The following is a 60,948-nucleotide window of genomic DNA, read 5'->3' on the forward strand; positions in this document are numbered from 1 at the left end:
ATGAAAAAACAACACATATAATGCTAGCTAGAGCAAAAAAGATTATTACAGGTTATATAGTGTGTAACCTCACCATCTCACCTCAAAATTATGCTGAGGATGCTTTTGAGCACATTGTCTAATGACACGTAACGAAAGCAGTAAAAATCTCAAATATGTGCTTAGCTCAATTTGTCCTATTACATAAACTACCGGCAGCTTAAATAAGTAAGAAGATTCCTTGTTGACATGTTTATTGCTTAAATTGTCGGGTACAAACCTAGAGACTTCTACAGCAACTAACAAAAACCACCTACATAGAAATAATAAAGAATAAACAAGAACAGAAAAAAATACCTTATAAAATAAGACTACACTGGAATGAGTAATTGCGCTCAAAGAGTTTTACCACCGGCACTGTGAGCACATATTTTTTAAAGCTGCAATAGCAAAAAGCACGTAAATTCATAATAAAACGTTGCTCGAGCAATCTTTAGTTTTTATCATTCAAAGTACTTTGTTTTGTTTAAACGTGTATTAGTTGCTGAATTGTTTTTACATTATTTAATAGAGAGGAGAAGCTTGGAATCCTATGCAGACTGTATCTCACCATGTGCCCTGCGTTTCCTGAGATAGTTTCCAGACCTGCTGCAACCTTTCAGTAGATAAGAGGTTCTGGAAAACAGAAAGAGAAAATAACTTTGAGATGCTCCAGTCCAAGACAAACTTGAAAATGGAAAACGTCTTTAAAAGCACATAAATGTCTAACAAGATCTGTGGGATGTAATACTTAACTGATCAATAAATTTCTAAATAAATACAGACTGCAAACCATGTGGCATTAATGTACTAAAATCAGAACAAAGGGGAGTTTTTAATTAAGCTTTTTTTCTCAGATTTTTCTCAGGGAAAATCATATTACGTCTGCTACACTAGCGTACTGAGATAAAACACCAGCATAAAATATTTTAATGTTAATACATGTTAATATATGTTATTGACACATTGATCGACCACTCAATGAACAAAAATGGCTAATTCATATATCTGGATTGCTGCAGTCTGTCTTACGCATTGTTCATGTCCCTGGTAATGTAAACATCCACCACCAGCTACATTGCTCACACTAAATTCTATATTGCTTTGACGTAAGTATAACCAGCATTTAATGTAAATAATAAACAACTGCGTAGGATTGTAAGACTCAGATGTCTTTAACTCTAAAAAGCCAGGAGGTGTGTGTGTGTGTATGGGGGGGTGTGTGATAAGTGATAAGTCAGCATCTTGCCCTGGTGAGACCACTTCCGAAGCGCAGACAAAGAGAGGTGCAGCTGTGATTGAGGCTGGAACAGAGAGGGGTAGAGAGGGTAGGTAGCAGAGTGGGGCAGGTCTAATCAGGTCTAATCTGACTCCACAGCATTTCATGGTTGTTTGAAACAAGTGGGCCATGCTACTCTGCACGATCATTAGGATTTTTATCTGGAAAAAGTTTCCATGATTCATTGGGGGTTAGAGGTGCTCAGGATGTAGGGAGGTTACTTTAAATACACCTTATAACTGCCACACATTTAACCTGCTCAGGCTTTGCTTGTTACTCCGCTGATTTAAGGACACTTAAACGCTGACTTAAAAGCAGTATCTGTGAGGTATTCAACTGTAATTATTTTTACAAGATCTTTCAAGTAAAAGCAATGTCCGTGGCAACAGGATAATCCAACTGGTACTGTCAACTTCCCAAACGTAGTCATAATTGACTGAAAATCATTGAAACAAAAGTTGCAGAATAAAACTAAATTAGCTGTGGTGCAGTGTGGCACTAATTATGCATTATGATTAATATTCTTGCATTCTAGGCATGGAGCTTCAACAAGCCATCTTAAAGAGGTTTAAGCTCGACTAAAGTGCACAAGGTCTCACCATGCAGACTTAAAAATGAATAAACATCCAAATATTTCCCATAACTGCTTATCTAGCATTTGGTACAAGGCAGGGAACACCTTGGACTGGATGCTCAGTCTGTCGCAAGGCACACAGTGGGAGCATTTTAGTGACGCCCAGTCATCTAACCGCATCTTCAGAGTGCAGGAACAACGGAGGAAACAGAGGCGAATGGAGCCAGGTGTGGGGTTGAAACCCACAGGCCTGTAGGGGTGAATCTGCAGGGCTAATCAGAGAGAGCCTCCCTGTTAAACAAACATATGAAAGGGTGTCTTCCTGAAAATTATACATTAATGCCTTCTACCCGGGGCTTAGTTGTGAGTTCATGAAAAAACATGCCTCACAGGTACATCATAAATTAATATGACTGCTGTTTGTCTTTTTATATGTGACATAAAAGAGATAAGAAGATACTTCTCTCTGAAAAGAAAGAAAGGATTTGCCCAGTTCCCAAGTAAATCATGAATGAGTTCTCACACTATATATTACATGAGAATCTTGTAATGTAAACAACAAAAACACCCCCAAAAAGACCCCCTTTCTAAAGAGATATACAGCAATGGCACAATCGAGCCTCACAGTTTCAGTGGGACTTTTGTTAATGTTTTAACCTTTCAGGGGACATACTGTAACTCTTTCCAAAACAAGTCAAATTCACTATGTGCCTGAGTGATGTGTTTGTAAGCTTCCAAACTTTGTTTAATTGTCGTCTGGGCCCCTTCGGGAAAATGCACATAGCCGTATTGCAACAAGTGTAAATATTTTAACACTGTCAGTGAGAGATTGGACTGTGATTGTATGTCTTCGGGATTAAGTGAGTTAATGTGAACAAACAAATCCACTTCACTTTCTAAGGTATTCTTTAAAAAGTAACATTAAGATTCACATACCCCAAAACAGCCAGGCTACAGGCCACTGTGGTAACTGGAACCAAATATTGAAAGGATTCCTAGATGCATACATAAATCAAGTTCGTTTTTTAACTGCTGACTGATCAGAAAGATGTTTGTGGCCCATGTGATCGCACATAGGAGGCTGTGGACCAATAAGAAAGCAGGCTGCTGACTGGGATCCGCCCCCATACTGAGACAGGCTTTAATGATATGCACACTGGCCAAGGTCTTACGGGACTTTCTGGGGTCTTTCAAGCTGCACACTGTTGTTCCAGAAGTACAGTAGTTATGGATAAATACAACAGCTAACTAATCGCACTAAATAAAGTAATGCTGCAGACTTAAAAAATTTGGTACACCAGGTGCAAAAATAAATTAATAGAAATACAGATCAATAATACAGAAAAGAAAACATGTGATTTCGTCCCTGTAAAGGCGTTTCACTTTACGAGATCAGTTCTGCAGCTGTATTCAGGGTTTCCCTTGTTTTTCGTGTATATATTTAGACGTAAAGCATGATGGTGGACGATCTGCATGTCCTTCAGCGACACTCTGACGACCTCCATTCACAACATGCCTGGAACGCGTGGCAGTCGAGCGAGCCTGGCTTTATGTTGTTTAAACTGCTGTTTTGTGGGGCCCATGGGGGCCCCAGCTGTTAGTTCTGGTTGTCCTGGTAGCAACTCCCCCCCCCCCCCACCCGGACCCTCCCAGCCGCTTCCCACAGGTCTGCTGACACTCTGGTCCCTAAAGCAAGCGGTTCCTGGAAGAGGACTCTGCCTGTAACCAGAACCCTGCAAATACCCGCCACAATATTTTTATCTCAGACCTGGCATCACGGACTGGCAGACTTTGCCACGGAAAGGGGCAGAATGCAGCAGGGGCACATGGACGCGGGGTGGCAGCTCACTTCCTGCCACTGGAGAAAGTTGGCCCTCTTGTAATCTGCACGTAATCCGACCCTTTTCTGACACCTCCTGTGGGACGAACATTGATGGAGCCCCTTTCGGTTTCCGGCCTCAGCTTATCACACTGGCTCAGCAAACCGCTAGAATGTCCTCAGAGATGTGCTCTCCAGATGAACGTCTTTTCTCACCCTTGTTTTGGGACTATCAGTGGCAAATATAAAATAATAGGGACGCATTATCGAACTGGTAACCAAACCACAGACGGAGATTTAGAGATGATCAGGGGGGCAGCAGGAACGGCACACGTTCGACACGCCAGCATTTTTTGGACATCTGAAGATATACAGGTGTTTATATTACAAAAATTAATGGCCCCATCCCCCCCACACGGAGGCACACAATATATATATATATATTCTTACTACGGTAAATCTGGAATTTAGTGATTTTTGTCAGATGGAAAGATATTTACAGCAGGAAACTAGAACACCAAATGTTTCCGATTATCATTGAAGGAGCGTGCTAGATCATTTAAAAACCTGGGAGCTCAGAGAAAGATTTCACTTCTAGTAATGGTGCACAGATCTGGCCATACATCAGCAAATTTGATGGGTTTTGTCTCTGGTTTGTCTCCACATAAATTCTGCTGTCAAACATTCGTCACTCTAAATAAACTTTTCTTTGACCCTCAGAGACACCAACCCTAACTCACGGTGGATGGGGATAATTTCCAATGGTAAAAACAGCTTCTATATATCTGATGTGGGGTGGTGCTTGCATATTTCAGAACAAAAAAAAAAACTGACTGTGATGCAACTGCAAAGGTGATGCAGTTTCTAGGGTTATTTCACATAAGCAATTCTAAGTATATATCACATCAAGGAGGGTCCATAGACTGACGACTAACTCAGAGACTAACCCTAATCCTAACCCAGAGACTAACCCTGATCTATCCCTATAGTCTACAATAAGTCTCTATTATTGTATTATTTCCAATCTGACTATTTCATTGAAATCATCACACAGAGAAAACCCTGACAGAAATGAGGCCACTGATGCCAAATGCTTCAGCCTGGCTTATGTTCTAATTTGAACAGCTTAGGGAAGCCATTGCGACACCATTTAAAATAGAAGGGAGCAAATCATTTCCAGCAGATGACATTGTTAGGGTGTTTTCATTCTCCAAGGACATTTGATCCAGTGGAACTTTTTCTTACCTTTTGTAATCAACTTTAATTTCATATATCTCATGTTATTCCACCTTATTTTAATTTCTCTTTCTCACAAATGAGTGTCACTTTTTCCATTTCATAAGTCTCTGTCATGCCGACGCTGTCATCTGAGCACATAGAAAACAACAGTACACATTTATATATGCGACATAACTATTTGACTTTAAAACTCTTCTGTAAAATCTGCAATGAAATTCTAGAGTCCATTTCAATACGCTGCAAACACGAAAGCCCAACTCCTCAGATTCAGGGATTTGCCTGAATGATTCAAAGATAGCAAAAAAGAAAACAATCAGGGATCTGAAAAACATGCCGTCAATCATTCTAACCTATGGAAGAATCCTGCATATGTTAAAGTTGACAGCTGGATCTTTCTCACGCAGAAGCAGTGAAAAGATATATTTATAGGGGGAGAAAAAAACGTATTTGACCTTACATTCAAGTCTTATTAAAAAAATATAGACTGCTGTGGGCTTTTGACAGGCGGAACAATGCAGTGACATTTTTGGTAATGGACTAGACACGGGAAAAGGAAAAAAAACATAAAGCATAGCCTGGGCACCGAAAAGAAAGACTGATGTCTTGTGCTACATTGTATCTGCCTCCTAAACGTCGCCTCTTCCGGCTTCTTATTATCAGCCCATGTTTCGTGTAACGCTGGGTGTTATGTGGCGGCCCGGAATGCTTGATTTCCATCGCTTATCTTACGATCGCCTGTCACCTCTGTGAATCCCCCCCCCTCCCCCCCCCACAAAAGGGGAATGGGGTTTTCCTTGTCACGCTGTGCCAAGCGGCAATGAGCCGCAGCCTCGCTTGCCAGCAGAGAGGCCCTTTCACCGTGCGACACAGGAGGCCTGGTTTCGACGCGGCACAGCTTTCTGAGCAAAGCTGGGTGGCCCAGATGAGGAGCGACACATTATAGGAGTCTATGTCTAAATGGAGGACTGAGTCAGACCACATGCTTAGGGACACTCTCCACTGTATCTGCTCTAAGTGCAGTTAAAGGAGCCTCACACGCATTCTTCCCCGAAACGTCTGAAATATCAGCTATTGTCATGGTAATTTCGGGATGTCAGGTCAGACACATCAACAGCACCCACTACACATGAAGCGGGATGAGGGTGGCAAATACTTGCAAAAGGGACTTTTCTGCTCCCCCCCCCCCCCAAATTCCACCCCATCAACTGAAAGCAATTAATAGGACCCACCTTACAGGACCGGTTCCACATGGTCACACCATTTCTTTGGCACAATAGCCCAGCACATTCCTAGTTCACGGAACAGCGTGTTGACAAGCCAGAGTGTGGGCTGACTGACCGAATACCCATTGTTTTTAAACGGATTTACACATTCTCAGGGGACTGACGTGTCACACTCCAGTGAACAACCTTTTCATTTAGCTACGCTGGAAAATACCGTCACGAAAATCCAGTTTGTTGGATTCTCATTATGTCACCATGCTTCCTCTACACAGCTCCAAATGCAGCATCCAAACCAGAGCAAATGCACAACACATGCGGGACATACATGCCATTATATCCCAAAATATTATGCTAACCCAAAACACTGAATAATACCAAAATAACCATTTTTACATACTATCTTCAATACACATCTGGTAAATTTGACAAAAAAAAACCCTACTTAAAAGACAGACAGCAAGATAGATACTGTGATGAATCAGGCTATAAGAGTAAATATTGTGGTAAATATTGTAGTACATCTCGAAACTTTAACCAACTACCTTTTCACCAGCCCAAATAAAAACTCTAAAACCCTCTGACCTGTTCTGACCAAATTTTCAGGTCTCACCTAATCCTCTCTAAGCTTATCTTCATCTTCTTTAAGCTACTGGCTGGAATCTAATCTTAAAATGCCCATTATGCATTAGAAAACCAATAAAAGTTTACATTATATAGGTATAAGTGAGCCCTCCTGATAGATAATGGTATCCAGGCATGAATGTTTCTATCAGCTTACTTGCATTGTCATGGTATGACGTTAACTGCACTGTGTTTCTGTTACTACAAAGAATTGTTGTTTGTGACTGGGACGTCATTGAACGTACCTGCGTGGAACGTAGCCAGGTCTCATATTTCAAGCTAATAACAAAAGTGATGTAGCTATTTGTTATTCCAATGAGTTTACATTTAGATGTTTGAACTGAAATCTTCCAGTACTGATGTCAGTCAAATCATGCGACAGTGACGATATATCTGGGTTTTCTCGTGTGATTAAGAAGGGATTCCGAACACCTCTCTGCTCTATCGAGCTATAGAGCTCGTTCGTAACGTTAAACTGCAATGGGCCCAGGCAAATTCATTAGGACTGTTTGCCGACAGCTGGATGAGATGGCTTTTTGATTGCTGTTTAGGTTATTGATCCCAGAAGCTCATGAAGTAAGCTCAGTGTGGGGGGTCCGAGTGACTCAGTGGTTATATCACAAGCTAGTAATTTGTTCCATAGTCAGCGTTAGCGTTTGCCGAAAGACGGCCCTACTTAACACGCAGTGAGTTTTCTCAAGCTGCTAGATTTCGTCTTGGCGGCCTGACTGCTGAATTATGAACGGCTATATTTTTATTACAAAGTAACCTACACATCTGGAAAATATTGCGCTGCACAAAAGCCAAGTGAATAAGAAGACAATGGAAAACCTGTGACAATGGCACACAAGTCCACATGCAAATATTTTGGTCTCCAAGCAATTAAACAAGAGAATCTAGAATACATGTGCACAGAACATGACACGGCAGATATTTCCGTAGCTGACAATTACGCGCAGGAGAGACGCGGAGCTACAGCGGATGAATATTTTTGCAGAGATGTAGCTCAGATGGACGTATTCACAGCGAAATCCAAGACACTGTCTAAAAATACAGAACAAAAATAAAGAGAAGTCATGGTCTTACTGTCGCTCTTAAGGAGCTACAGCTCTGGTGGTTGACTAGTATCCTGGTATGTAGTTCTTGGTCTTGCTGCAAATAACATGGAGCGGTGATTCGGCACAGATTGGATTTTCTTTGGAGAATTCTCTAATCACGCTTCCAGATCAGTGTTAGTCAGCTACGGGCTCCTGCAGTGTGACTAACGTAATTTATACTTGTGTCTCGGTACTGATTGCATCTACCGCAGTCTGTCAGTGTATTGTCTAACCCATCTTTTGGTTTTAAACTCATATCTGATATGGTTTGGGCGAAAGAAGAGGGTTTGTCTGAAAAACAAGACGTCATAGGAGGATGGACGCAGGGATCTTATTGTTGTTTTGGGTGGAGTGTGTGGGGGGGGGGAGGGTGGATTTTCAATTAAGGAACATGGCAGTTGGAGGAATGTTCATACTGGGCACATGTAGTCTGAAATGCACTCTGCCCCCCCCAAAGTTCTGAAGTGGCTGCCCATTACACTGGGCATAAATCATGAACGAGGAGCGTGACCAAAGAAACATGTTTATGTCCCAGTTTTGTCTGTCTCTGCTTGCTCACATACTGATCAGTTGAGCATGAAAAAGAGGAAAGCCTGAGAGTGGACTGGATGGTAAGGATGGGAAATGGCCAGATGATTTTAGGATTAATTGGAGGACCCACACATCTTTACCTTGTTCTGCGATTTAGCCCCATTGCTCCTGTCACAATATATGCACGGTTAACCTAAAGCTGCAAAAACGTAAGTTGATTTAAAAAAAAAAAAGGCACAGATAATTTGTAACACATTAACATGGAAATCAAGCTTTGATATTCTGCCCACATTTCCAACAGCTATGACCTGGCATTCTGCAACAGCACAGCGAGATGGATGTCCATGCCTTCTGTTCTTCCCGCTGAGATTTTCCTGGCATCTAATAGTATATTTTTTCAGTTATGCTCAAGCACCTCCTTACTATTTTCATGTGCTTAGACACGCTTTACTTTCAGAGTTTCTCAGGCCTTGTAAGGCCTTCCAGGATTCCGCAATTGATTGCTTAACTCATGCGAGTGGACTGGATCTCATGTCCTAATTTCCAGGGCGTATTGATTTCTTGCATAACACATTTCTTTTCTTCTTCTTAGAGTTTCACGAAAAGCTGGGGAAGAGAGGCTGAGATTCCCCTCTATTATTTGTGCACCGTGTCAAAGAAGGCAGACCGTGGAGTGAACGTGTAACTATGACCAAACGCAACACCATTAAGGACTTGCGTCACCATGGTAAACCCACTCCCTCTGTTAAAACAATAATACAGACGTGTCAGCTTCACTTACCCTGAAAACAAAACATCCAGCCGCTGCGGATAAGCCCTGCGATGACATATAATGCAGATATTTTCAGTTTTATTTCCAGTGTCAAATATGATTCACAGAAAAGGGAGAAATCTGTGTCATCAACAGGTTTCGTGTCCGTCATTCTTGACGGCTTGTTTATCCTTCCCAGATGTTCCCACCTGAGATCTTCACTCCTATAGGGAATGGCGGGGTCTCTCCAAGCACCACCAAGCAGCCTTGCAAACCCAAATCAACAGACTACATTTTGTTTGCAGTTTTCCCTCATCAGCCACGGTAACAAAAGTAACACACAAATTTTTTTTTTTTTGCAAGCCAGGCAAGACTGTGAAATCAGATGCTTGTGTTTCATTTAGAAGATTTAGAACTTTCTCCTACAGTGGCATTTCAAAGCTATTGAGGAATTATTGTTGTATTTGTGCTAGCAGTACGCCTGCAATGGAATTTATTTAGCTCCTGTAGCTCAACAAACAGAGCACTATGCTGACAAGGTGGAGGTCAGGGGTCCAAATGCCAGAAAGCCCCCATCAGTTGTAACCCTTCCCTGTCTTATAATAGAGGTTTTCCTGTTGTCTCTCCTGGACGATGGATAAAGACCTAAAGTTGACATTTTGTTCGATATGTGTCAATGCAAAAGATGCGCTTAGCTGGTAACACAGGTCTGCTGTATGTAATTAATGAAAGATATGGACTACATGAAGTTTCACTCTTTCACAAACACAACAGCTTGTTGATAATCTTGAACTTCAAAAGACAATTGGGAATAACGTCCCGAAAAGGACTTAAGCAAAAGGAATCACAAAGGCTCACTTTTACCATTGACCCATGCATCGCAATTTAGTTTAAAAATAAGGCAACTTGTCAGGAACTCAGTTGTAAAGCACATCTGGCAGCGGAGATCTAATGAATAATCCGTCATTAATTAGTCGCAGCTGCCTGAAGGTAGTCAACCCCTAAAATCTAAAGTATTTTCTTTAAATCAGCAGAGTACACTGATTGCTGGACTTGACAACCAAATGGCGGGACAACTTAGCGGTCTGGTTACAGCCGAGAGCAAGCGAAGGGTCACGGCCGCATGAAATAGCATCATACAAAGCGATGCATTTCATGCGACGGCGCAGCCCAGCAATTAGCGTTCGAGAAAGCAGAACGAGCGGGTTTGCTGTGCAAACAGTGCACTTTGGTCTTTTTTTTTTTCTTTTTTTTGCTGCGATTGCATTTGTTGACAACAAGTCTAAACTGCGATGGGCTTATCTGCAGGAGATTAACATCCAGATGGTATCAATTTTTGGGCTGCCTCTCCCTGATGCAACCAACAGCCCGTTTATGTGCAGGGAGACTCGGCAGGGAAAACGCGCACACACACCACTGCTTTAACAATGCGGCCGCTTATCTTTACGGCTTGATTTTGGGTCCTGGAGATGCCATGGAGATCGTTATCCTGGCGTGTTGCGACCTGCTCCTGCACACCAGACATATAATCCACCATATTCACGTCTGTCATGTCAGGATGGAGGCAGGGACTGCAGTCTGCGGCAAAAGGACAGCATCCCCTCACCTTAACATCTTACATACTCCACTGGAACCAGCTAAGTCACTTGCATTAAATGAAAATATATAGTTAACTCCAAAAGCATTCATAACCCTGATTAAAGAGAAATAAAAACACTGTATATCAGATATTTCACGAGGAAAAAAAGTCTCATTTATAAGCTGTAGTTTTAGAAGTAGCGTCCTGAACGGGGTAATATGTGCCAGAATCAACTTCACTCCAAAAAGCCAACAGGTCGTATTTATTTACAATCTTAAGGTCCCTTTGATAAGGCTTATACTTATATGACACCCCCGTTGCTTTTGGGGGCTCTGGGCCTTCTAAGTGTTCTCTGAATTATTTTATGGTGACAATGTGTGTCTCTTTGAACATCATGGGCTACAAACAAGCTGAAAACAAGGACGCTTTACATCTCACTGTATAGCACGTTTGTCAGCAGGAGCGGCAAGTCAGGCTCAGACAGCAGAGTCAGCCAGCATCCCTTCAGCAGTTGGGTTTAAGGGCTTTGCTCAAGGGCCTAATAGCAAGATGATTATTCTGCCAACCGTGGGATTTGAACACGTAACCTTCCAGCTAATCCCAACATGAAGACCTTAACACCAACCCAGCCCTAACCTTAACCATAAGTTATCAAACAAAATACGAGACTTTTGCCATTTATATTTTTTTGATTGCATTCACAGATCATTGTGGGGACCAGAAAAATGGTCCCCACAATGTCAAAAAACAGGTTTTTATTACATTATGGGGAATATTTGGTCCCCACAACGTAATATAAACCTAATCCACACACACACACGTTTAATTATTTACTTAATTCAGTGTTTCTCTAACCAGTCCTTCGGGGACCTCCAGACGGTGCACGTTTATTCTCCTTCCCAACTGGGAATAGCGAGAAAGCAAAAACGAGGACTGTCTGGGCAGCGTACAGATACATTGCTGGCCTTACATGGATGTTAAAGAACCGAAGAGGGACTTGGGAGGAAAATAAAGGACTTAATATTTAATGTAGGGCTCCGTCAGGGTCGGAAGCCGTAGCTGGCTGGGGTTGGTGACTTAGTTGTATTATTTGGAGAATAATTTGGTGAGACACTCGTGAGAAAGCTAAAGGTCTTCTTTTCTAATTTATTGGCCATAAAGAATTGCTCTGCGTAGGAATACTATGTAAGCTGACCCCATTTACAAGTAAACCCCCCAATGCCAACTGCATTGTTAGATTGTTGACCCCCACCATTTCAGGAAGTTAAAGACATTTGGCTTCCAGGAAAGCTCACTTACTCATGACACACGCTACAGCTGCCTTTATTCCGTTTGAGAACCTCAAAGGAACCTTATGGCCACTGTTGTATTCTCAGACTTTCTGTTAAACTTTATATTGACATTTTACACGTTTTGGTTCCAGCGTCTGGCCTAAAAGCATTACTTTCATTATTTTGTTCTCCCTACCAGACCCAGTCACACAAACACGCAGTGTGTCATTATCAACTCTCTGAAACACAAACACTTTGTTGGCTTTTTTATACAGCTGAGCATTTATTCAAACTTTCACAGTAAGTACTACAGCAGGATCAGACACAGAGTACTTATCTCAAGTGTTCCGGAATACACCTTTCATGAAAAGAGGAAAATGCACCCTGTACATAAACTTTTTGACCTTGTACTACATATGCGACTGTAAGATGGATGGATAAAGTTTGTAATAGTCAAAATATTGTGCAAAATGCTCCTAAAATGTACATTTTACATGTACAAGCCTGCGTCCCAGCATGTGACAATGGTGCACAGCAGAGGTGTCTTGCTCTTGGGTGCTGCTTCTTATGTGAGTGATAAATCCCTGCAGAAGAGCCCACGAAAGTCATCTGTCGGGGGGTTGCAATTGACAAGCATATGGGTGCTACTGGCTTCTGAATCGGCGGAGAGAATCGATCTCCGTTCCCTGTCCTACAAAGCTCTTTAAAGTCACCGCAGCCCCGCAATTTTGGAAACCTCAGTTGCTTTGGTCTCAAGCCGCTTTTATCGACTTTTATTGAGGCTTTTCTTTCCCCTTTTAGCGCCAACCGAGAAACTGCACGCGTTCTCATTCGGCGGGAGCGGACGACAAAAGTGCCACGTGTGAATGCCTGCGTGGGGACGGGGGGGGGGGGGGGGGGGGAGTTGGAGACAAAGGTAATCGAGAAAATCCATCCAAGGGAAGTGCGTCCGTGTGCTGTGAGCGCTGAATTCATAAGGGGGAAGACAGGAAAGGGGAGAGAGGGGCTACCAAACGCAGCTCAGCCATAAACACGCAGAGGTCATAATGAATGAATCACAGCTGGTAATAAGACTCATTCATCACGCAAGAGATAACACTGCTGACGGAACTGCGTAAGTACAATGCTTTGTAACTATAAGTTACAAGTTAGCTTAAGAAATAAACAAAGGGAGAAAAGAACAAGAACGGCAGAGTGTCCAGGAACACCTAAAAACGGATTCAGTGTAAAAGAGCCCAACTGTAATGCTGCACATCCCCTGAAAAAAAGCTGCTTTCACCATCCTGCTTGCATGTTAATACATTTTATAGGTCTGTGGTTATAAAAAGCAATTTAAACCAAACAGTAATTGGCATATTTGACATTTTTTAAAAAAAGAAAAACTAGCTCTTAATATCTTTATGATACCTAGAAATGTATTTAAATATAAAGCACGGCATGTTGTAGGTGTAGCATGATCTTTAATCCGTTACTTATTTTGATCTAAATAAAGAAAAAATAATAATTTATCAAGATACAATACCAACAATAAACAAACACATTTTTTTAAGTGGTGTATCATAAGTGGTGTATTTTTTTTTTCAACATACTTTTACCTAAAATGCAATCAGCTTTGCAATCAATAGTTTTTTTTTGTCATGCTATTGAAATTGACTCACTAATGAGGACAAGTTGAAAATGCGTTGGAATCCTTAGCTTAAAACGCCTCTTGATGCCCACTTCAGGGCGGGGGAAGCTGGGCTCCGGTGGAGGTTTGCTTAACGTGTTTAATTAGCAGAAATCATTTTAAGGGAAGTCCTTTATAGCCAAACTGTCAAACTGATTAACACAAAGGAGTAAACTGTCAACGGGGGAAAAAGAGACTGCACTCAATACTGGATAAATTTATGCGGAAATTCTGACGCAACCACAGAGCCTAGAAGATTAAACCGAGAGGGGAATTTATTTGCCATTTTCCCAACAGTTGCCGGGTGCCACTTATTATCGAATCGGGCCCCTCTCCAGCAACAGATGTCATCAACACCTGAATGAGGTCCTTTGTTCCTTCTGAGACTGAACAAGTGTCTAGCGGGGTCAAAGTTCAGCCGTGGCAAAAAGGCATTAGCTGACCAGCCGCATGACCTTTGGGGAAAAAAACACTATGCGGGGATTTGACACAGGGGTCAGGGGTCACATGTTGAAACCAGGCACGAGTGTTGACGGCCCCCCTCCCCCCACTGGTCTCCATGGCAGTTACGCCCCCAGCCTGGTGACACCTGCAAGCACACGGGGGCCCCCAGGCACTCAGCTGGTGATGGTAGGACAATCCGCAAACGAAGCCTGAACCTTTCCAGCAACTTGGATCCTTAATGGGAATAACCGATGCCACTCATTAGAGCCAAGACCCCCGGTAATGTTGTTGATTGTCCTACATTGTTATAAGCAGTGCCATAATTGTTTCTCTGGCATTTGGATGCTCTATCAGTGTGGAATACCTGCAGGAACTCTTTTGGTTGGGTGTCAAAGCTCGGCTGTTTCCATGAGGACCAAACTGCGTAAGGGTGTCCATAAATAAACAACGTAACACATCACAAATAGTATGTCTGTCTGTGGAATGATGTACCTGAACTCATCTGCCGAATTATAATAAAATGAAATTATATTAACATCAAGCTATACAAAAATAGCATTAGTCCAGGCAATGTGCATATATAGATTCCATTTAGATTCTGTTTTATATTAAAATTTAACTGTTTAATTACTTAAGTGGTCATTTATATTGTTTTGATGACCATTCAGTTAAATTATCCACACTTCACTTCACTGAGTCACTTGCAGTACTTTCACTAAAATGGAATAAGATGCTAAAAATTCAATTCACTAAAACGCCCAATAAAATTGCTTAATGCACCTTCAGGCAGAAAGGTAATAAAATCCTGAGAATTACTCAATGCACGTTATGTCTGTGTCGTCTCACTTTCCATTTAAGAAATTAATTTAACTTTTATTAAAAAAAAAAAAAAGTTGTAATACTTGGGTGGAAAATGAATCTCACTCATACAGGGTACATGACCCATTACCGCAGTATGACCATGGTAAGATTAAGGATATCCATTAATGGGAAACTCCACGGTGATTCATCGCAAATGTCGGTAATTTCATATCTGCGACACGAATCACCACCAAGCAGAACAGACATGCTGTAAACTGCCCAGGCCAGTCAAACCCATATCAAGCTGGTCCTCACGCAAAGATGTCAGTACTGAGAAACTGGAACCAGTAGGAGAGTTTTCATTCATTAAGCAGTTCTGTTTGTAGTAAGTCAGTCCGTAACACTCTTAACATCAGGGCACTCCCAATAGAGTATATAGGCTTACTTCAGTTATTAAGTATTATTATATAATACCGGAGTAACAGATTATATGTGTGTTTTTTTAATTAGACTAGAGAGAATCTACCATGTGACCTGCCAGCAAATTACAAATTAAATGAAGAAAACAAAGTACGGCCTTCTATGTTAAAGCCGGGCTGCGACTTGACCGGTACTTAGTTCGAATACTGAGTTAAAAGCTTGTGCAAATAAAATGAGTAATATTTAGTACTCTAAAGACTCCTTAAAAAGCATCAGCCGAAACTAACAGGCCAGCTATTCTATGTCAGAAACAGTGATGCTGTGATTCCCCTATTCGGCATCACACGTGTTTCACGGCAATAATATCGATCTTAATGTACTTTTCAAGGCAAAGATTTCCAGCACAACAAAAATGAAGGCAGAGACATTAATGAAATCTAGACACGGAATGGATGGTGAGCCTTCATACGGCATTACCGTGACCAGGGGTGCAGCTAAGAATTGGGCTCCCTGATAAAATTCTGGGCCCCCCCTCAGTACATTCTCCTAAGGTAGATGGCGGTGCTGAGGCGGGGGAGGGGGTAGATTTGGCTAGCAGTGAATTTCATAGAAACACAGGAACAGACAATATAACAATATTGACAACATTGACATGATTTTAATTCTGAGCCTCCCCCTGGACCCAGGGACCCCCCCCCCCCCTCCCAAGCTGTGGCACAGCTGACAGAGGTAATCTGAATGCAGAGATGCCTGGGTTTCACAAACATGTTTCCAGTGCACAAGAGCCAGGGAATGATCTCAAAAGTAGTGGAGTTGAACTCCATCCATGGAAGGAGGAGAGGGTCTCACGGCGGGCCGGCCGAAGAGGCAGCACCAGTAACCTGACACGCAGGAGATCAGTCGGCAAGAGGGGCAACAATGGCACCAGCCGTGACGTGCAGGAAGTGGGCACCCACCAAAAGATAAACTTCACCCCCGGCAGCCGTGAATAGCAACGCGACCAGCCATTATACTGAAATCGGCTCTCCTGTGGCCGGTGGCGGGAAGGTGGGGGCACTAATCAGCCAACGCTGGCGATGGTGGCGGGCATCCGAGCGGGGCGACCTGGCACTCCGCATTAAGGGGCAGAACCGGTGGGGAAGGAACAATGCTGCCCTCGCACAAAACATTTATGCTACTCCGGGGGACCCGAAAACCCGATATGTCAGAAACGTTTAAAATCCGCCTCCCCGTTGCTATGGCAACGGAAGCTCACCACCAAAGACGTGAACACGTGCCAAAATTTGCCGCTACAAAAGAAAGTGGTCCAACACCAGTGGCCATAGCTACATTGGATGAGGGTAAAAATCCCCCCTGCCCCCCCCGCCCCCCAACTCTACTCGGGGACACCAGGGAGCAGGTCACGCCCCTTAAAATGTAGGCTGAAAGCAGCTTGTTTCCCAAAGCTTACAAGTACCCCCACTGGGCAGAAAGCAAAATCAAACAAAAAAAGACATTTTCAGGGCAGCCAGACGAAGTTGATGGCTTCTGCATCTCTCCATCTGCCCGTTTGGGGCCAGGTGGAGTGGCCCACCGCTGAATGGAGTCACGGAGCGAGTCTTTAACTGTTCAAGGTCTGGAGCAGAAGTCTGGGGCACATTTTTGGAAGTTGCAGTGAAGCATTTACAATTCAGCTCAGAGCAGGAGATTTTCCACCGAAGTTTATAGGTCCACAGCCTTATTTTTCATAATTCTCTCCACAAGAATGCAAAATATACAGCATAGGCCACTGGTTGGGGGCACCCCAAAATCTTAATGCTAACTGAAATCACAGTAGTGTTTTTATTTATTTTTTCTTTTTCTTTAAACTGCCAGATCATGAAAAGTTATCCAGGACTTTTTGGAAAAGTAGCCCTATTAGCGTCTTTGTATTTTTTGGGCAGTCAGAAAAAGAAGTGGAAAAAAATCCACTTCATGTCTCGTCTATGTTCGTAATTTAAAACCAAGAAATGCTATTCTATTTTAATAAGGCAACAGGTAGACTATTTCCATAACTGTAATCTAATTCCCAAAATTTCCTTGTGGTTTGGCACAGGTGATTAAAGTATACCTTTTTCAGGGCAGTGAACCTGTAAATTTGGTCATACCATTGTTGCACTAACATAACAAAGACAGCAAATTCTATCCAGCGCTGCTGCATATCGGTCCCTCCCACTATTTTAGGCTCCCTGGAAGATGCTTTTACAGCAGATTTCACAGAATGGTAGCTGTGAAGTGGCTTATGCTCACGAAATGACTCCACTAAGCACACAAAACGGAATGTTAGAGTTAACGCCGTGGTCACTGTGAGTTAGTCCAGGAGTTCAGGCCTTAACATACGAAGCAGAATCAGTTTCGGACCTGTTGCCAGCTCTGTGTTTCGTGTTCTGACAAAAGAGAACTGCAGGCTCTTGCCACAGCCAGACTTTCATTGGCTGCCTTTGCGTTTGTGTGTGTGTGAGTGTGTTTTTAAATAAAACTCCTCTCATTTGATTAAAAAAAGATACAGAGAGCAATAAATTACTTGTCATTTTGGGAGGTGACTAGCACGTTAAAATATTGCCCATGTTACGCAACCTCCAACAACAACAAACAGCTTTTTACGCCCAGACGGTTTTGTAAAGACATCCTGACAGCACACACTACTCAGTACTCAGAATGGCTAGGGGAAAAGCTACTTCGTTTGGGGGACAAATCTACGCACGGCTCTACGATCAAAGCCCCATTTGCAAAACGAAAGCCACCACTTTTCAGTTTAAAACCAGGATTTTACTGGAGCTGGACCAAAACTGTCCCACAAGATGGATAAAGTGAATGAAGGGTGTTGCTTTTCAGTTTGAGGCCATCATTTAATGCTTAATTACATAGTAATCCATGACCTATGCTGAGCAAATTACAATATCGACCCACCTGCTAATCAAAAACTAGCAGCCCGTCACCAATAGCAGAATCCCGTTACTAATTGCCTGAAAAAAATTAAAAACAGAATGCACAATGAAGTGATTTGGTCCAGGACACAGTACAAAGGGAATCTATTGTTTCTGCAGGAGTATTATACATACCACATACATAACAATAATGTTACAGCTGGATTTGCTATGAGAAAAATAAACATTTTCTTTTCATTGTGGAAAATCCTCTTTGCGGTCGAAACACATTTCCAAAAGGGGAAATGTAATGGCAAATTTACCAATTTCATTTAAAAACCTCTGTAACACAAAAGCACACAGTTCACAAAGAAAGTTTAGTCAATTGAGTCGAGCAAATTCATTAGTGCTTTTTGTTATTCTACAATCTTGGATTCCAGGCATGAATGTGCCTACTTGGTTACTTCGTTATAAGTGACCATAACTTTTCCAAATCACAAAGATTTTGATTGGCCAAGGACCTTAACATACAAGGAATCAGTCTTGGTGGGTGTGCTCTAGCATAAGACATAACAATTTGCAGACAATTCAGTATGCACAAAGGAAAATTTTACATTTGATTGTTACGGAGTGCACCGACAATCAGAAGCACTGTAGGATGTAATGGTGGGTGAAATGAACAAATGAATGAATGAATGAATGAATGAATGAATGAATGAATGAATGAACGAATGAATGAATGAATGAATGAATGAATGGATGAATGAATGAACAAACAAACAAGCAACAACGTAAGTGAACTGGGGTGATGCTAGGAGGAGTTTTCTATATTTGCATTTTGCGGTCCGTAGAAGAGCTAACGCTGCTGGATATTGGGTACGGGAGGCAGCCGAGGAGCCTCCTACGCTGCAATATTAAGTCTCCAAAGTAAGGCACAGGGACTCGTTTTAGCATTAAAGCAGGCCGTGCAGATTGCATCGCTGCATCTGAATGAGCGAGAACGAGGCAGAGAGCGAGAGAAAAGAGCTGGTAAAATATCTATGAATCCCGCAGGCCGTGCTGCCTTATTGTGTCTCTAACGCCTGATTTCTTTCAGCAAGCCAGCTGTCTAATCCCAAGAGGCGAGCCTTGGATGAGTTGCGAAAAAAGCGGAATTCCTGGAGCTGCCTATAGTCACTTCATCATGGAGTGAGAGTGTGTGTGTGTGTGTGTGTGGGGGGGGGGGGGTTGCTTCGACCATGTTTAGAATCTGTTTTAGATTTTTAAGAGCCTGTTGATTAAAGACGTGCTAATTAATGACTGCTGCCAGGCTCACAAATCATATCTGTGCAGTAATTCTTAATCCAGAACCAAACAGGTTTTTAGTACTGTGATTTAGAACGTGTAACCTAATTAAATCCAAATGGAGTCTTTTTCCCCCAGATGATAGTACTGTTCAAGATGACACTGGGAACTAAAACTTGTGTTATGCACATCTCTGTGTTCGTTTATCTCTGCAGAGATTCTTAATCTGGGACCAAACACGTTTTTAATTACTGCTAATTGAAATGTGTAACCAAATTAAATTCAAATTACATTCCGCCCCTTCCTCCCCAGATGACAGTAGCACTTAGGGAAAAGATTAACAGTGGGGACTGAAACTCATGTTATCTGTATCTTTCTATTAATTTCCATGTAGCAGATTTATACCAAACTAGTCAAATGACTTGACTAATAGCAGTTAAAGCTTTGTAACGAAACTGATGCACGCAGATACGAAGAAATCAACTACGCAGCACAAATAGTTTCTTAAGGAGCATAATTCACAACATTAAATGAGAAATTAAACTTTGTACTTGTATTTCCAAGAAGATTTATATATATAAATATTGTTATATATTGTGGTGCAGCACAGAGCAGTGGGCAGAAGCATGAATAAATAAAATTGTATCTCTCCCTGCATGTCTTTCAGCAGATTAAACCACAGCCAAACTCTAGGCCATTTTAAAGTTGAGGTTTGGGAGGACCTGGCCGCAGACCAAAATCACAATGCTCGCTGCGGAAAAGGCTCACTTTCAGAAAAGCCCATTTCTCTTTTTTTTTCGCCTTGCTCCGATGAATTAGCGCAGGAACATCAGATGGTTTCACTCAGATTACAAGAATCCATGCCGCCGTAACAGGCTTGGGTATAAATCCTAAGAAAATTAATTTACATCTCACACTCGGCATGCTCTCGAGAAGCCCACTTTATCAGTTCAGATGTGCTTTCATTTCATGCCTGACCTTGCCTGAAACATGAGTTTCTCTAAATGAGAAGGAGAAACTTTAAGAGCTTAATCCTACAGCTCACTTCGTTCTGCTTCAGCAAGGGGGGGTGTTTTAATAAAGAATTAATCTTAAATTCTTTCTTGATGACACACCCCTCTCACAAATTATTTCCATCTACCTTTATAAAGATACAGACACTTTATTCACATCATAATATCATGAATAAACGGCAAAACTACATTTTAATGTCACTACAATTAGATGCAGATGTTAAATTACGGTGAACGAAAACCTACATTTCGCTAACAAGTGCCACATGCGTGAAATCGAACTATGAGAAACAGAAATCTGTATTTCTCATGGTCGCAAATGCGAACGAATGCATTGCCGCGATCTGACATTGCTAACAAGTTTAAGCAGAGAACCTATGAGAGATGAAGGGTGTGTTTTTTTATGGAGGGAAGAACAGGAGTCATCCATTAATATATCAATTATTGATACGAAGAGCATTAAAAGTGGAATAAGGGGCAGATCCAGGCAGGAGTAATATAGCACAAGGCCACACCGCTCTGTGTTCAGAGCGCTCCACATATTGTTGATATCTGGGTCGATGCCTGAGACTGAAGAATACATAAGTATCCCCTCTTTATTTGTATTGTTAAAGGAGACTGCAATATCTACATTCACAATTACAACAGAGGGCTGGTTCTTTCATTATTGCTATGAAGTGTTAAGCTAACACTGGAACTAGAGGTGCAACTGAGAACAGATCAATCTTGTTGGAGAGTGTTAGATACAGGAATGGGACACAACTTAATAACGTAAAGGCAAATGACTATTTATAGGTGGATTGAAGGAAGCCAAACACTCCCACTGCTGGAGGAGATCTACAATTATCTACGTAATTCTCAATACTGAGGCGAGGGCCATCAAATTACAGATATCAAGATTAGACACTATCATGATTGAATTTCTCAGTAATATTTATAATCACTGGCTCGTTCACATTAAACCGAGCTGCTGGAATACTGTTTGACATGAAGTGGCTCCTGTTTTCAGTGACAAGATCACCTGTAATCTACCCCTGTCCGGCACTCCTGTTCACCTGTCAGTCAGGGGGCAGCTGGCATGAAGTTGCTGATTCAGCTCATAAGGTTGTGGGTTTGAATCCCTAACTGGCAGGGTGACTTTGCGGTGTGGATGTTCTATCCTTGTTGCCTTAGCTACCTGTGGGTACTCTGGATTCCACCTGAGGTTCAAAGACATTCACGTAGGGTAAATGACATGTCTGAAGCACCTGTAACGTGTGACTATGTTGGTGTAAGTGCCCATCAAGGACTGGCATAATATCCGAGGCGCAAACTTGTGCCCTAGGCTTCCTGGGATAGGCTCCAAGACTCCCCGCAAGGATATACGATAGGAAGACAGATTTAGAATAATGATCACCATCCTCATCATCGCAGAAGATCGTTCCAGGGCTGAGACAGTAACCTCCCCCCTTAAGAAAAGAAGGGAGCCACTCTCAGCATGCGGACACGCGAAACGCAAGCTGCGGCAGAGCCGTCAGCTGCCTGGACGAGATCCCGATACAAGCTTCACTGACATAAAATTTAAACAAAAAAGCGCAGTCCATGTCCAAGAAATCTGGGTTATTATGAGAAAAGCAAGTTTTTCTTTGACAGAGCGAGAAATGAGCTCCTCTGCCTTACCTGCGCTTGCCTGACATGCAAGCACAACAAAGCACACGGCAGCAGTATTTTAACTGTGCGACGTCCTGCCTGCTGCTGACTGTTTATCTCCTCATTAGCAGACAGATTACATTTCTCGAAACTTCGATGTGGGTTTTTTAGCAAGCCTGTGTCGTCCAAGGTAAACAGCACTAAAAACCAACGAACTCTTATACAATTGTAAATAAGTTCCTCGTTCAAACACAGCGTGGGTAACGGCTATCAGAGATGCATTATTCCCAAAAGGAAACAGTGATCGATGCACATGTTAATTACAGATAAGTGTTCTTTGCTGAAAATGTAATTTCAACTGAGTGGAGTTCTTCAAAATCAGATAGGCCTACATTAATATACCGTAATGCTAACCTGAGCCTAAGGGAAAAACGTGGTATTTGGCTTTTAAACAGTGTTCCTAATTTGAAATCCTAATTTAAAATAGAATCTGATATTAAAGCATTACTCCTGATTCTGTATAAGAGCAGCGAGACAGTGAAAGACCACAGATTTTGCGTATTTATCTCTCCATGCTCTTGCCGTTGGTTACAGCGCCGTCTAGTGGCTAACGTTACGACACTGCAAATGTTACTTAATTGCGGACATCAGAACACTCAAAAATATCAAACATCCCTGAAAAATACGTATGTGAGAAAAAATGTCTGTGATAAAGACAACAACCTGTATAATCAGTGGACATTAAAATATAATTATTTTAAGAATCTGGAAATGTACTCCAGTAACGATAAATACACTCCTGCTGGTGTTATTAACTTGAGTATGTGATTCCAGGACAGTGTCCACCTTGAAAGTTTAGTTTGAAAGTTACTGAGCTAGATGTGTTTATAGTAAATAACTGCTCTTCATACAGTGGCAAAAGCTTGCAAAATGTAAACATTGCAAACACGAAACAAGAACCAAATATAAGACCAGAATCGTTGCTTCACGCATTATTCAGTTTACCCATTTCTACACTTATAACTCATTACATGTCATTGAACTCATTTCTTTTCCTTAAAACTGGCTTTGAAAAGTCAGCTGGCTTCCTTTGTATCAGAAAATGCCTTCAATAAATGGAACAGGTGCAAGCTTTAAAAGTGAACTATTTTTAGAGCGGAACAGGCAGAAGCAGCCCGTTATCTAGAAACAGGGATCTTAGTATGAAAAGCATGTAAACTGAGGTCTAAAAAGTCCCGGTAGAGCGCGGCCATAGCCATGGTCCAGCAGCTATTGAAAGAGGAAGTGCCCACCCATACCTTCGCATGCCAGGTTACGTTCCAGCTCCTCTGATACTGTAACATACAGAGAAGGAGAAGTCTGCCCTAGAGGACATGTATAGAAAAGACTCCGCGTGTCAGTACTTGCAGATGTTTTCATTTAGATATCTTTGATATACCTCAAAAGTGAAAGGAACAATGATTAAAACATGTCCCCTAGCCTACGTATTCCTGTAACATGGAAACATGCAAAACATATTACTAATAAGAATGAAATATTACTTAGTTACACAATTTGTTCATTTAGCTACTGTGCAAACTAAGGCACCGACAACCAATCAAAATGCGGATGACTGAATTCAGAAATTCGTGTGTATTTATTATTTTTAAAAGTATTTTTGAAATTACAAATGCATGATTTACTTTGCATAACACATGTTATCGGGATAACATCACTGCGGATTTCAGTGTAATATAATGTAATCGCTATAACTGCTGTTATCGTTTTAATTATCTGAATTGCTTATGGTTGCTTTATAGCACCCAGCGCTAAACATTTTTTTTACTGATGTTCAGTGAGATTCTGTCGCAATGCAGTTTGCGGGTATATTGGTCTCTCTGTAGGCAATATTAATAAACGTTTTTCCCTCATTCCCTGAGCAAACCAATACATACTTATGCAAATTCTTCCTTAAAACATGCAACAGCATTGTCATGGCGCCAACGTAGTTGTTCCATTAAAATGTGACGGTAATATTACTTATAACCTCCGTGACAAGATGTACACACAACCAGCAGTTTTTTTTTCAATCCTACTGTAAAAGACCAAGTATTACTGCTTGCCCAGCTATCAGTCCAAATGTTAATCCTGGAGCATGTATGCATTTTAATCAGTGGCTTCGATGACGCCTCCTAAAACGTACATTTAATGTTTTATAACCGACTGTTTTTATTAAGGTTGCGTTAATTTCTTCTTTAGCTCTTCCCTCTTGGCATGGCTGTAATCGAGCGTGAAAGACTGATCCCCTTGTAGGAAAAAAAGATGGAAACGTGCCAGGACCCGCCCTGGAACCAGCACCTTACCGAGAAGACAAGTGCGCCTCCTTCATCGCTGTTTGGCTTATTCATAGTCAGGGGTTTGGGTTTGGCTGTTTTTAAAAAGGCAAGCCTACTCTGAAGTTGATCAGTCTGCTTTTGAAAAGTTCTCCAGAGGGGAAAGTATTGGAATCTGTTTCAGAGGGGAGAGAAAACAAAAATCCAAATTTAGGATTTTTTTAGTAAAGATTTTCCTTTGCTTGCATACAGGACATCATTTCAATATAAAGGATCTGTTTAGGGTATTCCCCAATATTAACAAAAAAATTGGATTTTTTTTTCTGTTGTAAAAAGGGAGAACTCTTCTCCACGTTCAGATCATTTTGAACCATTATAGACATCTAAGCTGCATTATAAGCAAACTGCATCAGAAGAGAAAATACACAGGTGCGCGTGGATGCTCCCTCGTTTCCTAAGGGTCTGCCTAGATCTGTTTTTTTTTAATCTGATGACCGGAGGTGCCAAGCACATCCATTGATTCGTCTTACCACACTCTTTTGGTTTGTTCTTTTTCTGAGAAGAATATGCTATTCGTTTTTTTCCTGCTGGTGACATTTTTCTTGGGACTGTCCCGGTGCCTGGGCTCCTATGTCCCCTGCGAGCCCTGTGATCAGAAAGCACTGTCCATGTGCCCTCCGGTGCCGGTCGGCTGCCAGCTGGTGAAGGAGCCGGGCTGCGGCTGCTGCCTGACCTGCGCTTTATCGGAGGGTCAGGCGTGCGGCGTTTACACCGGAACTTGCACACACGGGCTGCGCTGCCTGCCGCGGAGCGGGGAAGAGAAGCCGCTTCACGCCCTTCTCCACGGGAGAGGAGTGTGCACGAATGAGAAAGGACACAAACCGGCGCATCCAGCCGTAGGTAAGCAGACCTGATATAGCGCACATAATCTGCGCGATCCTCAGCCAATCGCACACTATTGTAACCTTTTTCATTGATAACATTTGTAATGCAAATGCGCTTTGTTTTCATAATATGCACTCCATCGCATTTGTTTTGGCGGAAACCACGTTGGAAACTGTTCTGATTTCTTGCCTTTTAAAATCCCACCTTTCTTTAAATGTGCGAAACAGGTTCACCAGCTCAGTCCTACCTAAAGCGGTGCAAAAACGCTTGATGTTTCATGTGTATCTGCAAACGGCGTTTGTTTTCACTCACAATACAGCAGCGAGTATTATAGTTATTTCCCCCTACTACAGCCCCTTTGAAGTTTCCTTTCCTTCTGTATGCCTCGTTTTATTCCGTCACACTAAAGTTTACGTAGGCTACATGGGTATACAGTAACAACAGCACAGCTGAATGTCCTCTACAAAATGTATATATAGAGAGATGTTCACGTATATTTAGCACATTGTAGGCATATAGGTAGAAATGTTGCCGTTACTTTGCAACCGAAACTTGCTATAGATAGAAGCACGTGCGAGAAGTGGGGCATTTGCATGTCATAAAAATGATATTAAGGTTATAAATTAGTTTTGTGAGCAGAACGTCTCTGTATATTCTTATGCAATGTATATATAGTCTTATGTAAGAGCGCAGCATACCGTTCGTAGTTTCGGTTCAGCCATTCAGTGTGCGTACGGGTAGCCTATATGGGTATCTAAATCCAGGGAATTAGTAAATATGGCGAGATTAACTTGAAACCCGTTTTTAATTTCACCCCATGCCATTAGATTAGTCTGTATCACGAATGTCTGCCTAGATATCTGACAAGGCTGCATTCCCTGTCGTCAGGACTGATTGAGGAAAATGGAGAATCGGAACGATTCTAAATAATCACTATTTATTTGATTGAAATTTGGTTGTAACAATTTTACGATCAAAGATATTGTGATGTTATGTTTACTACCATAGTCGCCGCCCTGAGAATAGTATCGATCGGTACTTTCTTATTGTAGTGAGCATGTGAAAGGGCTGGTATGAAGATGTTATTAAAGTGAATGAAGAAGCTGTTTCCCCGGGGCGGTGAATCTTGGCTGGCCTGAATTTGGATTTATATCTTCTGGTGGTGTTGCAAGTCAGATAACTGTTCAGAGATTATATCTGTAAGGAGGAGGGTGATGATGGGGTGTGTGTCAGTGTGTGCATGTAGGAGGATAGCGGTAGGCGGCAGGGAGCCAAATTGAAGCGCTAAATAATTAGCAGTAGATAAAAATCTGATTTAGCGACAAGAATACCGACTGATCCCATGGAGGCTACAGGATTTATACTAACCGCAAAATGTGGGTGATCCTGAAAAGGGTTTATTACATACATGTTATGTGTTTCCGTCTCAGACCGTCAAAACAGTATTACATGTGTCCCTTTCTTAGATTCTGCACACCTAGGAAACTCTCCGGATGTTATTCATGTATTCAGCAGTGATTTTGTATATATGTATTTCTGTGTTCCTGGCATTGTTCTCTCAAGGCTGAATTTCGGTAGTTTTGAAAGGGTTACTTCTGTCTGAGTCAGGAGCACTCCACCCCCAACCCCCCACGCCCCCCCGCCACCCCGAGGCAACATCAACACATAAAACAGCAGGGCGATCGCAGTTGACGTGTTTTAGAAGCACTGCCGTTTAGAAACGAGACATCACAGCTGCGCAGCGATAAATATTGTGACTATAATCATGTTTTCTTTGCATATTATCCCAGGCCCTGCGCGCACTTTATGCCGTGGAGCATTTCTCTTTGTCTGAAATCCGCAACGCGGTGGCGCTGCAGTGATTCAGCAGAATGTTTCTGGAGCGCCGTCTTTCAGGCCACGGATAGATTTAGAAAGGTGCTTCTCGTTTCCTGTGGGGGGTTCTGTTTCAACCCACTTTTTACCAGACACACGAGAGGTCGAATGTCCCCGACCATGTGGCCAGGAGAGAGGATAACACTGGGGATGGATTTAAAGGACAGAATTTCCTGCCCGTTTCTTATTCTTCTTGGCAGTTAGTAATAGAGGCGTTTTTTTTTTCTTTTCATTTTACCTGCTACAGTTTCATTCTCCTTTAATGGACACTGAGCACCCTGTTAAATACAAACGTATACTGATATCTGAAATTCTTTATGAATGTAATATGTAGTAAAAGAGTCTGTCTAGTACTCATCTTAAAAACAAAATAATAATAATAATAATAATAATAATAATAATAGCAGTGGAACGCCAGATTAAGCGAGTTTGTTGAACTGCAACTTCCTGTGTCTGTAGCTGTTTTAGTGCTCTGTAATTTGTGAACAGTGCTGTCATCCACTGCTTTGGGCTCTTTTCAACCGAGGTGACCCGATTTTATCATCTGTCTAGCTGTCGACTTCGCGACCCACACCAGAGGCACTGTCACGGGGGGCTGGGAACATCACAGTCCTGGGAACTGCCACCAGAAGATATTACTTCATTGCAGCCCGCCCCTGCCCCCCCCCCCCCCCGCACACACACAGAGAAACACACACACACACACCCAAGACGTTGAAAGAATGTGCTGTTAGATACGTGCTGTTACATTTTGATTTTTGCTAAAGGAACCAATCACACTTTGAAGGACCTTTCTGGAGAAGCGCGAGATGTTAAACGGGGCCTTTAAATTCTCCATGGCGTGCTTGTCTTCTGGTCTCATTCCAGTTGCTCATACTCAGAATTTATGTCAGACCACAAGGCTGCAGTAAGTCACCGCAATAAAAAGAGGCGGAGTCTCACTTGTCACTTTGCCTGCACAGTGTTTCAGGGTGTGTGTATGGGGTGGGGGGGGTGGGGGGGGGGATTGGCACCTTCACCCCAGTGTTCAAACCTTCCTGCCAAAATGTCAGCAGTGCTTACATTTGAATCCATATGTTAATCATTTGACTTATGATGAAATGTGGCTACCACTCATTCAGATGCAGTACTACTCATTCAGATGCAGTACCACTCATTCAGATGCAGTACTACTCATTCAGATGCAGTACCACTCATTCGGATGCAGTACCACTCATTCGGATGCAGTACCACTCATTCGGATGCAGTGGTGCAATCCTTCGCGCAGTAAAATGCTGCATTTCCCACTTTTCTCAGATATTACATTATGCTGTATATACAAAATTCTTATTCCCCGATCGTGTTGTGCAGTCATTTCAAAAGTAAACATTCTTGTTTTTTTTTTCCTCTAACAGGATTCTCCTGACAGAGTTATACAGATTGAACATGTAGGTATAGTGCAGCCGTCACTAAAAAGTGACGATCGGGGCAGGTCTGCTTCACTGCCGCTGTGTCGCTCACCACTGGCAGCCCCCATGAAGTACGTGAACAGAGAATCTCTTTGCCGTGCTTGAAGGATGCTCCCCTGCGACGTCCTTCCCCGTAATCACGTGTTATTGTGAGTTACACTTGGAGGATGAGTAACATCTGTGAGAAATCATTCTGAAAGCGCTGCAGGCATGTGAATCTGAGGCAGCATCGTCATACTAGACAGCATATGTGAGCTGGGCATACCAGTATGGGTTCCGTTCCTGGCCAGTTGGGAATGCTCAGGAGTGTGCAGTTTGTCACTGGGATCGATACCGAGATGGCTGGCTTGCCATCCAGTCTTTTTTCTAAGCTCGGGGCCATTCTCCTGCATCTCTCCTGTCCTCCTCTATAGAAATGAAATGACATTTTATCAGTCAGTCCTAACCCTAACTCCAACCCCCCCCATCTATGGACGTGTTCTCTGAGCCACGTGGTTTTGACATCAGCCGGTGTAGAAACTCTTATGACGGGAAGTCAGACCTCAGGTCCCGCTTGGTGGTTGGCTGGCCGTCGACAGGGATTCTGGGAATGGGAGTTTGTTGGGCTCTGTGGGAAAGCCCAAATCCAGGCATGGGAAGTCCAGAAAGAGATATGCACAAGGGGATGCATGGTCGTGGGGATGACCTCCCATATGTGGCTGTCTTCTTCACGCTTCGTAAACATGTCCTGGGAGGAGTCTTTGCAAGGGGCATCCTCAGCTACAACCTGTGCTCTCCAGTGAAGAGCAAGAAACCTGAAGCATCAAACCTAAACTGTACAATGATTCTCTGAAAACCACGTTCTTGCTATTTTTAACTTGGCAGCAGTAAGTTTTTGGACAAAGTGCGAGTAGGAAACTGGTTTGATAGCAATTCTTAATCGTTTTCTCATGCCTTAAATAAAATGATTACTTCCTCAGAGGCACTGGCCTTTCAGTTCTCATTGTGAACAGACCACGCGGATTAGGAATGTGGGGGGAGCTGGAAGGAAGGAAACATCAGTACCAGTCTTCAGGATCTGCAGACTGATTGAAGAGCAACATCGCACAGAACATCGTGTGGGATGCAGTGAGGAAATCTCTGGTGGGGGAGATGTCTCTGAATACTTATCATGCAAATAACTGGCTCTCGGAGATGAAATGATCATTTACCAAGATACGTGGTGGGGTGTTGCCAGGAGATACTTCGCAGACATGTCCAGTTAAGGTGATACATGGGCTGGCTTATTCCAGAGAAGCTTCAGAGAAATCCTGCATTGGGCATGTTCTGCAGTATTTAAATGCAGTGATCAATGGGAATTTGTTGCCAGTGATTAGCTGTACGAAGTTGGGGCCTGGTGTGTCAGCTAATAATGCCATGTACATAAGCCCACCGAGGAGGAATCTTTAGGTTGTTTGCTGTAGGATTTCGTCTTGTTTTGGTTGCCGCGCCATATTGTGCACTGGGCTGTGGGTCTTTTCATGGTACATGGCTATGAGGAACTGGTTGCCAAACATCCCATTTATTTCTCTTGAGTCATATGTGTAGCGATGATAAGCCCAATAAAATGTATCTCTAACATAAAACTAATTTCCTAATTTGCCTCCAGGGATCAATAAAGTAACATCGCATCTGTCATCGCAAATCTCAAATTCTAGCCATTCCTCCGGCTCCGCTGTGCCTAGGCTAGTATTACGCCTCACATGGCATTTCTTCATGCACGGCGCATTTAAGCCGGTTGCAGGAGCCGCGTTCATGTGGCGCCGCCATTGCGCAATATCAGCTGGCATTATATTAATGAAGATCAGGGCAAGGATTAGAAAGGAAGGGATCAGCTTTCTTTATTAGTCTTCGGACAGTCGAGATCTTAAGATATTCATTAAGTATAATTGCCCCGTGCACAGGTTAATATTTAAATAGAATTGTATCAGGTACACCTCCTTCTCCTGGATGGGACCTCTTGTCTTTATGGAAACTTCAGAGCAGGGGGGGCGAGAGAGAGAGGGAGAGAGAGATAGACAGAAATACCATTTCAGCTTCAATTCCAAAGCTCATTTGAATAGAGCCACTGCATGTGATACCACTATCCTGGCAATCACCCAAAATCTTGGCAGTGTTTCAGATGTTAAACACAGCCTTGCTAAGCTTTCTTTACAAGCAGGGCAGGCCGAGCATGGAAAAAATGAGCTCTGTGCTTACACTGAGCAATCAGCCCAAAAAAACAAGAAGATGGAGGTTGCAGGAAGGGGGGGGCATTGTTACCAACCTTTCACTGTGGTTTTATTGTTTGTTGCAGACTCCAGCCCAGTGAATTCAATGTTCTTGTATTCCTGTGACATGCCAGATGCATCCACCAGAAGACTAGGGCCCATTATTAAGCTCACTTATGTTTAGCTGAAATGGATGGAGGCCTGTGCAGTTATCCCCCCCCACACACCCCCCAGCACTGAAGCCAGCATTTCAAAATCCTGAGAATCCAGTTCGACTGCAGTTAAACCACCGTGGCCTGTTCCCTGAGGTCTCCTTGGTGTCCAGTTAGATGCTTCTGGTCTGTCATACCCCCCCCCCCCCAAAATAGAAATACCCCAGTAAAAGCCCAGAGTAAAAGCTGTTTGTTTATCATTCAGAAGCGAGGTATCAGGACCTTCCTTCGCCGTGCTCTGTGGGAGCCGGTTTGTTCCGATTATTTTTATCGACCCCTCAGCTGTCCGCTGATATCTCGCATCCGTCTAAGCAACAATACTTGGCGCGATGGTGGCGGGCGTTCCGGCCAGACTCCGCCCGCACACCACTATACTGTCGGATTTCCTTACTGGATAAATATAACCACAGTCATCCACTGGCGCTGGTCTTGCACTGGCAGAGCCCCCAGTTATTTCAGTGCATGCTATACAATAAAAGAGTGGGTTCTGCACTGCTTGTTGCTGTGGCCTCAGGCAACCTCAGGTTGGGGGGTGTAGTCTTCGCTGGGGGATTGTGGGACCACGTCAAAGCCTTCGCTCGTTGACTTGGAGGAGGAAGAGGAGGAGTAGCAGTAGGGACCTTCTGTTCCTTTGCCACTCACAGTGGCCTGTGACCTTACGGAGAGACAGGTGGAGATCAGGTAGGAGTTTCCTCAGATAGCTTCAGGATCAGGGAGCACTGACATGTTGGTAGGAGAGTAAATAAATTACCCTAGCAATTAGCATATTTCACATAATCTTAGCATTAAAATAACGTGAGGCATTCGCACGGACGTGCTCCGTTTAGTGTAAGGTTGTATGATGAGGCAGATTTTAAAAAGGGATTATAAAAAGCAATGTAAAAATCAAAGTAAGGAAACTTTGTAGCCCCTCAGCCTCAGTGGCTAATCATTTTAACTGTATCCGCGGTTCCTCCTGAACCACGGATACAATTACCATCCAGCCTTGGATTTGTCCACCGTCCGCCTGGGTCCGCGGTTGCCATGGTACCTTGTTTGTCAAAGCTTCAAAGAGCCTTAGTATGGTTTAAAGCTGTAAAAGATTCTTTGAAAAGCCAGTTTGCATTTTCTACTGAAAATGCTTGTCAGACCAGTTTTTTAAAGCAAAGCAGGGGAGCTGTTGGCCAGTCCAGATATTCCAATATTCCAGAGCTATTCTAGTGATGTATATGCTGAATGCATAAAGAATCCCGCTTGGAATCCTGTAGGAAATTAATCCACCCGTCACACAGTCAGAGAAGCAACCACAAAGCATCCGACATCGCCTTAGCTGTCAAATCTACGTTGATACAACCGTGTGCCTCAGCTCGAGTGGAAGGCCAACCTATTGTTATGGGGCAATAAAATACTGGTGACCTTGTTCGTCTTTGAGTGGCATTACAGCACGCCGTAGGTCCAAGAGCGAGTGCGTGTAGACTGACGAGGGGTTGATCAGCAGCAGAGATGCCCTTAACAAATGCAAAGGCTCCCCCTGGTGGCAAAAGAAGCTCTTTTTCAGAATGATTTGAAAAGACAGGTCTCAGCAAGAAATAGTGAGAAATACAGTTGTTTGTTTTTCGATGCGGTGGAATATATTGGTTGTCTTATTTATTTATTTGCCTTTATTAAGTGGACACTTTCAAAGCAATGTACATTTGAGGAAACAGGGTCAACTAGTCCCTGCAGCAGTTGGAGTTAAGGGTCTTACTCAGTGGCTCAAAAGAGAAATCACTTTGTAGGCCATGGGATTTGAACCAACGACCTTCTGATCATTTCTGATTAAATAGTCCATGTATGACGTTCTGTTGCACAGACCGGGAGTCCCGGGAGCATGAAGACACAGTGACAACTGAGATGACAGTGGACAAGCCCGTCATGCCCAAAGTGCCACTGTACGCCAAAGACCCCATCACAAGCAAGAAGGCGCAGGCCATGCGCAAGGATAAGAAGCGGCAGCAGGAGAAGCTGAGGTCCATGGGTCACACCGACTACGCCCCACTCCCCATCGACAAGCATGAGCCAGAGTTTGTAAGCACGCCGCTTGCCGTTTCAGGAATCACCGATACAAGTCAGAAGGCTGGTTCCCCAGATCGTGGTTCTAACTGGCAGCTTCTACATCTGAATTTTACAGGGTCCATGCAGAAGAAAACTGGACGGGATCATTCAGAGAATGAAGGACACGTCTCGCGTCATGGCCCTCTCCTTGTACCTTCCTAACTGTGACAGGAAGGGATTCTTCAAACGCAAGCAGGTCTGGACCTCAACTTTAACGCAACTGGATTTAGGCACTTGTCGACATTTAATGTCATTAATTTGCAGATGCAATCAATCTAAGAAATTGCATATATGTAGACCCTAACTTAGTTACCAGCCGTTTTCTTAAACCCCCCCCCCCCCCCCGCCCCCCTTCATCGCATGTTTTTCCCCACAGTGCAAGCCCTCCCGTGGTCGCAAGCGTGGCATCTGCTGGTGCGTGGACAAGTATGGAGTTCAGCTCCCTGGCACGGACTACAGTGGTGGTGACATCCAATGCAAAGACCTGGAGAGTGGGAGCAACATCAACGAGTGAGGACCCACTGCCTGAACCAGGGCCCGCCTCCTTCCTTCTCACCCATCCACCCACCAGTCACTTTGAGATTTGAAATGCAAAACAAACAAAAAAAACGAGTAAAGCTGAAAAACGCCGAACCTTTCTGACTGTGCGCTCATCTCTAAATAGCCGGATTCCAGCCAGGCCTGTAATATGGCCCCTCTGAAAAGAGGTGCAAATGATTTGTAAAAAAATATATATGTATACATATATTTATATATTTTTTATAGAGGCTGGGGATTGAGCACCAAACTGTACATCATTAAAGTTAAGCTAATGCATCAAGAATACAGAATTAGACGCATCTACGATTAACGGGGCTGTCTTGGTCTTTCACATCTCTAACTAGTGTGGTATCAGAAGAGATAGCAGGAACTCTTACGTTGGCAGAATGATTTGGCTTTATGTTTGTTTGTTCCTTAAAAAAAGAACAAAAATAAACACATGAGGTATGGATCTGCTGATACAATTCTCACTATCCAGGTGTTGGTCCTGTCAGAGCACTTAATCGTAGGGAACCTCATTTGCTTGGAAATGTGTATCTTTTGCTAGGGTCAGTGTATGTGCGTGCTTGTGCACATGTAAATGTGTGCGTGGTTGACTCCCCCGAAGAATGTTTTTATTTTTATTCCTGTCAGCAGCCCCTCCAGCCAGCCGCCCTGGCTGCAGAGAGGGGGCGCTCTCATTTTTCGCCCATAAACGAGGCATTTCTGGAAGTAAGGCCCGTAGGCTGAGCATAAACAGCGACTTGTTGTGGACAAACAGTTTTAAGTGACTCTATGACTCTGTAGCTAGCCTAATACGCCAACTGTGCCTATGTAAACTGACGCTGCCATTGCTGTGTGACACACTCGGGCTTCAGCAGAGAACGCCGCTGCTGGTGAGGCAGGGTAATCGGCAGACTCTGGGATTTTCCGGCGGACAGCGCGGGGTAGCCGTTTCTTAAACGCAGAGGAACATCCTGGAATCGACATCAAACAAAAGCGACTACATCAAACGAACGTCAGCATGGGTTTGCGTGAGGGTCGCTATGGCGACCTGAGAATTTCGAAACTGCGTCCGCCATCGGCATCGCTCTCTCTGTTTCCTGTGTTCTGGGTGTTGGTCTGATCTTATTTTTTTTTTTTGACTGTCTTCTTTTCCTTCAGTGAAGTAATATCCACCCATTTGAGCCGTGTTTCTTAAGACCTGGATGCTGAAAGGGTGCAACCTTGATAAACTAGTTTTAAAAGTGGATTCATGAATGTTTTGTCTTTTTATAAAAAAGAAGTGGAAAAAAACATGACAGTACTGGTGCTTGAGAGAGGAACTTATATTTTAGTTTGAAAACTATGCAAAATATAAATAATTTGCATGGTCCCATCCACCATGTCACGACTGAGGGAATCTGATTTGAATTCAGAACCTTGGTCAACCCCCCCCCACCCCCCGTCCTTCTCAGCTGGTCCATCACAGCCAACTCTCATCATGGTCTTGATACTCTACACAGTAAATCTTCAAAGCAGCACCTGACTCGCTCATAATACTAGGAATCCAGGGCGATTTCTAAAGCATCACCTGTGTAACAAATGTACAAGTCACTGCAAGCCCCTTTAATATGAGGCCGCAGTTGCGAATGTAAAATGTTTTACTATATACGCAAATACATTTGTGTAGCGATTTACATATACATAGACACCAAAAGGACTTGCTAATATTGTACGTAAGTGAGGAGTCAAATTCCGGTTTCAGTCGACTTGGTAGTTATTCCGCTGTCACCAATGTACTCCAAGGCAAAGAAAAGGAGGGTCTGAGTAATTTCTAGTTTTGAAACTGAGATGTATGGACAGATGTTCTAGTGTTTGGATGGCTGGATGTAACTGATGCATAAAACCGATGATGTGAGAGAACGATTCAAGGGTTGCACCCCCGTATGAAGCTGTACATCAGTAGAAATGTAGAGCGGCTTGGCTATTTCGCTTTCTGTGCTGCCGTGTATTCAGAAAAGAACAGGACATGTTTCTCTGATGGACTGCGTGCAATTAGAGATCCTGTTTCAGTAATTTTAGGGTTTAACGTTATGATCGATTAAGCGGTCATAATTAATTTAAAGGCAGGACAAACGTCGTTGTAGCGCATTTCGGAACTCTTGTCTGCAAAGTGTCGCAATGGCATGTAATCTGTGTGTTTTGTTAAAGGACAGCGAGCCATGAGCTGTTTTGTTCACTCAGCCCTGAATGGCAAATGGATTCTTCAGCGATAAGCTATGATTTTAGAAAACAGAGATCACTGACGTTTATATCTTTCTACCTTTCTGAGTTTGCTTGAAGTAAGCGGGGGGGGATGAATTCCAAATCCACCTCTGGGGTTTTTGTAAAAAAAATTAAATAAATAATGGGAAGAGATGCAGGAGTGCCGTGCATTATCCGAGTCACTGACACAGTCCTGGTCGGAACCGCGCCTCGTCATTTCGAAGGCAGCTTCACTTAACGATGGAACTGTACTAAAAACAGGAGACTGACCAGCTTTCGTTCGTTAGAGCTCTCTGACAGCATGCAACTGGATCTCACACTAAAGGAGGAGAAGCGGCCCTCTGCTTTGTGCAAGGACTCGCTTTAGTAGCTTTGACAGGGGCAGTGCAGCCTACGCCTGGCACCCAGAACAGACGTCAGATAGGGACAGTGGTAGTTCACACTTTACTAACCTCCGTCGGGACTTTGTTATGCACGCACGGCCTTCGAAAAGTGCACGCCTCGGCGTCAGTATAGGAGACGGCGTGAGTGCAGTGGGCAATGCTTTCATTACTGGGCCTTCACAGCGGGAAGACAGGAGTCACTACAGCAGGACATAGATACAGTTAGCTTCACAGACAAAGGGGTCTTCAGAATCTGAGGGCCAGGGAGGTACAAATCAGCATTGTGTCTCACACGCCCTTGATTATGCACCATCAGACTCCAATCCAATTCAAGACGCCAATGCACAATCTGGACCAGGTTTGAAGTTATATCAAACCTGTTATATGTGATGAGCTCTGAACTCTAAAATAAACCAATGTTTATAGTCTGGAGCCTGGAATGGTGCAGATTTGTACAATATTTGCGGATCGATCTCAGCTGAGATCGGAAATGCCCCCAACCCCAAAGCTAATTAAAATTCTACATTTGATTCGGTGTAATCACTGGTGTGGACAAATGCTGATTTTTAAGCTGCAATTTAAGCTGCCGTAAACTTTCCCTGTGTTTCATCAGATTCTGAGTCTCCTACCTGGTTAGACTAATGCAATAATCACAACTCATATTATGGTAGTAACTACAGTTTTGTTTCTGAATGCATAACTATTTTGGGAATAATGGAAACTCAAATGATTTGTTATGTAAATGTGACATGAACCGGCCCGTGAAATGAGACCCATTTATGACAGGAGGACCGTGAAAATGTTCAGCATTTGGAACTCTCAAAATTTTTAAAAAGAAGAAAAAAAAATTTAAATCTCAAATTATAAAGAAAGTGAATATCACTGTGTAATATTTATTCATTCAACTTGTAATTTATGTACTCTTTTAACCTTTGTCTTTTTTGGTATGACAAAGCATTTATTTAAATAAAGTTATGTATTCATTTAAAAGGAGTGGTAGTGTGTTTTCATGGGCTTATGGTTGCTTGTTCTCATCCAGGAAACACACTGACATGTCTACAAATCCTGGGATGACCAGCCTTGCAATAAAGGGAAAAACTGTGTCTTACACCAAACACTTATTTTGTGAAAATGGATATTTCAGAAAGTAAACCAGGTTAAATACCTATTTAGGCAGGCATCAGAAGTTTTCCATTTCGGTTTATGAACAAGGAACATCTTGGTCTAGTGTCTTAAGATTGGTTTCCCAACCACTATTATCTGCTGCCTGAAGACTAGAGGTTTTTTATTTAAAGAAACAATTAGGCTTAAGTACCACGTTCATGGGTTATTCACTTCAGACTTGATCTATATTGTAAATGCATGCAATGCAGTGTATGTAATGACCTTAGATATCAACATTGCAGAGTAATTGCTGCATCCCACAGTACAGCTTCCAGACCTCTACTTGACTCTATGCCATACAGCACTCATGTAAAGTTGGTAAACACAGATGAACATGTTTGTTCTTGCCTTGCAGGTCTCTGTGTACATTATTTCTGCATTGATACTCTTATTTTTTGCAGGTTGGTAGATAGATACAATGGTGGGTTAGACTGTAAATGAATACAGTGACAGTCAACAAGGACTGCACATTAAAAGGTATAAATTAACTGTGACATGTGCATAGAGGCAAGTCGTCAGAACTTGCGGGAAGGTTCCCCAGGAACAAGGGAGAATTTTAGGATGATGCAAGGGACAAACCAACCTAATACTGAAATGACTATGGAAACCAAATTACTCATCTGTGATGGGGTTTCTCATAGTCAGAAATACTTATCAACATAGTTAACATACTTACGATGCCAGAATACAGAGTTGGACATCTCTTGTTCTTAAGCCACACAATGTTCCAAACAACAGCAGTGAAAACTCGGCAATATCACCAATGGCTAAGCAGAAAGAATGGCTGGGATCAGGGGCAGCTGTGTAAGAAATCCAAGGAATTGAGAGGGAGCGTGAACAGTGCGTCAAAAACAGTAGGAAGTACCTACCAAGTGGCATTGTGCACCTCCTCGAGTGAGAGGCCTGCTAGGGATAACTCCTGTTTAGCCTACAGCCAGGGAGAGTACAGAGAAGACCGAGGAAAATGGGGGGAGTGCATCTTGCAGTCTTATAGAATCCAGATGTGTGAAAGGAACCTCAAAGGTGCTCATTCGCTGTGACAGACTGAACACAGAGAGGCGCAAATTGAGACCTGGGGAGAAACACGTGTGCGTAGATTTGATTTGTGAGTTAGCAAACGTGACAATTACAATACAGTACCTTTCAAAGAAGCTGACAACTGCATTTAAGACTTCAAAGCGTTCATGAATCTCTGTCCTCTATCTCACAATTAGCCCAGCGGCAATGGATGATTTAATCTAAACACGCAACTTTGGAGTTTGAAACTCCAAATCTTGGAAGGCAGTGATGCAGATACTTCCAGCTAACAGCTAACTATTACCGAGACCAATATTGTGCCCCGTAAGCATACACAGAGACACACACACACAGACACACACACACACACACACACACACACATATACTCTTGTAACCTTTTTTGGTATGGCAAAGCATTTTTTTTTTTTACGTAATTTCAACTGAAAGGGTGCCACACACACAAACACACACACATTATATATGGCATCCTATCAGCTACATTTCTTGTGGAAACAGCATATAAGCCTCCACCGAAATGGCTATGGAAATTTCCAGAAATTTCCAGAATAACCCAAGCAAATTCGCCTGCTTCATGATCTCCAGGCTACTGCACAGAAGAACATCCTTTGTTCAGCTTTTTCTTTGTTAGAAGAGATACATTTGTCTTTTTTTAAACTTTGATATTTTACAAATATAAAAAAAGCAAGGACATCGGCCACAAGAACACAGGTAATATCTGTTTAATGATATACTGCATATCAGGACAAGACTTACACCAAATGAATATGTCTTCTCATACATATGTAACTTTCTTTAATAGCTATGCTTTTCCATTTAAATGCAGATGTAACACGAATGTGACTTCGCTGAGGTGGCCCTATATAAACCAAGGTATTGTGCATCGTCCCATGTCGTCTTTTCCAAACACTGCAGAGAAAGCAAGGCAAGCAAGCAACAAGTAGGGCACCTGGCGTTCTCGCTTCACTGTCGAAATTCCCCATGTCACTGGTGTGACACTGTCCCAACACAAAGTCGGGTCTGATGCCTGACGCTGGTTTTACACACCAGCAGATGGTGAATACTCTCGCCTTGCCCCACCCTGCCGGCCACAAGCGCAGAACTCGCTTTGTCTCCAAACTAGGCCAAGCTCAAACTACCGGAAAATTCACTGTACAACCGGGGAGGGAAAGGGAAACATGCCGGCACCCGCCCAAACAGTTGCGGTCGAAATGGACCTGACTTCCCGGCAGGTCTCAGTCCCCACAAGAGCCGCGCTTGTGTGAATAACTGCAACTTCGGGTGTCACACTGAGAGACCCCATTAAGTTGGAAATCTAATCAGGAAAAATGCGCTGCCCCGCAGACACATACTGGGACAATGCGGACATATTGTGTGCCGGGTTTATCGTTCATTCGATGAGTAGCCTACGTGAAAAGTCAACAGCGGACCATTCACAGAGAAGCTACAGCTGGCCAGTATAAGGTCCGTGACTTTTGTTTCAGAATTATAATTGCTTAGGCCTTATTATTAGTACTTTTAAGAGCTTTTGAAAATTTCAGCTGCGGAAGAGTCAGGACCATATCATTTTCATTTAAAAATTACTGCAATGATTATAAGACTCCGGATGTATGAGCATGTAAATAGGGAGCTTGATTGTTTTGGAATGCAGGCATTGTGAAGACTGCTTGGATGGGGCCCTGTGAACTTTCTGGGGTATTAAAGACTCTTTCTTAAATTTGTCATTTCAGAAAGGTCCAAAAGTATGTTAGAGTCACCCCAGGGAGTCCTGGGCAATGCCACGTCCTGGGCCTGCCGATACCGGTTGTGGATTTGCAAAGGCTATATTTACATCAAGTCAAACCCATGTAATATCGCATCTGTCAATGTTGGGCTCCGGTCCTAATCTCGCCTTCTGTCAGCACTTTGTTAGTAAAGCCACCCTCTCCATCCCTCCCCAGGATGGTGTCACATGGCTGGGTGCGGGGAGCGACCGGGCGAAGGGGGAACGAGGTCTTTCCAAGCGACATGCTTTCCGTGCCGCCCCACAATCCCTGGCAACAGAGCTGGCACACAGCAGGGCGCTCTCTGAGGATGGGACCAATCCTAGTGGGGGGGGGGGGGGTGCACGTCAAGGCCATGGGGGGCAGCATAGCTACGCTGAAGGAGGTGTGTATGGGAATGTGTGTGTGTGTGTGTGTGTGTGCGCGAGTGGGGGTGGGCAAGTGAAGTGTCCCAACACAGAGAAGGTAGAAAAGTCTTCAGAATTCCAGAAAAATCTATAGAAAACCAGGCTAAACGGGACTGTCTGGCACAGAGCACACATTTATTGAGAAGCCGAGAGATTAAAAGTTGAATAAGCAGAGGAGCGACTTGGCCTGGACAGCAACACCAACAAAAACGGAAAGCTGGGTTGCTGAAATGACAACACAGCCAAATGCACGAAGTACAGATGCCTGAAGGGTGTGCTTTCATACCCCCTGTCTGCAAACAGCGTACTGCGAAGCCAGCCATACTCTGGTGTATGTCGAGTCTTATCACATCTGCATTTGAAAAGAGTCAATGCCAACGTTTTCGATAATGCTCTCTAATTGGTAGTTCTTTGCCTGCTTAATCCTTCATGTTTATTTTTGTTTTACTTTTTATTTTTCTTGCTTTAATATGCCATGACATGAACACTCGGTTCTGTTAACTTGCAATATTACTGAGGATTGATCGAATACATTTTATACCAAAGAAGACAACACAAGCACACAAACACATACACACATCTGTAACTCGCTTAGCTGTTTGAAATCCTGGCTCTTCCATCTCCTTTTTTTTTGATTTTTTTTTTCAAGGCTCCCTTAGGGTGACGGGATCAGGGTCCGGCTATTTCTGTGGGGAGACAGGGGGCTCTGTTTCCGGCCCTCCAAGGTACTGGCTACAATTGGGATCCCCTCTCACCATGGGGGACGCTGGGATCTGCCGTCCGGTGTGGGGATTGACACACCAGCATTCACCCCTCTGTCCGTGCACCGACATCTTGCACTGAAATACACAACATGGGATGTGGAGGTCAGTGAGGAATATTATCATTGTCATTCAGGTAGAGGAGCCTGGGGGGGGGGGGGGGCAGAGCTCGGGTGTCATGTTACACTAACAACATCTGATATTTGGTTCATTTGTAAGGGCATACTCTGTCGCCCCCCACTGAGTGCCGAGAAAATGAGGTCACAATAGACTGGGATACAGTTTAATTCAGTGGCGCCAAATGTGCAAAAAAAAAATGATTTTTTTCCCTCAATGACAAAGAACAAAAAGTGACAGTTATAGCAATTAGAGAGTGGCTTTGGAAACAGCCTGCACATCACAATAACGAAGCACTTCACTCATTTCACTGGCCTGTTGTCCTTGTTTCACTTTAAATAAAAGAAGCTAGATTTAACTGCTTTCTCATACTTCGTCTTTCTGATTTTAAAAGCAATTCAACTAGTGAAAAAGTTATTCAACGTGACAAAGGAAATATCTGTATAAAGTTTGAATCTTTAGAATCCTGCTGTAATTATTTAGTTTGAAATTGTTTTTATTTAGTCAGTAGTTAGTACGCCGCTGAACCAAAGACCAAAGGCTTAGGCAGGACCTTACCTGCTTCAGGTTGTACTGCCCCCTCTTGTCACAATTGGGAATATGCAGGGAATACAGATCTTCCAGGGGGCCCCTGTTCTCACTGAAGGGCATTTTAGAGATGCGCTCCAAAACCTGGTCCAGCTCTTGTTGGCATTGGCTCTGTGGACCCAAATGAAGTGGTCAGGACTGGCTCCAGGGAGTCACCTAGTGCAGTGCTTCTAAACCGGGGGGCACAGCAATCAACAATGATGAAGGGGAGGGGCTACAGGATTTAATCGAAAAGCATAGAAGAAAATACAACACTGCTCAACCTAGGGCTGGGCAGTAGTCAATTTTGAATTTTTACAGTTCAATATCTTTTTTCTAAACGTGATATCCATATAATTTGTGAGTTAAAAGTAGGGGTTTACTGAAGATCTTTAATTGACACCAACAGTATTTTTTCCTGGTTGCAAACAGTATGACGGCACCGGTCTTGGCGATACACCGAATCCCAGAATTCATAGCTAAATTCAAACCATTCAGTTTGCAACATCTCAGAGAGAAGCTGACGGAGGGGAAAGGTGAGGAATCACTGTGACTTGGTTCATTTTGTTTTATAGACTGTGTCACTCATTGTTAAAAAATAACGGAAGTTGCAATAGATCTATTTTGTTGAAGGCTAATCCCTTAAAATTAGGGTCGTTTTAGTTATTAAGCACGTTTGATGGTTGTCAGGATTCTGATTTTAGAGCCATTCGCCAAATACCTTTTAGATGTAGATATTTCTTGTATTAAACATTCATCTTCTGTTTTGAGAGTAATGTCATAAACCGAGAAATAAAGAATTTCGGTGGACATAATGGAGTGAATTTTTTTTTGAGTTACATTCAAATAAAATTACTTAGTTTGGCTGTAAAACCAAATTAAAATGTGTTTATATTAATGCATTGGCAATATTTCTCATCACAAGAAACAGGAAAGGTTGGAAACCACTGCCCTAGGGGATTTGGCCCCCTGCTCCATGTGGCGAGACCCCCTTCATCAAAGAGGCCCTCTGACAGAGGCTACTCTGCCCTTGGATCAGGATGAGAGATTGCCTAGACCTGGGCAGCGGCCAGGACCTTATCCATATCACACGGATGGAAACCACCCAATCGCGTCGCAGTGTTGCACGGCCGCTTCCAGACGTGATGTAATCTGACATGCTATGAAAACTCACAAAAAGTCCTATTAAGATTTCATGACATACTGTCTAATGGATGTCTGTAATTTATGGAAACCTTCCCCTGAAAAAGGGGGGAAAATTCTTTTTGGGTTACCCTACTTGGCATCTGGTCATTTCACCATCCTAATTATTATTAATGTTGGTACGTGCTAATAGTCACTCATCTACTTTTTTGTGTGGGAAAATCTTCTTTTTTTTTTTAACCAACTGTTTAGCAGGTTTGAAGCATTTGCAGATTCCATACAAGGATTACAGTGCATTTCCAACTAGTCCAAACTAGCTCTTCGAAATCGATATTCGCAGGTGATGATTAGCAAAGAAAATCATTACTTGACAAGGTTTAACACTGCCCTGCTGTAAAAGAACAAGTTAACAATTTTGTTATAAATTAATTGGAAGATTTTATGTTCTGCCAGTTATGTAGCTCTTAAAAGCCTCATTTTGTTAGGTGTTAAAGGCAACAAAATTGGGATACGTAACCGGAAAACTACAGAACACAATCCTGGAAATTTTAATGGTAATGGAAGCATTTAGCATGAATGTTTCGCTGCAACAGATTTTTCCAATACCCAAAGCCTGGATATTTGCCTACAGCTCTTTTTGAAGCATAGAGCTGCTTCAGGAGTTGAGTGGCTACCCAACTTTCATGTGTGTATGTAAACAACACCAGAAGAGGGCACTGGTGTGCTAGATTATTGCAGGTCTTAGGCAGGGGTAACCTTGGCATTTGATACACTTATAAAGGCTTCTTCAACCAATGTTGGCTACAAAGAAGCATCCACTCACATTTTTCAAAAGTCATCTTCAGCTGAAGGACTGTCCCCTATAGCTGACCCCACGGGCGACCTCGCTGAATGTGGACTCACCAGCTTTACAGGGGGAATTTTGACTTCTTCTGCTCTGTTGGACTTCATTTTGGTCTTCAGCTCCTGTCGGTGGTGCCGGACCGCGTTCTTCTTGGGGTCGTCTTTGGTGGGCCTCCTCTCAGATGAGCCCTCCGTCAGGCTGATCACGGATTGGTCCAGCACTTCCCCTGCTGGGCATCCAAGCATATTGCCAGACTGAAGCATCAAAAGAAAGCATTGAGGCTTGCATGTCTTGGTAGAAGACCAAGTACTGACTCGCCTCATATAATCAGCATTCTGTTATGCAGATCGAACAATGGGACTCAGGTACCAGGAATGGCGTGATCTGTCATGCAGCAGCCAGGTCACATGGCTTATCCTATAGTACATATGCACTGAGGTGCTGTAATCTGTCAGATAAGCTAACATCCAAAAACAGAAATACCTGAAAGAAATTTTAATGAATGATACAAAAAAGAATGTTACATCTATCCATCCTTTTTCCTTCCCCTTATGCAGTACAGGGTTTTGGAGGTCTTAAATCCACCATGTGACCCTAGATTTTGACAGGCCCCTTAAAGTCAATACAACATTCCCAGCATTTGCACAGGAAAGCAGATAAGTTCACCGTAAAATCCCAAAAGTTTAACCTTGTAATTAAACATTGACAAACACAACCTTCCTGTCATCCCCATCAAGGCAGTTTTTTATTTTTATTTTTTGCAGTGCTAGACAAATCGTTTTTGGGATTTTGGGAGTGGTGGTGTGGGGGGGGGGTATACTCATGTGACCCACCAATGTTTCCTTTGCTCTATCTACCCTTCCTGAATGAGCATGTTCCTCAGAAGGTAACACGTATGCTTGAGATGGCAGTGTGTTGATGAACACTCACAAATCACCTTAGTTCACCTTACGTGCTTTCGGACTGAGATATGAAACACATACACACAGTCGCCGTAAGAAAAAAACTAAAGAAAAAATGAAATGTTATAATTTAGGTATTTAATAAAGATTTCAAATGTTGGCTAAAGAAACACTATTTATTACAGTATATATTACTTTAGTTCCCAGTTAGCAATCAATTCACAAATGTATGCTCATGTAATGTGCATTATAGATACCTTCGAAATGCAGTGTGATGCAATGATAAAGATTTATAAACATGGCTATAACAATTTACAGAAAACATACTCCATTATAGCATTTTATATTCCATCCATCTGTCCATTTTCCAAACCGCTTATCCTACTGGGTCGCGGGGGGTCCGGAGCCTATCCCGGAAGCAATGGGCACGAGGCAGGGAACAACCCAGGATGGGGGCCAGCCCATCGCAGGGCACACTCACACACCAGTCACTCACACACCATTCACTCACACATGCACACCTATGGGCAATTTAGTAACTCCAATTAACTTCAGCATGTTTTTGGACTGTGGGGGGAAACCGGAGTACCCGGAGGAAACCCCACGACGACATGGGGAGAACATGCAAACTCCACACACATGTGACCCAGGCGGAGACGCAAACCTGGGTCCCAGAGGTGTGAGGCAACAGTGCTAACCACTGTACCACCATGCCGCCCCAGCATTATATATTATGTACCATATATTATTATGCATTATGAATGCTTTATGAAGCTCTCGTCGATAATGCACCTTCATAATGTATTGTAATGGACAATTTAGCCTGACCAATCAACCGATCCTGCATGCTTTTGGACCGCGGGAGGAAACCGGAGCCCCCGGCAAAACCGGGCAGAGCGTGCGAGCTCCACACAGAAAGGAACTGAGGCAGAAAGCAGGACCTTCTTGCTGTGAGACAGCAGCGCTAACCACTGCGGCACGCGCCGCCCGGCCACGCGTCCACAATTTCAAATTCGCCCGCCATCTCGCATTCAGTCAAAACCAAAAGCCGACGTATGACGTCGACGTGAATACGCAGTGACATCTGACGTCATGAAATCAAATGTATTATTACACCAATTTTTCTGTTAAAAGTACTGTTAAGTACTGCTAAAGTAGCGATTCATTTTCCACATCAGACATACATGAACATCGATTTTTAACCGATTCGCGATTCATCGTTTCATTCATAGTAATTTATAAACACATTCATAACAAATAATGATGCATTTATAAAACATTATAAACATGGCTATAATTATTCATCAAAAGGCATAACATATTATACCCATGTGCATTATGCATTATGAATGCTCTATGAAACTCTCCTCTATAGATACATACATAATTCATTATAACGGTTTGTTTAAGAATTGAGTGCTTTTATATTGCACTATAAAGGTGCATTTTAGATGAAACATGGCTATAATGTGTTGCGCATTTTTATAAATATTTATAGTCATGTTTATAATGCTTTATTAATGCATTATAATGCATCACAAATCTATTTATAAATTACTAAAAACATTGGCTTAAGTAAAGTGTTACCGAGATTTCATACTGTTTCAAACTAAAGAAAAGATGCTGTCATAACTGAAAATCACTACGTATTTCAAATATGAGGCTTGCCGACAGTGTACTCACACCTACAGTCATATTTTTCATATAAAGATATTTGTAGCTAAGTGTTTTTCAGTGGAATAGTCTTCGCTGAAGGCCTTGCTTCGCTGGTTACGTGTCTCCAAAGCCACATCCTCCATCAGTGCTCTCCACTGTCTCACTTTAGTGACAGACGTCAGAGGAGAATAAAGAGAAATCGAGGCATGAAACCTCCATCTACTGTTTGACACCCAACTAAACATAAAAGGACTAAGAACAGTGCTTGCTTCCTTAAGCGACTTTCTCCAGGACCCTATTCATGCTGCAGCCAGCACCTGGCATTACACTGCATCCTAAGAATCTGTGCTTCTGCATCTCCACACCTGCCTGGACACCTCCAGCTCCAGCTGGCTTGCTCCAATATCAAGTGTCGTCCAGACACAGGAGGAACTGAGAGCTCGGCCCTTCCAGTTGGCAGCTTCACAATGAGGTGAACTGTACAGCATCCCCAACTTTGCACGTGATCAGACAGATGTAGTCTGCAGAGGGAAGAAACTCCAACAAATATACTCCATATTCTACTAAACATGATGAAATACACAGCTATGGAGAAATCATCACAAGCCAACTTCAATCCATAGACGAAAAAGCCTCAACTCTCAAGGTATGTTTCAAGCCTGCATTTTTATCACTATCCTGCTCTGAGGCCACAAAGGGCACCCCCCCCTTCAATCCAACCCCACCCCCATCCCCCTAAACTCCCTGCAGCCCTGCCCCCGGCCGCTTTTCCCACTGAGGCACAGCACAGACATGAGAACACTTACACAAACTTCAATTTCTTGAAAGTATAAACACTGAAGGAATCAGCTTTGTACCATCCCTATGAACTCTACCATCAAAAAGAAGGGATGGGCTGGGGTGGGCAGAAGAGCTGTTTTTCCACAAATGGGGCAGAGGTCAAGTTTGCCGAGAGAAAATGTTATGGCAGAAAAATACCGACCCTGGAGCAGTTTACTAGGACTACGTAGATGCCTGCTTATGTAAGATGGGGTCTTTTGAGGACCCAACCCAACGAAGAGATGCAAAAAATAAATAAATAATATAAAAAGTTTCCTTATGCTGGTGCTCCAGTTAAATGTCCAGTATTTCTCAAGTTCTTTCACTAACCGTTAAATTGGAATACCGCTGGGACTGGCAGACTTCCAGAAGCCGTAGTACCAGTTCCTCGGTGCTTGGTGTACTAGCTATTACAGGGTTTGGCTGAGCCTCAGGCACTTCAGGGTGACTTTCGGATGGGTCAAGTGGCTCGACCCAAGAGCACCGTGTCCTTATCTGCATTTACGGCCATGTTTACAACATCTAAGGCAGAAGGGGGATAGGCAGAAGACACGGTTGAAGGCCATATCAACTGAAATTCATAAATCACAAGAAAACTCTTGAGTTCCTGTGGCAAAAAAAAAGAGCACTTAAAAAGAACCCAGGAGAATAATAAAACAAAAGGCAAGCCACCTGCATAAATTTTTGAGGCTGAAATGCCCTGCTAACTACTCGAGCGCAGAGAGGTGGATAATCACATTGAAGCGCTATAATAAATTACACTGTATGAACCACAAAACTATGGAGATTTTAACATACAACTAAAGAATAGGACTGTATTTCAACCCATAGCAAAGGTTCGTATAATGGGTTTTTAAGAGCATCAAAACTCATCAACTTGTGTACTGGTATAGATACACAAGAGTAGCTCATGCCTCTGGTATCCTTTGATGCACTGCAATACCAGTCAAAAGTCTAGACACGCCAAACCGCATACAAAGGAGAGTGATAGTGTCACATTACATGACCTGGCCGCCTAACCTAAACACAGTAGAGATGGTTTTCAAGGTGTTTGACCAAAGACTGAAGGAACAGCAGCCAATGAGAGCTCAGCATATGTGGGACCTGGAAAAGCATCCCAGGAGAATGAAACTGGCGTAGAGGAGACAATAGGGTCAGCCAGTCCCTGGGGCAAATGGGGTTAAGGGTCTTGCTCAGGGGCCCAATGGTGGGATCACTCTGCAAACCACAGAATTTGAACCAGAGTGTCCTGAGTCCCAATCCACAGTACCACCCCCCTCCCCCAACATTTTTTTTTACTTTTACCTTGCATAATCCATATATGTTATTTCAGAGTTTTGATGTTTGTGTAATTATTCTAAAATGTATAGAATAGTAAATAGAGCTTTCTCTGGGTAGGTGTGTCAAAACTTTTGACGGGTACTCTTGGTTGAAAGGTTGATAGTATTCTATCATTCTATGCAGACATACCAAAACAAAAGTAAATCACAGAGGAGTAGAAGAAGCTATCCCCTCCTTAGTCCGCCAGCATTCAGTGACTCAAGCCGATCTCCGCTGGATCCCTTCCAGCGATTTTGTGGAAAGACGTCGACAGGATCAGGTAAATCATGCTCCGCTGAGCCTGAAGGCTCTTTGTTTCCTTCTATTACATAATCTCCGCTGTGTCCAAGAGTAACACATAACTGCTTGATGGAGGAAACCTGACTCAACAGAAAGGGTCAGTCCTCTGCATGCTGGGATCAGGGTGGTAGCACAGAGTGTCCTGCACTGAAATCAGTGCTATCAGCATATGTCTGATCAATATCAAAGCCCGTCCCAAAGCCTCCCCAAGTTCCAATCAATGACGCACGCGCCCCATCCATGATGATGTCATGCCTCAGCCAATCAAGTGAAGCAAGTGCAGTTCAAAGCCTAGGACACACCAATCTGATTTTAGGCCAAGCTGTCAGTAACTGCCTGTCGGACATGGTTGATCCCGGGTTGCCGCTGTTTTGGCCAACTGAGCATGTTGAAACGGCATTGAAGCTAGCTGCTGAATCTGAGTTCTCTGATTGGGCCCCAACCATCACTTCTAGGCATGCCAGTGTATTCCTGAGAAAATTTTCACAATCAACAGGAGAGGATGGGAGCCAATCGTTCACCAACCTTGGTTGGCACTAATGTTTGTTGACTTGCGTACCCAACTTTAAACAGAAGCACTCTTCTGTTCCTTGTTAACGAGGAGAAAGCACATTAGTGTTTAATTAGAGGAGATTAACCTGTACCTGCCGCTAGCGTTTTTCTTCCTATCCCATGCCAAAAAACTGTAAATAGAGATGGCCTACACTGTAAAATAATAAATCACCCAGTCTTGGAACTTAAACTGATGATCCAGCAGAATCCATTAAACTAAATTTAAATGCAAGCCCAGAAAAACTCATCTCTTATCTTGATATATGAGCATCTCAATCCCTGCCACTGGCTACAGCAGAACAGAACTTGCACATGTATGTTGGCATTAAAATCTGTGCTGCTTTGCAAACTCCAAAAAAATGAAGAGAGCGCTACCTCTGTCAATGATTGACACGCTATTGATATTTTAACACAGTGATTAAATGTACAAGGCTGGAGTTCCGTTAACTTTGCTTCAAGGTGGTAAATGAGAGGACTATTGCATGTAAATATATCTCATCCTCATTCAAGGCCGTGATGCTCCCTTCATGTTGAAAAATACCTGCAACCAGGTAGTTCTTTAATTGACAAAGGAGCATAATAATGGTGATTATTGCTCCCATTCAGATGCTCAGAAACTTGAAGACATTCCAGATTGTCACATCTTTACACACTGTCAGCTTAGAATCTGATTTAGCCGTGCATCTTGCACCCGTGTGCAAAGTAAGCGGAGGTTGAAATATTCGGTCACTGTCAATTACATGTATTATTAAATAATTTGTGCTATTCTACCAAGTCTAGGCAGGGACCCCTTAAAAGCATATCATACTGGACACCCAACCCAGACCAATCCGATTACATTCTAAATTATTTAAGCCCAATGTCACTTATGGGCCCTTGAAATCATTCTACTCCCCCCCCCCCCCTTATATAAATAAAGAAAGGCTTTCAGCACAAAGAATATCTCAAAAAGGTGTGCCTATCTTTTATAGAATATCATGTATTTAAAGCTGAACCTGTCAGTTCCTTGTGGAAAATGGATTTAAAATTCAAGCCCAAACGCGAAGCAGCATGACTAGTCAGTGATTGGCCATGGAGTGAAAAAAACATCAGTGTTATGCTGAAGTGTTCTGGGTAGCATACATAGGTTGCACTTCAATACTTTTTTTCAGTGCCAAAATGACAGGTGGCCTCTATTGTTCTGTCAATGTTCCTTAAAATCACTAAAACAACATGTAATTATCGGTAAACCGAAACTCGAAGCATGACGCATTTGGGTAACTGCGATTTCTTCTTGCGTGTCAACCATTACAAGAGTGCACATGGCGGAGCTCTTACTTAATGCAAAATGACTTCAAATGACTCCTGTAAAACTGCCTGGTGTGAAAAATTAAATAAGCATTTCATACAGAGACCCTTTTCAAATCCGCAGTCAGGGCTTAGAATTCGCTTTGTCGCGTTTGACCTGAATTCACACTACATTCCCAGGATATTTATTTTATTCAATACACTCCCTAACACTATATATACACCAAGCTTGGTACAATAAACTGCATATGTGTCTATGTGAGCATGTTTCTATCAAAGCCAGTTGTCACAACAAGCCAGTTATGCCTCTTCTAAACCCCAGAATATACACAGTTGATACTGTCCCACATTCTGAAGAGTACAACTGTAAAGTTGTTAAGTGGTTGCACTAAAAATATATAAATAAAAACCACACCACTCTCCTATATTGATGCTGAAGGCACAGTCAGGTCTGAGTCCTGGGAGTTTTTGCTGAAACGTCATTGAAGTTTGGCCTTCTGACATTCTGCCATCACTTTTCCAGCCAGCAGGGGGTGCTTGACTGATGTCCCAGGGACACAGCAAGAATTCCTGCCCCCCCCCCCCCCTTTGACGGCTTGACACCTCATTGGTTTTTGGATTGTAAATTATGCTGGCCAGAAAGCAAGGAGATTTAAGGAGAGGGTACGAGTCCTGACACGCAAACGTCGTGGCATCACACTTGTTCACCTCAACTCCTGCCCACCTCCCATACAACTAATTAGGCCCCTCGTGGGGGAGTCAGAAGGAAGGAGCCAGGAGTAAGCCACAGTACAATGTACCCCACAGGGCTCCAAAGGTAATTACAGAGCACATGAGAAAGAGGAAGAGAGGAAGAGAGACAGAGAGAGAGAGAGAGAGGGGGAGAGAGAGAAATACTGAAAAAAGAAAGAAAAAAAAATCGTGGTCCAGGACCCTCTTCCATTTCATGCACTAGGATTGAACATTCCTGTGAACTAAAAGGACAAAAAAATGTGCACTCAGGTAGAAGAGAACACAGGACTTCACAGGAACATTTCTCCATAGCGCTGCAGAACTGGTAGCTTTGATCTTTTCCTCCGTCTGAGCAGAATTTGAGTGACTGAAAAACGTCAGAGGATAAAAGGACCCAGGAATCCATTTCGACTTAGTCCAACTCAATTCAAATTACTTCCACTTTTTCAAATTCTACCATCAGAATCTAGTATATTCAGAAAAAAATATCTCTAATATGATTTCGCCTTAAAACTAGATCAATGAATCCTCAAAATGACTGTTCACATGTACAAGGTCAAGAGCCATATGTGCAATATAACCTTTTCTCAAGAACAGCAGCAGCCTAGAAACTGAAGTACGCTGTACTGCCCTCTCAGAGACTTCTACTGCCACTTTGTGTGAAAGGGAGACTACGAAGGGAAGCAGAGGCGAGGGATAGACACCGGGTGAGGCTTGAATGGGCTTGCTCAGATTCATGCTGTTTCAGTCCTGGATGCCTCCGACAGCCCTGAAGCAGCAGGAATACAATGTGTCCCTTTGATTGGAAAAGGACAAGCCCATGGAAAATGCTCAAAAAAATAAATAGAGAAAGAAAAGAAATTATTTGCTCCAGCTTTAGCTCTTGGGGGGGCGGAGGTCAAGGTAAGAGCGACTGCAAGGAACCCAACGGAGGGAACCTTAGGTAGGCACCAGAATGTGCATCGAGGAGCAATTTGAATTCAGGGGGATTGGGGGGGGTGCATATGTGACCAGATGATGGCACAAAGTGACGTACAACATCATTACCCCTTGGTGGCCAAGGTTGCAAGAATTCTGATAGACTGGACTAGGGCCACCACCGGGGGGGACAAGGACGAGATGGGTATATTTTCCCGGTGACACATGATAACCAGCGATGAACAGGTCGATTGGAGTAGTGGAGAGAAAGTAAGCAAGTCATTATAAGCAGCCGTTGTGATGACGTAATGGCATGTGGAAACTGTGGGGGTCACTGTTTGGACTCTCATTGACTGATGCTTTGTTGTTCATCACGCCTTCAACGGCAATTGGTCGAATTTGTTCCAGCTCTTCCTGGCAGAGTTTTCCGGACAGGCTTCGCTCCCTCCACAGCATCTCACGGTGAGGGTATGGGAGGCCGGTTATGGAACTCCGTGTCCTGGGATTCCTCGCTGCCTGAGCCTCTTCAGTGAGGTATGGGAATTAAGGCAGGCTACTGCGGAACCTCCTACGGATTCCACAAAACGCCCAGCATCAGCCAGCCTGTTTCTATCTGGGCACCACGCGGAGGGCTCGCAGGTCTCCGTTTCGGGTCACTCTTCCTGCCTTCCCTGGGAGAACACTTCTCTTCAGAGATGTGACCTATTTGTTTCAGGCCACAAAAGGGCCAGATTACTTCCTCCTGTTTCCACTAAGACCTGGACAACATCCACACACGTACCTTTCTGTGTAAGCCAGCAAGACCTCGCTTCCAATGATCATTCAGTGCGACTGACATTTCCTTAAAGTAATCCAATAAAGACTGTGAAAGCATGCTTGTGCACTTATTTAGACCAGATTGTTTAATTGCTTAGCAAGCACTTTTATCCAGAGCAGCCAAAATAGGCTGTAATCTTTAAAGACTGTTAAAGACAGATGCATCCATTTTAGGATTGTGTTAAGTACTTTGCTCAAGGCAACAACAACAAGATGAATTAAACTGGCAACTTTCTGGTCCATTCCATTACCCTTAATGCCCAAAAACACGTCGTGATAAAAGAAATTAGCCAGCCTCTGGTAAACTTTCCAGCAAATTCACATGAAAGTAGGTCAAACTTCAAAGGTTCGCCATTCCAGTCATTGCTAAATCCTATTACCTTGTTTCACTTTATTTCCTTGGAAAGTCATAAAAGTCATGACATTAAAGTCAAATCCATTTTCAACTGAACTAAGAATGCTAGGGGTTCAAAGCAATTAATTCTATCAGAATTCATCTAAAAGGTCACGGTTTCACTGGGTCTCTTTTTTATCTCACCCTGGGCTCAGGGCTCACTATAGTGATCTCTAAGATCTGGTGCAACTATCATAAAAAGAGCATTTTTCAGGGAATTTCAAATGGTTAAGGAAAACTACCCAAAGTTAACGGCTCTACTCAAAGTGATCTGCCTTCACAGAGGCTTCTGGCTGGCATGCTGATACTTTAGAAGTCAACACACAGAGAAAAAAAATCCAGTGAGTGTTTGCTCTTCTCGTGGGAGGGGTCGCTTTAGGTTACAGCGTTTAAGGGGTGGCAGTTCTGCCTCCTGGTGCCAAAAGATAGATCTGTTAGCGAGCTGGTGGCCGCATATACGCAAATCGCGAGCGCAGTGTCGCTTACGTGTATTATAAGTTCACTACCGACATGTAATTTATTAACACGTGAAGGAAATCCACTAGAAATGGACAAATCTGAGAATGCCAAATTTAGTCTCTAGATATTATTATTATTATTATTACTAATAACACTGTTGTTGATTTTTTTTTTGTTATTGCTGAATACTGGGGGTGTGATAGCAACAGTACAATGTTACAGAAGCAAGTAAAAGAACATCAAAAGCTAGCACGAATATTATTTTGTGGTTTCTAAGTCAGGTGCATTCCTTTCCCATTTTTCAGAATATGTTATAGAGTACAGGCGTCATGGGGGCAAATTCCGTATTACACACCGAAAGAAAGTAACGATGCAAATGTATAGAATTGATGCGCAAAATATGAGTGAATGTCAGGATGGAAATTATAAGGCTCAGTGACTGCCCAGATGTGAGATGCATAGCTTGGGTAACTCACCACTCTGCTCGGGGTGATCAACACTTCCCAAGGGCTCTGCCTCCACTTTGCGTCCGCATCGTCCGAGACCTTTCACCAGCTGCTCCAGGGGCAGCTCCGAGTCCGGCTTCGGGTAACAGCGTAGCCCGCTGGAGCATCTTGGGGTGTAGACGCCGCACAAGTCGCCCTCCTGTCGGGCGCAGACTGGACAGCAGCCGCAGCCGGGCTCCCGCACGATCTCCGCACAAGTTTCCGTGAGCTTCGGGCATGCAGCCTGCCTCTCCGCGGTGCAGCTCGGGCAGCGAAAAACCACCTCCCCGATCAAGGTGGCCGGAAACGCCAGGGATGCCAGCAGCACGCTGCAGCCTATGTACGAGAGCATATTTGCTGGTGGCAGAGGGACTAATGGATATGGGCTGAAGGGGGCAAGTCCAGGTGGAAAAGTGCCGCTGTGTATGCGAACAGGTGAAGTCTCAGGGAGGTGTCCGCGGGGTCCTACCGCCTGCCCAATTTGCCCAAACAGACTTTTTAATATAAAAAAAAATCACAAGACTAATAATGCACGTTTAAATTTAAAAGGTCAAAATATTAAATATTTAGCAACAAATAATGATATTTTATTACCTTTTGATGTAATTTGCTCGGGAAGAATAGACTAGAAGCATTTCCACTGGGTCTTGTTCTTGTATGAAACTTGATAACGTACTAGCGTATTACCATTCTGAATTTCAGAATACTGTAGATTGAAATTAATGGACACATATAGAATATAGCATATAGCAGTATTTTTAAAGAAATTATTGCATGTTTTGGAGTTATTCCGTCTGCAAGAAAACCATATGCTATTTTCTGACTTGAAATCTCAAAAATAAATCGATAAACAGCGCACGCTGAAAGATGCTGTGTTATATGTGAATATGCCCCTTACACATCTGTCAACACTCCATTAAATCTGCACACTGCAGCCGAATTGGGTCCTTGGCTCTATGTTACCTATTGATTACTGTGGCGGAGAGCGGAGGTGTCACGCGAGCCCCCTAAACAAGCCCCCATTAAACCACAGTGCCCAGCAGTCTGACGCGGTTGCCCCGGAGACTAATAGCTGTTGATTTAAGGATACAGAAATAGCCACTCAGTGTGTAATCTAACGCCCTCCAGCAAGCTACAAGATATAAATGAGGATTATTTTGTTTTGTGGGTGCTTACTGATTTTATAGTATTTATATTTATGGTATGCAGTTTGATTTACCTTAGAGGATTTATTAGAAGAAGGCACTTTTTAGAAGCCAGTTTTAGAAGGAATTTGGATCCAGTGGGAGTGTTTATGCAGAACCGTATATATGTATATATCTGTTATTTTAAAAAAGTGTGTACCAGCGTATGTTTTATAAACGTTTTATAAATATAGATTATAGACCAACTGGTCAGTATCATTAAAAGGAAAATGCTCTCATACTTAGAAAGTATTAGATGTCTTATCACTAATGGAATTCCGATTTTTTTAAAGGAATGGAATAGATTCATGGTAGGACCTTCCTTAGATAACCTAAGTAATTGTGTCTTGCGTTCTTTAAATTTTTAATATATGGTTCTGAAGTTTTATTATTATTATTATTATTATTTAATTATTTAGCATTGTCAGTTGTATAATGAATGTCTCCATGGACAATAGTGTTAAATTAGCATTCATGTGGTGAAGCATTTATAGAGCAATATCACTTGTTATATTACCTTGGAGCAGTTTTATCTAAAGATTATTCAGTTTGTACCCCAGCCTCCCTGTTGGGATACAGGCTCCCCCCACAGCTCTGACCATTGTAAGTAGTTGGAAGATGATCCAGGTCTGCTAACATTGTACCTGGGCCTTCATTGGACGCTCAGCCTAGCTACACTTATGCCTAGTCAACTCCTCGACAACCATACGTCTGTAATGTTTTATTCACCCGCTTTGGACAAAATTCAATGTAAATGTACAAAACGAAGATGCATCAAATTCATCTGTTTTTGGTCTGTGGGAGACCTTGGGGGTATCGGAGGATTCTGAGAGCCACAAATTGAAGGAGGCCCCCCCCACCCTTCCCATACTCATCTAAATCTACCTTGGGGGGAGGGGTGGGCAAGCCGACATATTGGCAGAATGCTGACTATTCCAACTTGTGCCTCTGCCTGAGTTTCACCTGTTGCTGTTTCGTGTGCAATTACCACAGATTTAAATACAACAGGTATTACGCAGAGTCCGTTTGGTCTGTGTCCAACGCTAACAGGCTTTGCCGGTTCTGAAAATCTGTTAACAGTCCCTTATACTCCTCTTGCAAGAGTTCCAACTCTATAGCCCTCATTAAATGCGAGGCAACTTTTAATGTCCTTTGTTGAGAATGCCCGAGCAGACTCTACAGATCATCAGAGCGATGCTGCCTTATTTACATCTTACCCTTCCAATAGCAGCAGGCCATTGGAGCTCGTTCACTCCAAGTAGAGAAGGAGATCCAAGGCATGCTGGGAGATTTATGTTCCCATTTGTTGGAGGAGCATAGTTTCTGTCGATGTTATCGTTGGAAGACTTTAGATTTAGACATTTTCTTTACTTTGTGTTTTTGGGTAAGGCACAAACAGAGGGAAAAGAACTAATTTGCGTAATGAGAAGAGTTGCCACAGGAACAGGCAAAGACTCAGCACAGCAGGGGCTTAACAAACAAAGGGCTTTATTTTATGAAAACACAATACAAAAAATGGGATGAGACCCCTTTAAAAACAGCAAGCTGAAATGCAGCAAACATGTAACTGAAAGCTTCTAGAACAAGAAGAAACCAAGTGACATTAAACTCAAGCAGACTGGCAACATGGCAAAGCTTCCCCTAAGCCATAACATTCCCCCCCCCTTCCCTCCCTAATCCACCAAACTGTGCCTCTAAGTAACACTAATGGCTCAGAGACTAACCAGAGTCAGCTGGGGTTCGTTAACCAGGTTACCCCCTAGGCGCAACTTTGTGATCACATGACAACACAAATTCACCCAAACCCCGCTCTGGGTTATTGCTTTGCCCTGACCGGCTCAAACCAGAAAGAGAAAAAAAAAATGATTTCCTTTTTTAGATAAAAATCTGAGACCCGCGAAAAGTGCATAATCTATTTGTTTCAGTCAATCCTGCAGCTGCACTACACAAAATATACAGCTTGACATTTTTAAAGATGTAGCTGCATTTTAGATAATAATTTTAGTGCCGGTTTGTTGTCCCTGTAGGCATTTCACGGTAAATAATCATAAGTACTGTCAAATGGCTCGGAAACATGGGTGTCTGCACTGCTCTTTCTCTTTATTACTTATTCTTTGTGTAACAGCCATGGCTAAGTGATGAGAAGATGTTTTTTTTTTTTCGTAAAGGAAGAGGCCTTATGTCATGGTCAGATGAAAAGAAGCTATTTACTGACCCTTGGTCTTTGCTGATCTCCCCGGACAGCTAGTGTGAATAAAGCTGCCAGTTGGGGGGCCGTCGCAGCCCAAAAACGTGAGGCAATGTCTGACATCCCTTTCGTTCTGTGCTGGTGCAGACCCCAGTTTACCTTGTGGCCTAGGATCCGCCCGGATTTGCATATTCATCTGTATCTCAGCTATTTCTGTCCCGGCCAGAGCTCCGGAAACCTGTGTTGTGCTGAAATGGAAATGGAAGCCCTCACATCCAAGGACGTCTGATCTTGCCATAAGATCTCCATGTCTGCAGAATGGTTGGCGGGCCTGTATAATGAGTTATAGATAATCCCATGAAAATAAAAGGCCCTTTCCAAAGAGTTTAAGGTAGACTGTTTTTAACCCAATTTTTTCATCCAGTATTATTAATGAGGGTCATGTATTAGATAGATTAGACGGACAGACAGACAGACAGACAGACAGATAGATAGATAGATAGATAGATAGATAGATAGATAGATAGATAGATAGATAGATAGATAGATAGATAGATAGATAGATAGATAGAATTACAATCTTCACAGTGTTCACTTTTCATTTGCACACCCCGATCCACATTTTCCATCATTTTGCAAAGGCAATCATTACTCATAGTAGATTTGGCAAATTGTAGTCTAATTACTCTGCCATTGTATATTCCTAGCTCATGACCCCCGAGGTCGAACAGATTATGATTTGCATAGCGTCCGAATGTCGAGAGTGTGCGAACTTACAAGCTCCTAATTAACTTTTCCAGACACACTGGGTGTCAATAATTTGCCTGTGTTCATTAAACTGCAACCATTTGCATTCCTTTCAACTGAGTGCAGACCTTGCATAACTCCTTGGACATTGCCAAAATACACAGTCGCCTTATTGTGTCCGGATGTTAAAAAAAAGTGCTGAGATTGGAGAATTCTGCAACTATCCTATTTAAAGGCTATAACTCCTGCCCAGTCCACTCAGTCAGAGAGCATGCATTGTTCTGCACTCTGGGATTGTGTTCATGGGTTGGGTCCATGTTACTGGGCTGTACGTTGTCCCCCACTGCCCCCTGCAGGTGAGCCCTGGACAAAAATCCTTTCTCAGTCCCTGCCAATGGGCGTCGAAGGATCTGGAGCCAATGGGGACCATCAGAAATGTGCTCAGGTCATATCCTGTCAGATTGTACTCCGTTGTACCCTGTTTTGTTCCTTTATGCTGAACAATTAGGTAGAGTCTGATACCCTGATACAATTGTTTTTACAGGAATAATGAATGCAGTTAACCAAAAGGCAAATTAGTATGATTATTTAACAGGCACATACATTTGAGAAATCTGGGTCAGTCAGGCCTTGGTGCCATTGGGGGTTAAAGGCCTTGTTCAGGGGCTCAATGGTGGAATTGCTCAACCCACCTTGCAATTTAAATCAACGATCTTCTGATAACTGGCACAGCATCTGATATTCCTCCCCAAAATCAACTCATGCCTCACGTAAGGATCTTCAGGTTAGGAGACTGACACACTACTACTGCACTAAGGAGGCAGATACTTCATGGATATAAAGGCCAATTACTGTGCATAATTATTTAGTACTTTATGAAATATCTTTATCTTCATTCACAATGAGCCTCTTCTATAAACCTTTACTCTGCTGAATTAGAGGCCGACCCCTATTCTTACCAATCTCCATTGAACAATTAGTTTCATTTAAGTTATATAGAGTTTGATTTGGACTTTTGACATAATGAATGTAGATTGTTGAGTTCTTAGAAACGAGTACTTTTGGCATTTTTAATGTTCTTTAGATGTGTGGTGTTTTGTACAAGTGTGCCAGGCGCAAAGTATCCATCCATCCATTTTCCACACCGCTTATCCTACTGGGTCGCGGGGGGTCCAGAGCCTATCCCGGAAGCAATGGGCACGAGGCAGGGAACAACCCAGGATGGGGGGCCAGCCCATCACAGGGCACACTCACACACCAGTCACTCACACAGGCACACCTATGGGCAATTTTGCAACTCCAATTAGCCTCAGCATGTTTTTGGACTGTGGGGGGAAACCGGAGAACCCGGAGGAAACCCCACGACGACATGGGGAGAACATGCAAAATCCACACACGGCGGAGACTCGAACCCGGGTCCCAGAGGTATGAGGCAACAGTGCCAACCACTGCACCACCATGCCGCCCCCGCCAGGTGCAAACCATTTATATTACATAATTACGGTGAGAGATTTATTAAGAAAAATATGAACTATAATATTAATGCCTGTATTCCTTTGTCATGTTGCAAGCTTGTTCTATCCTGACTAGATCAGAGAAAGGAGGGTAAAGTGACTGCAAGCTCCCCTTATCCTCAGAAGCGTCTTGGATGAGACACAAACGTTCCACAAAAGCAATCAGCTGGGAGGTGCAGCTGACAGGGCCTGAGTAGTGATCCCTGATGACCGCCAGCGCGGCCCATTACAGACCACGGACTTTATGTGGTCTCCAAGGTTTAAAGCTTGAGCAAGCATCCAAAGCCTCTTTGAAATATTCCATTCTGAAACCCGCAGGACAAACTCGGAAAATTTGAAATTATTCTCTACAGCCTTTGATGGGACGACTTGCCCGCGTTTTAAATTTCCTTCTATTGATTTCTATGCGTTATACACGCAATACATATTTAATCACAATGTATTTAATCGTACTGGCATCCTGCTCAGTGTGTATACCAGCCTTATGCCCGGTCAAGCATGGGATTGGTTCCAGCCTCCCCACCGTAAACATTTAGAATGCAAATG

General features: G+C 43.0%; 2 protein-coding genes and 1 long non-coding RNA gene across 5 annotated transcripts; 1 reads left to right on the forward strand and 2 right to left on the reverse strand.

The window, feature by feature from the left end:
- The first annotated feature begins 24,596 nt into the window (after window positions 1-24,596).
- igfbp5b (insulin-like growth factor binding protein 5b) lies at window positions 24,597-37,316 on the forward strand. 2 transcript variants are annotated; one of them, XM_048978485.1, is made up of 4 exons: window positions 24,597-25,356; window positions 32,936-33,150; window positions 33,254-33,373; window positions 33,554-37,316. In XM_048978485.1, the coding sequence occupies exons 1-4, from the start codon at window positions 25,023-25,025 to the stop codon at window positions 33,689-33,691; spliced, it is 807 nt and encodes a 268-aa protein (XP_048834442.1). In that variant the 5' UTR covers window positions 24,597-25,022; the 3' UTR covers window positions 33,692-37,316. The 2 variants fall into 2 exon arrangements, with proteins under 2 accessions (XP_048834442.1, XP_048834443.1); XM_048978486.1 differs by lacking the exon at window positions 24,597-25,356 and adding an exon at window positions 31,647-31,785.
- On the reverse strand, window positions 30,499-31,445 carry LOC125709739 (uncharacterized). Its single transcript, XR_007382830.1, has 2 exons — window positions 30,949-31,445; window positions 30,499-30,657 (listed from the first exon to the last, which is right to left on the reverse strand). It is a non-coding gene; the product is annotated as an uncharacterized LOC125709739 (long non-coding RNA).
- Window positions 37,317-39,233: 1,917 nt separating the features above from the next.
- LOC125710050 (insulin-like growth factor-binding protein 2-A) lies at window positions 39,234-55,206 on the reverse strand. Of its 2 annotated transcripts, none has more exons than XM_048979218.1 (4): window positions 54,761-55,206; window positions 44,189-44,355; window positions 42,134-42,274; window positions 39,234-41,536 (listed from the first exon to the last, which is right to left on the reverse strand). In XM_048979218.1, exons 1-4 carry the CDS (start codon window positions 55,119-55,121, stop codon window positions 41,378-41,380), a joined length of 828 nt encoding a protein of 275 aa, XP_048835175.1. In that variant the 5' UTR covers window positions 55,122-55,206; the 3' UTR covers window positions 39,234-41,377. The 2 variants fall into 2 exon arrangements, with proteins under 2 accessions (XP_048835175.1, XP_048835174.1); XM_048979217.1 differs by having other exon boundaries at window positions 44,189-44,358; window positions 54,761-55,202.
- Window positions 55,207-60,948: the final 5,742 nt, after the last annotated feature.

This window comes from Brienomyrus brachyistius, chromosome 16 (genome assembly GCF_023856365.1).
Source record: "Brienomyrus brachyistius isolate T26 chromosome 16, BBRACH_0.4, whole genome shotgun sequence".
NCBI classification, from domain to species: domain Eukaryota; kingdom Metazoa; phylum Chordata; class Actinopteri; order Osteoglossiformes; family Mormyridae; genus Brienomyrus; species Brienomyrus brachyistius.

Bases quoted from the DNA above. Each gene is read 5' to 3' on its own strand.
- LOC125710050 (XM_048979217.1), bottom strand. From the start codon at position 55,121: ATGCTCTCGTACATAGGCTGCAGCGTGCTGCTGGCATCCCTGGCGTTT. The intron at 44,359-54,760 runs GTGAGTTACCCA...TTGGATGCCCAG, and splicing joins TGATCACCCCGAGCAGAGTG to CAGGGGAAGTGCTGGACCAA. The intron at 42,275-44,188 runs GTGAGTCCACAT...TTGGGTCCACAG, and splicing joins AAATTCCCCCTGTAAAGCTG to AGCCAATGCCAACAAGAGCT.
- igfbp5b (XM_048978485.1), top strand. From the start codon at position 25,023: ATGCTATTCGTTTTTTTCCTGCTGGTGACATTTTTCTTGGGACTGTCC. The intron at 33,151-33,253 runs GTAAGCACGCCG...TGAATTTTACAG, and splicing joins ACAAGCATGAGCCAGAGTTT to GGTCCATGCAGAAGAAAACT. The intron at 33,374-33,553 runs GTCTGGACCTCA...TTTTCCCCACAG, and splicing joins GATTCTTCAAACGCAAGCAG to TGCAAGCCCTCCCGTGGTCG.